Genomic DNA, 53,286 nt, shown 5'->3' on the forward strand with positions numbered 1-53,286 from the left:
GTGAAAGCATAGTGTTGTGTTGTGAACACATGAAAGAAAGGGATAGTAAGTAGTTGCATTGTAGTTATTTGAAGAGGAAAAGGATGGTGCAGAAAAGGAAAGAAACCATCCATAATAAATATAATATAATTATTGCTTGCAATTCTAGTTAGCAATAATTGGGGTTGTTATGCCGTGGACCCACCCCGTGGACTTGGGTCTACATTCACATACACTATACTCTACATTCACACTTTGTAAACTTCACATTCACACATTACAGGATTATATGATACTCTACATTCACACTTTGTAAACTTCACATTCACACATTACATGATTATATGTTTAGTAAATATATTATCACTGTTATGCATTCACACATTCAAAACTCTATATTCACAGGTCCTCTACTCCATATTCACAACTTGAGAACTCCACATTCACACATTACAGGGCTACAAGTTGCTAGAATTTCTTAACTTTATTACAGATTCACACATGCATAACTCTACATTCACAATTTCTATACTCCATATTCACAATTTGAAACCTCCACATTCACACATTTCTGGGCAACTCTACATTCGCACAATCATAAATCTACATTCACGATTTCTATACTCTACATTCACACTTTGAAACCTCTACATTCACACATTTTTAGACTTTATATTTAACAATATGTTTACTAATTAAAAAAAAAAACAGAAAGACTAAAACGACGTAATTTTAGACCCAGATCCACCTTGCAAGGTGGACCTGGGTCCACAGCATAATTTGCCCAATAATTGTTGATATTTCCTAATGTCTCTTTCAACAAGGCAAGGCCCAATGTTCTATCTTGATTTGATATCTAAGAGAGGCCAATGAATAGGAAGGCCCAAGATGTCTAAGAAAGGCGATATTATCGAATATTCGCTTCAATATCGTCTAAATGGCGTTTTAGATAGTGATTAGAGTAATGTTACTCTTTTAAGCAGACTTTTAGTCCCATCATGGTACGAACAAGGCAAATTATGCTATGGACCGGGTTCACCTTGTAAGGTGAACTCATGTCCATGTTCACAATTTAAAAACTCTATGTTCATAATTTTAGAACTTTATGTGCACAATTTTAAAACTCAATATACAAAATTACATTACTTAATATTCACAATTTTTGAACTCTATATCACAAATTTTTTATATAGATTCAAAAATTGTATTATACTATTGAATATAGAGTTCTGAAATTGTTAATATAAAGTTCAAATATTGTGAAAATGTGAACAGAGTCCTAAAATTCTATACTCAATATACAAAATTACATTACTTAATATTCACAATTTTTGAACTCTATATCACAAATTTTTTATATAGATTCAAAAATTGTATTATACTATTGAATATAGAGTTCTGAAATTGTTAATATAAAGTTCAAATATTGTGAAAATGTGAACAGAGTCCTAAAATTCTGAATATAGAGTACTAAATCTGTAATAGACCAGTGCATAGCTTATAAATCAAAGTGACCGAATGGCAAATTTCTAGTCTTTTAACTTTTTACTAGTAAATATTTAAGAGGTTTCAAAGCATTCATTAGGGTCAAACCTGTATCCAAATATTTAAGAGGTTTCAAATTTACCATCTCAATAGTCAATAGTCAATAGTCATTGTTGGCATCTTTATATTCTTATTAACTTTTTACTAGTAAAAAAAAAATTACATGGTAGTTGAGAAAGATATATAACAACTTCACTTCAGCTACTAATTAACCATCTTTCATGGTCAAATGTAAAACCTTACTTTAAAGAGCACTAAATTGCCTAAAACAAAATATATATTAATTGAGGATTAAGGAGATTTAATCTCAAGATTACTTAAATTGTATTTGATTCTCTCTAGATTACAATATAAAATTTTAAAAACAAGCTAACTAACCTAGGCATGACCCCAGTTCAGTTCAAATTGAACCACTTGCGGTTGTAATGAACATGAACTTGAACTGTACTAGCAATTTAAGTTTAGAATCGGAATTCATAAGGTTCCGGTTCAAATTCTTAAAACCATGAATAGGAATCGATCCCACTTTCAAATTGGAAAGAATATTTTTAAAACGAATGTCAAACTAACAGTTTGAATTGCTAGTTCTAAACTAAACCTAAACTGATGATAGTACTCTTTTCAAGCTAAACTTTGAACCTAAATGGGCAATTATGAACCAAAATCGAATCTGAACTGAACCATGGTTATGCCTAAGCTAATCATGTTATGCCTTAATTATGCATCTGCCCACCTACTTTATACAACTAGACCCATAAGTCAAACATTATAAATTCTACGCGTTCTTAAGTCTGAGCACAAATTGTCTAAAAATTAATGATTTATAGAATCCACAATTAAGTAGTAGCTTGCAAATTAAATAATTTATAGAATCCACAATTAAATAGTAGCTTGCAAATTAAATAATTTATGGAATTCACAATTAAGTAGTAGCTTGCAGCCAAAGTTGAAACAAATTTTTTTTTACCTATTAAAACGTTGGACATATGATTAATTCATCCATATATCCATGAAATATAATCCCTCCCAAAAATTAGACGAAAAATGGGCATGAAGATGAGTGATGCTAGGTTTTTGGTTGTTTTGATGACTGTATCTCTAGGAATGGTGATGTTATCGCAGGATGTTGTGGGGGACGACGCCGTTTATGCCTGCTTGGGAGGGTGCTACAACAAGTGTTTTATCCTCTCCAAACAACCTCCATTTGAGACAATTGTGTGTTTTTTTAAGTGTTTTTTGACAGATTGTGTCTCAAGTGGTCCTCCTCCTGCAAATTTCGTGGATTCTTGTGGGGTTGGTTGTTCCATGCAATTTTGCCCCCTTCAAAGTCAAGGTAAATTAAATCAATTTCTATATTAAAAAAATTATTGATTAATTTAATATTACGCTCGTGAAAATTCAGGTCCGGCCAGTCCTTCATTCATCTGACCTTCTAGAATTACGTTTAACGTCCCTTATGATATGTCTTTTTTCAATCGGTGCCTCGGGTCGGTAGCCGGGCTACGGGACATTACTACCACAGCGACTATCGACCCGAGCCTCTCAAAAATCGAAATTCTTGTTCGATAAGATAGCAAAGCCAAGGATTGACTCATTTCATACTAGAATCAAGCTTATTCATGCATGAACAAGTTCGTCTTACTTATTATGGCATTAAATCACAGTTAAAAAATCTTAAATTTTTTATCATGTGGTTGTAAACATAAGATTTGCTGTAAAATATTAGGTTTATACATAAACTTTTTGACCACTTAGGGATTTAGAAAAATACTTATCGCTATTACTGACTCCTTACAAAAATGGTCAAAATTTTTGGACCATTAGCTAGTAGGTTGCTAAATCGTTAGTAAAGATGGGTAATAGGGAACTTTTTAAAAAAGGAAAAATATTTAGTCAAAGAATTTGTAAATTTTCGTTCACTTTTTAAGTAGTTGGGAATACACGATTGTTCAATAATGTTGAGTAGATTTATATTTTTAAATGTTTTTTATTAGAACTTTAATTTCTTTTTCAGCTCTATCTTATTACAAATTATTTACATTATTTAACTTTTTTTGGCAGATGAAGCAACATTGGGACAATGCGTTGGAAGTTGTGGGGACATGTGCGAGCTCTTGAAATCTATTGGGACGACACAACAACAAACTTAGTATTGTGGATTTGTGGTTTATGTAATAAAAATTAATACACAAATATGTGTTAAGGTTTTGCAATGATGTATGTGCTCATCAAAATCTTGGTTTTGGAAATAAATATTTTGGGTCTTTAATTTTATAGATTTTTGTTTTTATTTTTTAACTATAAGCACTTGCCCTTTGTTTTGCTATTTGTGTTTGAAGTTCATTTTCTCTTTAAAAAAAAAAAAAAAAAAAGAGTTATGCTTTTGCAAAGTGTATTTGGGGATCGGGATATGTGATGTGCTAATTTCAAAAGTAGGCTATTATTAGCAATTTTATTTAAACATGAAATCTCAATTTAAACCGGAGATTTTGAATGTCAACTCAATCACATGAATGTTGACAGACTGATAGTACAGTTGAATGTTTCAAATGGTTTTGAGGGCTTGTGTGTGCTATATATATATAGATAGATATCCATAACTGAAATCTCATGCAAAGGAATTTGGATGGCCTCTAAGACACCTTGATGATGAAAACTAGTTTTCAATTCTTTCCTCCATTGATAGCCTTCTTCCAAGTTCATCAGCTAATATCCAACAAAGAAAACATCCAAGATTTGGCCATGAAAACAAGAAACACCATCACTTTCACATCTGTAATCTCATGAATTAGCAATCTTTGTTTCTTCACTGCAAAAATCCCGTCTAGTCATCAATTAATCGACATCAATTAATCGACGCCTAGGCGTTAGGCGCTTGCCGACTGCCTAACGTATCACCATAATCGGGGGTTTAGGCAGCTGGCTAGCTAGGCGGCCCACTAGGCAGCCTAAGCTCCGCCTAGGCCACCTAGGTGCCGAGTAGGCCTCCTAGGCACCAAAAAAACAATTAAGTGTACTATGTTAGTTACCTTAGATTTTGCAGCCATTCCATCTCAGGAAAGATCAGACAGCAGTCAAATGAAGTTCTTTTGAGCACTAAACAGGCCTACTACCTTTTCTTTGGGATTATGTTACTTGTATGTTCATCATTTTCCTCTAACTGAAAGGATTTCCTCTAGATAAAGGAGGATTTGAAGCATTTGGCATCTGATATGTAATCCCACTGCTAGATTGATGGAGAGGATTCATCGAAGCAAAGGCTGATTCTCCGGTTTCATCGCTATGGCTTCGTTGATGCCTGCAATGGCACATTAAACTTGTAAACTGTTACGAAAGTAAAGAGAAGATTTCTGAATATGCTGTCTTATACGGTCATATTGAAAAAGAGAATACAAAGCCCTATAAATAGGTGTTAAGAAGACTTCGAATAGAAAACAAGTTTCCATATGCCTACCTAAGACTGTCTAATCTATAGAGCTTACATATATTAAATATATTTCATAACATAAACCACTAAGGGAAACGCGGGGATTTAATGTTTCATTTGGGCAATCATCTTACCTGGGGTTTAACATGTTGTCGTTTAATTGTTGTCCAACGTATGCTCCTGCAGTTGATAAACGAGGCAGAATAAGAGACCGAGAAAGAACAGAATGTTAATAATGACAGATCATGTGTGTGTATATACCTGCAGGCATGGTCATTCCATAAGAAGATGCAAGCTGAGGTGATGCCATTGAATACGGGAATGGCGGTGAAGGAGACATGTTAGGCGGCTGTCCTTGCAGTGGTAACGACATGGAATGAAACTAAGTGAAGAGAAGACAACATTTGCAGAATCAGTAATGTCTTATATAATCTAACAGTTTGAGAAATAGCAAATCCTAAATTTCTTCAAATTTAAGTTAGCCTGTGAAGGGACATACCATTGGGGCCGGAACTTGAGGGCTATCGTCGTCAAAAGGATTTCTCGACTTCGTTGAGACCATCATCTGTTACACAAGTTTCCAAAGACGAGAAAATTTTAAAAAACTTTTACTGATCTTTTGTAATCTGACTAGAAAAATTTTCACTGTTTGTTTGTTTGTTTGTTTGTTTGTTTCACCGTTGGATATGGATAATATTGCATTCCGTATCCCATCCCGTGAGGAGGATGGAATTGCCAGGGAGATGAGGCTGCAGCAAACGGTGCATAGCTCGAAGTGAAAAGTTCCTGCAAAAGAAAACGCGGTTTTAACCAAATGCCATATGAGAGATTTACAATAACATACAAGCATTTTAAGTGGATCGATATGGCATATACCGCTGGAAGCTCTCTTCTTCCACTAGATCTTAAATCATTCCCCGAGCTAGCATCCCAGGCTGGCGTGGAGGCGGGTTGAGATGATTGCTGTGACGTATTACTAAAGGCGGCTCCCTCTCCATAGTTAGGCAAAGGCTCTGAATTACTACGCTGCAGAATGCGAAGGAACAAAGTTATAAAATCAAGAAATCGAGATTTTTGTAATGTCACATCTTTTTACTCACCTGATTATAAAGCACGAGAGCTGTACTTTGCTGGGGAGTTAAACTATTGATCCTGGAAGGGAATGACTGCATAGAATGCAATTGTTGTACATTCTGAACCTTAGCCTCGAAACCTTCTGGAGCTGGCAGTGCCAGGATTTCTGTCTGTGCTGCATCCCGAGCAGGAGGAGTAATCCCGGGATTAGCATCATTGACGTAAGGCACGAGTGCTTTATTCTCTGTCGTTTCAACGGATGGAGACAACCCGAATAGTAAAGCTTCCAGAGTATCGACAGGTGAAACCTTGTCGTTCGAGGAAGTTGTGCCACTAGTCTCGGGGGAAGAAGCTATCGGTTGTGTTGTTAAAGTGAGAGCAAGAGATTGAGGATCTGTGTCAAAATCGATCAAGCTTACAGGCTGCACAACTTCATTTTGGCTCGGTTTGGCATTAGCCGAAGATCCTGATGAATTTTTAGAAACACCAGTCTTCTGCAATAAGATTGTGGGAAATTAGAAAGCTAAGAATTTGATGCATTCCAAGAAAACAGAATAGATAACCTTTTTCTTGAGTACTATTGACTCTGTCACAATGCAATATCTGTTCATAACTACTTTCTCAACCTACTGAAGCACTAAGAGTCAATATCGCCAGTGCAACCGGGTGCCACTAGATCACAAGGTCTTAGCACAGAATAGATAACCTTAATAAACACAAAAAAAAAAAAAAACACAAACCTCAGCCTTAGCAGAACCATCAGTCTCTTTTCTAGCCTTTGATTTTGGAGTTGGAGGCTCAGAAACCTTCAGCTCTGGAGCTTTATCACCCGAGATAGCTTTAACCGGGCTCATAACAGGAGGACTTTGTTCGCTCCTCACTCGTCGAGCATCTGGTGATCTGCTCCCGCGCTTTGATTCTGTTTTCGAGAAACTATAATGCTCATACTTCTTCACATTACGAGGTCCATCCTCTCGAAACCTGTCATCAACTATCTCAAACCTGGCAGAACGGCTCTTCTGTCTCACGGGAGTCACGGGACTTCTGACTTGATCAATGCAATATCTCAAGCTCCTCTCGTTGCTCTTTCTAGGTGAAGTGTATTTCTCTATAGACCACCTACCATGCAACTCGTCTCTAACACCTCGACTGAACTTCTCGTATGAACGCCTGTCAGCAAGACTGGAACTCTCAAAGGAATGGCGCTCGACGAACGCCTCCCTTGCAGTAGGAGCGGATCTTTCAAAGGAATGGCGCTCGACAAACTCCTCCCTTGCAGTAGGAGTGGTTCTTTCAAAGGAACGCCGGTCATCATATACATCTTTGGAACCCTATAGCCACAAACAACACAAAACCAATGTGCTTTACACTAACAGAGAATTTGATTTTCTAGGATTATGTTATATGTTTGGATGATGTTACGAAAGTAAAGAAATGATATCTGAATATGTTGTCTTATACTGTCAAATAGAAAAGAAAATACAAAGCCCTATAAATAGGTGCTAGAAGACTTCGAATAGAAAACCAAGTTTTCATATGCCTACCTACCTAATTCCATAAGATTGTCTAATCTATAAAGATTCCATATATTAAATATATATTCCATAACAGAAGAGATACTTGCCAATTTAACATTTGAAGGCCTGTTTTCTTGGATCCTGTCACCTGTAAATCTCCGGTCCACATAAACAGCTCTTATGAACTCCCTAAGTTTGTTAAGGTTGCTGGAACACGAAAAGGGTGAGTCGTGATTAGCTCGAACCAAACCAAGAAGATTACTTCAAAAACAATGCAATACCTGCCATCTGGACAGAAATTCCTACTGGGATCCCACGTCTTGAAGAAAGTTTGCCTCACTCGCTATATCAGATATAAATCGGATGTCCAATAGGGAAGAAAATTAAGACAAAATAACTCATTAAGCACATTGAGAAGAAGAAGAAGAAGAAGAAAATGATAGTTCTAATATGCCAAGACACCGCCTCACCTCATTCCCTCCAGCTTGAAGAGAACTAACTTCATCTGCAGTGAACTTAGCCATCGACACTGATTTTACTCGATGTGTGAACTCCCGGCTGAAATTTATTTAACAACAAAAAAGATTGGCTATGGCATTACATGAACTACTCTATACCAAATCAGCTCCATTTTTCCAGACTAATATAATAAATCAAACCAAACTTACTGTATTCCACTGCAATTTGTGCATATGAATGTCCAGAAAGTTGTGCAGACATACTGCGGCCCCTGCTCGAGAGAATCATCAGTCAATAACATTACTCGAGTTTCTTGAGTTCTGCAGATGGCTATTTTGGACAGAGATAGACTCATTTTTTTTGGAAGAAAGAAACATTTAGGCCCTATTTGGTAAATAATTAGCCTATCAGCCAATTTTGGGCTTATTTGACCACTATTAATTGTTTGACTTGGTTAAAAAAAATCAATGTAAATGTTTTGTTAATAAGCTTTTTGTAACTCCAAAATACTAAAATTGAAAAGGCTACTCAAAGCAACCTTTACAATTAGCTTTTTGAGAAAAAAAAAATTATACCAAACAGCTATCAGCTAACAGCTAATTTACCAAACACTTTTCTACAATCAGCTAATATTATCAGCTGATCATACCTTCTAACCCAATCAGCTAACAGTCATTTACCAAACAGGGCTTTAATCTTGGCTGATAGCTAATAGCCGTAGGTTTATCATCATTGACATGGTCCTTTAAGCCTCTGCTCAACAATTCCCCCATCTACTCTTGTTGGGACTCGAGCCAGGTAGTGCTTACCACTACGCCAAAAGTTATAGCTAATAGCAGAGGTGCAACTTTATTTCCTTATACCGCCACATTTTCTAGAGGCAGGGGTGTTGGACTTGGCCCTTAAGGCCTCCGCCCAACAAAATTGCTACTAATGATATCTTGCATTTTGACATTGTTTAAGTGCTTATGAAACCTATAAGCAAACTACCCAGAAAACAAGAATAAAACCCCTTCAGCTAATTTGTTTAGGTAAATGAATACTATTTCAAGATTCTTCATTCATCACTTTCTGGGAATAAATTGCAATGAAAAATATCTGTAAAACCCATACCAAACTGTTGCAATTGATGCATCTCCTGTTATCCGGTTGCTTCAAAAGCCCGCGAATGATCCTTTCAATTCTCTCTTCTTCCTTCATCTGGCTTGACAATTCCCACAGTTAAACTTGTGCTTGTCTCACCTTAAAATTTAAAAACAACAAAAAAAATTTCTCAAGACCTCAAAAATATTTATTATCTATTTGTTAAGGAAACAGAATAACAGATAATCAAGCTTCATTAAACCTGACAGAAACATAGGAGAAACAAAATCGGAAACAAAACCTATTAAAACTTGTGCCTGCATTATCTCTATGCACACCAAAACAAGAAATGAATATGAAACTTCTGCAGATACTAAATTTCAAGGTTCTATTATATATTGGTAAGCTTCATACATCTACCATTCTTCTCATTATACTTAAAGAAAGAAAATAACCCACAAAAGCAAAAGAAGATGTTAGAGAAAAAGTTTAATTTTTTGGGTACTAACCAGAGGGAAAAGTTTTCAAAAAAAAAAACCAGAGGGAAAATGATGGAATTTCTAAGAAATTTTCACGGGAAGTGGAAGAAAGCTTACCTGATGAAGAGAGCAATTTTGGTGAGTGAAATAATGGAGCCAAAAACAAAAAATTTTGTGGGATTTACAAAGGTTTTGTTTTAGAAATTTTATGGGGAAAAATAATTGTGTGAAATAGAGGGGGGTTGTAGGGTGGGGGTTTGCTAAGCATAGAGGGCCAAGAGGAAAATTTGGCAGTTTTAACGGTTGGGTGACAGTTACCTGTCGTCTTATATATATTAGGGAGAAGACAAACTTTCATTGGAAGACAATTGACCTATAACTCTATAAGTCTTCGTGGTTATACTTATTTGGGACAAAAGGATAAATTTTTGAATAAAGACATATTTACCCTTTAACTATTCACTTTTTCAACTTAATTCATAAATAGTTTTTTATTAGTACTACTGACTCAGTTACAATGTAGTATCTGTTCATAACTATTTTCTCAACCTAATGAGACACAAAGAGTCAACAGTTGTCAGGCTCGAACCTATTCCCTTCTATATGGGAGTGCAACCGAATGCCACTAAACTACAAAGAGTTTATTAATCTCGATACATCAACATACCTAACTGCAATATTCTAAATTATTGTGAAGCTAACATGATAATTGTGAAATTTTCATAGCCCAAAATTTTTGAAATTAATTATGCTCCAATTTTTTTTATAAGGGATAGTGATTTAGACATTAGGACTATGTGAAGACTAGAAAAGACCTATAGCATGTCCTAAACAACGAGTTACATTTAACTTTTAAGGAACAACAAAATATATAGTCCGTATTTCATATTAATTGCTTGCCTCTAAACTTATGTACTAAACATCCCCTTAATTTTAACTAAATTCATATTTCGCTCGTGTTGCATCAAGATCAGAAATAATAAGTATATTCTCAAAGAGTACAAATCCTGCAACATACTCTAATTTTATTTGTGAAAGATAATAAAAATCGTGATCTACTTTTTTCTGAATCAATAAAAAATATACAATGTAAAGAATAAAGAATAATAGTGTAGTACTAATCTGTCGAGGAATCAAGAATGGGTACAAACAAGTGAAGACAATTTCAAGCACTTGAAGGTCAAGAAGAAAGGCAAATTATACTATGGATAAATGTCTACATTGTATTGTAGACCTGGTCCAAAAATATCCTTCAAATTCTGTATCTATAGTTGACACATCCTATACCTTGTAGCTATCATATTATGTGTCAGCAATTATTGAAATTATTTGTTTACATGTACAGAAACTGTTAACTGTAGATACAGAATATATTAACAATGCAATATGAACCCTCATCTATGGTATAACAACTGAAGAAGAAAGCCAATATTTCTAGCAAGAACAGCAACACAGGCTGGGTTTCACAAATCAAAACATGACCATAATGCACAAGAAAATGAAGCAGCTATAATAAACTACTAGATATATACCAGTCATGGTGAACCAGAAATTTTGTTTACTTACAGCAAATCTTTTGTTTCCCTACACAAAGGTGCTCTCCACAATACTAAAAAAAAAACAGCTACTCCAATGCCCTATTCTAAAATGAAATTCCACCATGTATAGTTTCTAGAAATGGTTTTATATTATTTAGGGCGGGTTAACAGGAGCTAAAGAGACCAGAAAACAAAAAAAGAAGAAAAGAGAGAGTGAGAGCAACATCATTCTGTACAACAGGGGACAGAAGCAAAATCCGAAGGGTTGCACCCTGTCAGCGCCACAAAGCGTCAAATCAGTTGTGCAAGGAACTGAAAACAAACCTGCTCCCCAGGGAAAAACTATTGCGCAAAAGGGATATAGATTTTATGTATCAAAACTTTCTTGATAACGATGATAATGTCATATTATGAGGACTGTAGCATCATGACTGGGCAGAAGCGAGAAGTTACTGCTCCAATGACTGCTGCTCCAGCCATCATGTCAGGAATCTACACTCTATACTTTATGGACAATGATGGAAGGCTACACATCATTGAAAAAGTTGGATCAAAATCCGTTCTGTGAAAAACCTGTATTGTCGAAAGTAGCATAAGGTCTTGGCTGCAGGAGCCAGAGCTAAGAGGTCCAGGAACTAAATCCCCAACAATCACATATTAACATGGCGATAATACTAGCCATTGCCATTTGCACTCTCAGTAGAAGCTTTCATTGCATCCACATTCATGAGAGCTACTACAGCTTTGTGGATAGCCACATCTGCCATGTATAGTAATCTCTGTGCCTTTTCCCTCTTTTGTTTTGCTACAGTAAAAGCATGCTTAGCTGCACTTGATGCATCACGCAGCCTGAACTCCTGAACATTTGGAATATCAAACTGCCCCATGTTATGCCTATAAGTACCTTCAAGATGGTCAAGCTTCGAACTTGGCCAATCAGACAATCCCATATTCCACTGATGAACACCATTTCTCTTTATGGTTCTCCGGTCATAAGAACCCACCAGATGCCCGTTACTCGAAGGCATAAATGTCCCAATCCTCTTTGATTTGTTCCTCTGAAACTTTGGGTGATGGTTCCACTCAAAGCCATCATTGTTCAAAGAGAAATATCCAACACCAGCCTCACGCGGAGAAAAGACCCTTCTCGAAGCATAAAAGGGTGGAGAAGCATCCAAAGATTCATGGTTGTTGCCAGCATACACGACCATCTCATCTCCAAGAGCATATCCATTTATTCTCCTCCCTGACAGAAAGAGTTGAAGATTTAAGGTATTATTATGGTGGCAAAAAGTAGATAAGGGGAAGAAAACAAAGGGGGCAGAGGGAGATGGATGCACATGTATGTGTTGGGAGACAGGATTACAGAAAGAAATAGGCATGGAAATATACCATAAGCATGGAAACCATCTTGATCCCTTATGACAGTATGGTTGTTGCCAGAAACCGAAATTTTCTTCTGCGAACGTTGTTTTGAACCCCTGCTAGGGATATCCAAACCTCGTGGCTTCAAACAAAAAGCAAACATAGGTGGTTTCTCAATAGGAGGTGCTTTCCCATGATTGACAGCAGCAGCCCTGGAAACAGCTTGCTCCCAGTCTTTCACTTGCTGCTGATACCTTTCCCACAAAGGACGCTGATGAAACACACAGTATTTCAAGAAATCTCGCTCAGTAAGTGTTAACCTCATTAGAAAACAATAGGTCATCTCAAATGTTCAACAACAGATACTAGTATCACAAATGAAGTCAAGACAGATATCTAAAGCAAAAGAGGCACAACTATTGCAGAGGACAAGACAATTGTTGAGTGCCAGTGCCTAGGAATACATACTAACAAAACAAGAAGACTAGAACAACCCAATTTATCATCCTAAGCCTCTAGGGTGTTTGGTTCAAGTTATATAAGATAACTAAGGTTATATTTGCTTGGGAATATAAGATTCTCATGTTTGGTTCAAGTTATGTAATTTTCCCATAACCTCCACATGAAGTTTTTAGCTATTGGAAGGGAATGTGAGATACACCCCAATTTCTTAGGTAATCTCACATTCCCTTATCTTATTACTAATTTTGGGCTTTTGGCATTTTAATCAATTTGTCTTATTTTCATCGTCTTATTTACATACTTCAGTTTTAAACCAAACACAGGAATCTAACATTCCCAGCAATCTAGCATTCCCTAAGGTAATCTAACATTCCGTGAACCAAACGCCCCCTAAAAGTTTCTTTTCATCCAAAATATAATTAGTATATCAAAACATATTTAGAATGTCAAATAAACTAATTGGAATCTGGTCATCTTTTATACAAGCACCTATGAGCATCAAAACAAATGATGACCCTTAATGGGGTGGAGATAACTGTCACACTGGGATAATTCAACTAAAAATTAAATGTCAACCAAAAGATGGACAATATCAACTCTAATCCTGACTGTACACCACAAGAAAGAGGGAGTATGATAGTGATAACCAAGCAACTCTAAACGCCTTACAGCCCTCTGCTAAAGAACTATTGCATTGGTATATTTTTTTCTTTACTACTTAGGCAAGACTTTACCTGATGACAGTGATAATATACAGCCTTTAAAAGGAAAACCCTGCTAAGCTGATGCACCAAAGTGAACAGAAGGAACAAAAAAATAAAACCAAACAGTAGTAATTGGCAGGCAGATATCAACAGAGAACTGAATGAAAGTAGTTCACAAATCCTGAGGCTTAGGCATATTCTAGTGGCATACTAGTCAAAGAAGTTAAAAGAGCCATATTCAAATATTTTATGGACTACACCCACATTTAGATGGACATCCAGAACAGAGGAAATGTGGAGGTCAACAAAGCTAGATGCATGTCAATAGCACAATAGAGCATAATCCAGAAAACAATTTGCAAGCCAGCAATATCTAGAGCAGATGTAGTTGCAGATAACAATGCATCATCAATCATGTATAAAAGAGAATGTAACAACTAACAACAGCTCATTAATCTCATCATACCTGGAGATGACGTACTAATGGCATGCCCATTTTCTGCCTTTTCAGCTTCCAATGTTCATAAATAGATTTTACTGCTTCCATAACAGCTACTCCTGCCATAAACTCTTCTAGCTCCTCAGATGTGAAGTTCTCACGTTGCTCTGCATAAGCAACTTTTTCAAGCATGTCCATTGTCTTTTCAAACAATTCATCTGATATCTCATTTCCACTGGAGTCTGAAGAAGTTTGGTTGGTTGAAAGCCAGCACTCATCATCACTATCCATGTCATACAAGATTCGTGAAGTATTCATCGCCATGTCAATATCACTTTCAATCTGATGAAAGTAATTAGAAAAATTGCGAGCAAATGGGACATAAGTTGCATTATCTTCCATTTCTTCAATCAAGCGGACACCAGGAATAGGTATATTCTTAATCAAAGCAGCACGGATATTTCGATTGTGGCATTCTTCATACATCTCCTTGAACAGTGTCCACTGACTCCTGTCAGGAAACTCCAAAACCCAATCCTTTCCGCCCTTCCACATCATGGCATGAGTGAAGCGGTTAGTGGACCCAGGTTGCAAAATATTATGAACCTTATATGAGTACTTTGTAGATCCAGAAAGTTTAATAGCAAGTCGCCATTCATTGTGATCTGCAACTTCTAAGACTACCCGTGCACCATTTTCTCTCCATCCTTTGTCTCCAATAGTAACTAATATGTTTGCATCACATGCCAACAACTCAATATTTCTTTGAGAACTCCTACCACTATCTGAAATCTTCTTCTCGCTAGCTCTCCTGATTCGTTTACAAGGAAGAGTCTTTTGCCCTTGGATTTTGTGTCTTGATCCAGAATCATAACCTCCATATGGCAATGTGTAATGGACCTGAGTTCTTGGTTTCTTAGGGCCACTAACAAAGCCACTGCGTATGAAGCCTGTCTTCCCATCTGACCACACAGGTGAAAGTTCTCCAACCGGTGAAGAAAGTGAGTTGTTTCTGTTGCGATGCACTGAACTCCTGGGACCAATATGATTGGGGCTTTGGGGAATGCCATCACTCACATTTGAAGTCAAGTCAGAAGCACATCTAGAGAAAGGTTCTTTTCCATCAGAAGGCCGGTCAATATGATCTGATGAAGGAATTTCAATACTGATGTGGTCTAGACCAGATTGTGGAGATACAACAACTGGGTATGACTGTTGATCACTGGCACCACTTTTGATTTGAGACACAACCAATTCAGAAGCATTCTTCTCCAAACCGTCAATGTCAGTCGAAGTAGCTACAGGGAGCAAGGGTTCCACATTATCTTCAGAGGTTGTGTCTAGAACATTCTCATAGCACTTCATCCCTAAACTGGCATCAGGTGTAGCATGCTGGCCAGTTATATCAGAGCTGACAACTGAACATGGTGGATCATGATTTTGAAGGCTAAGACATGCAAAGTTACGTTCCATCAACAGGTGTAAATGCAGACTCACGAATAGAGCAGGTGCAGCAGCAAATGAAAGAGCAAATGGAAGAACTTGTCCAAGTTTTGAATCAGAGCTAGAAGCAGGAAGGCTCATCCTCACATGGCGGGAATCTTTGGAGATGCCTGTCGCCAAACTACACAGCACAGACTTCCTTTGCAAATTCTAATACATAGCCAAAATAAACCTCATTGATATACTGAAGTTTAAACTGAGTAATAGATTTATCATATTACATATTATGTGCAGAAAGTATCATAACTTGAGCAATAAGCGATTACAACCATAATATTTTTGAAAAAAAAAATAAAATAAAAAAAGAAGACATTATTCATAATGAAAAAGAGAAAAAATGGACAGAGAAGGAAGAGAATACCTCTGATGAGGGAGATTGTTGATGATTGTGTGCTGAAAACTGATGACTTGGACATTCAAGGGATTTGATGTTTTCATATGTACATTCGGAAAGAGATAGCCGTTTAGCAAGTAAACTATGGTACCGGAGCTTAGAGTCCAGATACAACCACTTTGAGCTTTCTAGTTTTGAAAAGCTGTAGAATACAAATACTTTCTGCTTCTTAAGATCTTGAACTCTTGAAAATTTAAACCTTACAGAAGTAACAGGCAACTGAGTATCTTCTAACTCCCAGTGTTCACCGGGTGGACTAAACAATGCCATAACAATGAAAGCGAGAACCATAGCCTCCTTTAAGCAACATTCAAACAAAAGAAACCTCAGTCCAACAGTATTGTCAACGAAAAGCATCTCTAGAATAACTTCTGGCCATTTTTTCACAATTGCACCATATTGCAGCAACAACAGTGTATGAGACAGCCAGATGTACTCTGCATCATGCTGAAGAAAAGATAGAGTAGGCAGGTGTATATCAAAGGTGAACTGTTTGGATTCTACAAATGGCAAACTTAAGCTTAGCAGGCCTTCATCATCAAGAGACCACAACAAAAACTCATTATCTGAGCCCTGAAGGGAAGCCACTTCAGATTGTGGAGTCAACTCATCCACTGTGGAAGCAGCTAGTACCATCCTTCCACATTCAGTGTCATTTTCAGAGAGTGAATGTCCTATATCTTTCTTCCGAAAACGCCTTCTCACGTAAACAACTGGTTTTTTATTCTCTGAATCCCAATGACTTCCAATGAAAGACTTCCTAGCCTTTTCCTCATCAGTTACCAAGTTCAGCAATGGAGGACCACACTCTGGTTTCTTGCCAAATCTATCCAAGGAGCCTATACTGTCTTTTGTGTCCTCGCTTTGGTCATGAGATGGTGATGACAATATAGATGAAGACAATTCTGATGTTTTCTGTTTCTTCAAAGGCCTAGAGGAAGATTTAACTCGATGAGCCAACCATGAGATAATGGGTTCAGACTCCAAATAACTCCCTGAATGGCTGTCCTCGTCAATATCCAAATCTATTTTATCTTCTTGAACACTTCTACTGCCTTTAGCAGATCTTCTGGGCTTGTCCTTTCCAGGAACTTCACTTGGGAAAAGCAAGAGCTTAAATCTTTCATTTTCAAGATTGATCCATACTTCATCTCGACCATCATACTTGACTTGATGGAGCCTCTTTTCAGGGTCATAGTCCTTTAGAAGGCCACAACACCAAGTCTCATCTAATGGACAAAATACTTGGATCCTTTTATTCAAAACCCAATATACATCCAAGTCCTTCAAAAGAACTTCGTAGAAATGACGGCGTTTCCTTGGAGCACCCTTCTCTTTATTATCTTTTCTCATTGGGCTGGCTAAGGAGTTTGCATCCCGACTAGTCAGATCCTTAGAAGAAGAGATAAAAGAAGACACCTGGTTGGCAGATGATAATACAGAAGCTTTGCTTTTTGAAGCAAAACCTGTGCAGCGTGGATCAAATCTAGAAGATAGCATCCTGGCAGCATTTTGCTCAAGGTTTTCCTCATCATCATCATCTTGAAAATCATCACAATAACGACTTGCATTATCTCCTGGAGGCTCAGCATTCTTCACAGAATCCCCAATACTAGATGGCGGATCCTTCCTCTTCCTATGAGTGCTGCGGCACTTTTTCGAAGATGCATCAGCATTTTTTACAGTAGTGTGAGCATCCTCCATCATAGTGTGCTGAGCTGAAGTATCCCTGCCATTCTTACTTCCCTTAGACCCCTCTACACCCACCTTCGACTTAATCTTGCCGTTGGCATTGCCTGAAGAAGCTTTACCCAACTTAGAGATCTTGTCACCAGCACTGGTTTCACTGCCCGATAAGCCTGGCTTCTTAGGCAGATGATTTTTCTTACTTCCCTTAGACTCATCAACACCCACCTTCTGCTTTTGCTTCTCACTAGCAGCATTTGCCACAAAATGTTTGCCCAACTTAGCCATACCATCATCAGCACTGGATTCATTTACTGATAAGCCTGGCTTCTTTGGCAGATGAGCAGCCCTACGTCCCTTAGACTCATCAACACCCACCTTCTGCTTTAACTTGTCAACAACATTCCCTACAGAAGCTTTACTTGACTTAACCATCTGGTCACCACTACCAGCACTGGCTTCATTACCTGACAACCCTGGCTTCTTAGGCAGATGAGCATCCTCCAACTTCTCTGAAGAACTCTGCATCCTCGGTGACTGAGAAACTGACTGGTTTTTAGAATTCTTGCAGCCCAAAACTTTGCGTGGGCGCTTGGGGATCGGAATAGGATCACCATTGTCACCCAAAAAGCCATAAGAAATTTTATTCCACCTGTTAACAAAACCTGAACATAATTGCTGCAGCTCAACTGACCCAGCATTCACCCCATTGACACCTTCATCATCTGCTCTACTACTATTCTTTTCAACCAGCTCCAACCTAGTCAAAGCCACCTCCTTTACACCTTTCCTCTTCCTCTTTTTCCGAGTCTCATTGCCCTCCTTCTCTTCCTCACGCTTCCCCTTACTATCACTCCTCCCCTTGTTATCACCATCAGATTGATACAAGGTCTGAAGATCCAAAGACCTCTTTTTCTTCAAATTCACCAAGCCTCCCAACTTCTCCGCACTCATTGCCACCAACAGATATCACTCAATTCACATACAAAAACTCTCACACACCATCATGCAAATTCAACACCCAAAATTCCAGATCTGTAAGCGCAAAACCACAGTTTTAAATTGAAAATTCCACAGAACTAAACAGTCATTTACACAAATACACAAACACAAATACAGAAAATGATCAATTTCTCAAAAACCAATCAACCACAACCAATTCAACCAAATTACAAACACAATTCGAAAATTCACGCACCTTGCCTCGAAAAAATCGAAGTGAGGGAGATCAATTTCGGTGTTCGGATCGGGGAAATTGAGATGGAATGAGAAAGAGTAGGTTTGATTTGGAACCCTAATTTTGATGCATCAGAAAAAATAATTTTTTTGAATAATTTTTTTCTTTTTTTTGATTCTTTTTTGGCTTTTTGGGTATTTAAACCTCCTTTTCTCTACAAAGAAAAAGTGAAGCCGAGCCTGGTTAGGGTTTGTTTCGGTTCACCCAGTCCATAGTTGTGAAATTTAGAGTGAAAATTCCTGAAAATTTGAGTGCCACGTGGGGTGATTTCATCCCTTGGATCAATATTGTACGTCATAGATTGGTCCAAAATGGAAAGCGGCCAAGCATTGGACGGCTGAGATTGGACGCCCGGGTGATTCCGACGGCTGAGATAATTAGCAGGTTTTCATTTAGGGAAAAAGCATAATTGAACTTTTCCATTTTTGTTTCCGAAACTGGGCACGAAATTGCTAAGATTTACGGGGAAAACCACTGGTGAGTTTTGGGAAGAGTGGGAAAGCAGTGTGCTGACGCGCACAATGGGGCATTGTGGGCATACTCTCTCGAGTACAGAAAGCTCAGGCAACTCGCGCTGCACATCTTCCACGCGTACCCACCTGGTTTGCCGCCGGCTTACCGCTGACAGTCTGGAAGATGAGTCGGAACGCGTACCCTTGACGGGAGCGGAGGCGTGTTAGACTTCACCTGAAGCTCGTAACGGATGTAAAATGGCTCACTGACCACGTCACTCAATCCTAGGGATGGCAATTTCAATCCGTCCCGTGGATATCCACCCGAATTCATCCCGCATGGATCGGGTTTTTTTGGGTGATAGTGGGTGGTGGGTCGGGGATGGATCTTAAAAAAGTAAACCCGCGATGGGTCGGGTTGGATTCGGGTTCTATGTACAAAACCCGCCTAGAACCCCACCCGACCCACCATGTGTGTGTATATATATATGTAATAGTAAAATAAGTACTAGTATGTAGTTTATTATAAAAGTTTTTAAATTTTAGGTAACATTTTACTATTTTTATATTTAAACTACTAGGTTTATATATAAACATTAACAATTTAGTTATTATATTTGGATACTATTATTATTTTTCGTTTTAATATAACTAATGAATTTTGTGATTTTATTAAGTATAAATAATTTAAATATTATTTTTGAAAAAAAAAATTAATAAGATAATAAGTGGTGGGTACCCGCAGTGGGCACCCGCATCCGGTGGGGTGGGGGTGGGTTTTGAAAAAGTCCACCCGATGCGGGTTGGGGGTGGGGGTGGGTGGAGAAAATATAAGGTGGGTCGGGTGATGGATGTAGCCCTCCCCGACCCACACCCGACCCATTGCCATCCCTACTCAATTCGTGAGGAAATGCAATCAGGTCCGATTCACACAAGTGACAGATTCTCCATGTGCAGTTCCCGTGCTTCCCGGAGCGAACGCGGGTGAACTCAGACCGTGGAACGAACAGAAAAAGACCCGGAGAATTTACCAAAAAAAAATAATAATCGGAATCCCCGTTGAATGATCGGAATCGCCTTAGAACAACTTCTTTATGAATTGTGACTCCACTCGTTATCAATATTGACGACAAAGTGCATAATAACTCGCTATCGCTATTGAATACAAAGGATTGTACAAAATGGGTGAGTAATTTGTTGTAGAGAATATGAAATTAGGGTTCGCAGGTTGGAAGAAATCGGGAAGATGACATATATAACTAGCGCACGGTGATAAAGAGTGAAAGTACTATTATGCCCTCAAAGGAGACGGGTAGCTAACATCCAAATCGACGAAGGACCATATCAGACACAAAATCAATACTTTAGGACTTAATTGGCTAAAAATGGTAGTCGATGACCAATTTTGTACTTTCGCCATAGCCGAAGGATCAAAACGACAATTAACTTGCTTTCAAAGTTGTGGTGAGGATCAATACTAATAAATCATTTAAAAGAATTAGGCCTTGTTTGGTAATAAAGTTAGCTTATCATCCAATTTTGGCTTACTTGAACAGTATTAGTTGTTTGACTTAGTTAAACAATACAATCAATATAAGTGTTTGATTAATTAACTTTTTGTAACAACTTATTGCTCCAAAACACTAAAATTCAAAAAAACTGTTCAAAGCAACTTTTTCGATCAACTTCTGGGAAAGTCATTTTGCACGTAATCAGTTATCAACTAACAACTAATTTACTAAACATCTTTCTACAATCAGGCAATACTTTCAACTAGTTAAGCTTATTAACCCAATCAGCTAACAAATATTTACCAAACACTCCATAATCTATTTGTCCCGCAAGAAGCTATAATAATAAAATTCAAAATAGAAAAGATAAGATTAGCTCAAAGGTATCAAAGTTGGTAAAAGTAATGGATATATGTGATTTTACCAAGTACCTTGTGCTCAAATGACATGTAGTGACTCTTTCATATGAGATGTTATGAGATCGAGTCTCAATAGAGGCGGTATTTTCAGTAATTGTTTTCACCAATCAAACAGTGGAATCTGTTTTCTATGGAATTTGAATTCCATTTTCTTTAAATATTTTTCGAACCAAACGGGTTGTTCGTGGTCTTATTTAACATGTTCAATTCAACTAACAAAGTACGTATTATTTCAAATTTCAAATTATTAAAACCATATAATACTAGACAAAATAAATAAATGTAAATAAAAATTAAGAATTACGGAGTATAACACAAGTGTTAAAGAACATAAGCGAATTAAACAACAAAATGCATGCACATTTAATTTTCAAATATTTAGCAGGTAAAATGAAAAAAAAAAATTGTATAAATTAACATATTCCCACGTATGCATCATAACACTATACTACCATTTACAATAACGTTGTCTCTTTATCAATTATAATTACTCTAGCCATATATAAAAGTAAATTTTAATACTCATAATTTTTTACAAAGATATATTATTTGTTTTATATATACTTTATTAATTTTTTTTCAGTTCAAAAAATCAATGCTCCCGATTAAATAAATGTTTGATTAATTAATTAGCTTTTTGTAACAACTTAGTGCTCAAAAACATTAAAATTCAAAAAAAAAGTTGCTCAAAGTAATTTTTTCAATCAATTTTGTGAGAAAGTCATTTTGCATGTAATCAGCTATCAACTAACAGCTAATTTACTAACTAATGCTATCAACTAATCAAATTTACTATCCCAATCAACTAACCGTTATCAGCTAATAGCTATTTACCAAACACCGTACCCTTTAATTTGTTGTAATTATTTAATTTCTGAGAATTGAAACGTGTCACGACATGGTCAAAAGATTAGCTCTAAGGTGGCCAAGTGTTAGCTAGAGTCCTAACTCCTAATACGAGTAGACAATGGCACACGTCAAAACATAAATATGCTATCCGGTCAAACGACCAAGAAACCTTGTATCACCGAAACGAGGATTCGGTTTGGGTATATGTAACGTGCGTACAACGTAGGATAGATGAGACGTGGGTATGAAATAGGTCAAAGATAGATGAGGTCGGATAGGTGGAGGGAGCTAGGGGTATGTGCGTGCATGCATGCATGAGCTGATGAGGTAGATAGGTTAATTGTATTAAGATGATATATGGTGAGGAGTTCGAGTGGGTGGAAGTTGGCAAATGGGTTAGAAGAGGATATAGATAGACCAGAGTGGTTGGTAGTTGTTTAGTGGTGGGAGGGGGTGGTTAGTAGAATAGTAGATGGTAAGTCATGCTCGGTGTTCAATTTTTGTTTTTTATTCTTAGACGAATGATTTTCATTTTTTATTTTTTGAAGAATGATATGCTTTTTTACCATAGGATATTTACGTACAAAACTGGAAGTCAAATTTGAAACTTTATTATTTTGCTGGTTACCTGCGTAAAGTGGTGACTCTGTATGTGTAGAAGGTTAACTTGCGTCCGACCATGCGTACAGGTACAGTTATCTCCTATCCCGTTGGCTGCTTGCGTAAAGTGGTGAACCTGTCTGCGCAGATTGCTAACTTGCACCCGTCTGGTTATCTTGTGCACTGCCCTTTTTTGTGCAAAGCGGTGATCCCGTTCACGTAGACACTTAAGTTGGGTTCGTCTGTACGAGCGATTACCTCGTGCACCATTGATCGCTTATGCAAAGTGGTGATCCTATCCACGGAAATGGTTAACTTACGCTCGTTTGTGAGAGTGGATGGTTATCTCAATTCTCATTCTCATACACCATTGGTTACTTGCGTAAAGTGGTGACCCTGTCCGCACAGATGATGGTTAACTTGTGCTTGTCTGTGCAAAAGCGGTTATCTCGAGCGTCGTTGGCTACTTAAGCAAAGTGGTGATCCTGTTCGCACAAACAGTTATCTTGCATTCTGCTGACCGCTTGCGTAAAGTAGAGATCACGCTTGTGCGAGTAGTTAAATCATACCCATCTGTGCGAGCGGTTACTTCATGCATCGCTGACCACTTGCACAAAAGTAGTAAACGATGGTACATTTGTGGTTGATCACTATTGTCTACGATTCCAGGTTGCAGTGATTTATGGTCTACGCATTATTCTGGATTTGGACTTAGTTGTATTTATTTTCTTTATGGCATGCTGGATTTGGACTTAGTTGTATTTATTTTCTTTATGGCATGCATGCCACTTGGAGAATAGTTATACAATGGACACGGGTCCACCTAGCAAGGTGGACCCATCACAATTTACATATTGAATGTTGACAATTCAAATTGTGAACATTTATCTGTGAATATTCAGTATATAAATTGTGAACATTCAGTATGTAACTTGTGTATTTTGGACCTAGATCCACAGAATAATTTGCCTCACTCGGATCTTTCACGTTATTGTTTGTGTTTATAATTTTAGATTATTGTTGCTTGTGTGTCGTTATGCTGTGTGGTTTGTGTGCCATATTTTTAGGTAGCATGTGTGCCATGTTGTGTTTTCTGTGGCATGTGTGTTTTTCTGTCTTGATGCATTGGTGTTGGTTGGCATGTGGACAACCTTTATACTGCCGGATTTTGGCTCAAGGGTGCTATTTGGTGGGTAACAAAGTGATTGACTTCGGTGTGGGAGCTAACGTAACACCTTCTTTGGTTTGTAGGAGCAAATCCAGAGGGGGAAGGGGCCATGGGGGCCGTATGTATAAATTATTATATACACGAAAGGAATATACTTCATGAATACTAGAATATGATAAAGTTAAAATAAAGGAAAGTGTTCCTAGTGGGGTTTGAACCCATGACTAATGTGGATTGAGGCAAGGTGATCATTTGTCTCCTTACCTTTTATTTTATGTGCAGATGGACGGTCTCATTTAGTTACTGGGGCTGCTAGAACAAGAAGGATTACCCCGAGTGTGGTCGCGAGAGGGGCTCTTGGGGTATCGCACTTGTTCTTCGCCGATGACAGTATACTCTTTTTTAAAGCCACATTATCTTAAGGTGAGACGGTGAAAGGCTGTCTTCTTGATTCGGTGAAAGGCTGTCTTCTTGATTATGAGCGCATGTCTGACCAATCAGTTAATTTTGAAAGTCAACCATTCTGTTTAGTTTCATCACGGAGGAAGGTATTAAAAATGCAGTTTCAGTGGTCTTTAATGTAACCTAGACTGATATTAGTGGTGTAAATGTTGCTCATCAATTTTCAAAATCATATATATATTAACCCTCCCAAGTGTAAATGTTACCCTCAATTTTAAAAATGGTACATATATTGCCCCTCCCGTACGGTACGAGAGGGGCAATATATGTACCGTTTTGAAAATTGAGGAGCAACATTTACACCATTAATCATTCAATAATGACATTGATAATTGACGTATTATAGAGGACATAAATTACAATTTTCCTTAATTTGAAATGTGCATTCATGTGGATTTGCTTGTGGGTCCAACGCTATTACCTTCCTCTTCATCCTTCAATTCCGATCCCCAGATCCACACTTCATTGATCTTCTACTCCAATAGCCCCCGCTATACACCGTCAAGTTTCACGGTGAGCTTGAATTCGACGTCCAGAAACGGAACTTGCGGCGTTTAGCTGAGCATCGATTTCTCATTTGTGTGTCCGAAAGTCGAAACTGTATTCCGCGGTTCTTAGCAGTGCATTCGAAATTGGAGGTTCTTTGAGAGCAATCTAGAGGGGTTAGGGACTGGAAATTTGAGGAAAATGATGATTAAAGCTGCGAGCACGTCGATTCGGGATCGGACAAATGAGTTTCAGAACATAGCGGAGAGGCTGAAGAAGTCATCTTCGTCGACGCAGAATGGACCGACTAGCGCTGCTAGCAGCAGTAGTAGTGCGTCTAGGTCGGCGGAGGACCGGAGATCAATGGTCGCTTTGCAGTCGGAGTTCAATAAAAGGGCGTCAAAAGTTGGGTTCGGGATACACCAGACGTCGCAGAAGCTTGCAAAACTAGCAAAATGTAAGTGACATTAACCATAATCTGGATTATCTTAGTATTTTTTAGAGTATATGTACGCGAAATGTGTAGTTAGTGATATTTATCCCAATTATTTTCGTTTTTGATCAACATAGTGAGTTCTGAATACCTTTCATAAATTCAACGAAGAATAATACAATAATCAGAATTCAGTTACAACTACAATCTGCTACATGATTATGGACCAAAGATATTAAGAACTTGGGGCAATTTTGATCATGAACAGGAGCTCAATATTTAGCATATAGGGTTCCAACTTTCTAGCTACTTAACATGCCTCTAATTAGTTTCTTTTATCCTCAATCAATGCTACCTCCACCTGCAAATCTGTCTTCCTCTTCAAGCAGCCTACATATGGTTCTCCAATGTCTATCTCAAGAATGTCATCTATTCTTCCAGCCTGGTCCGAACACTTAGCCCTGTTGAAGTCACATAAAGATCCATATATGTGGGATATTTTAATTGTTAAATGCATGGCAGCTGCCAAGAGTCCATGGCCCGAACTATCCTTAATCACTTCTCCTAACCCAGTTGTATTTCCTCCTTTGGGATGGATGGCTGCCACATTTGCTTTGATTTTCCTTTCCATCAGTAGAGTCCAATGATGGTTCTCCCTCTCAATAGAGTCACCTGGAGAGTTCACTTCATTGAACTCATGAAACATCTTCAGTGCAAAGAAAGCTAATTCTGTTGATGCTCTTTTCATGCAATTTATCATTTCTGCAGTTTCATAACAGCCATCAAGAGTACGCAAACCTGCAAGCTGCTTCTTCTCCGTATACTTTCAAGTTTCAACTGGGTTCTTAATCCAAAACTCCACGCCAATTACATTAAAAAACCACCTATCAATTTCAATACAAAGTAGTGCCCACAGCTGGAAAGAAATAGGGCAATTGTGCAGCACATGTATGATTGGTTCCCTTCAAAGACAATATTTCTGAATTCTGTCTGTCAAAGGACTGGTTGATTTCAATTTTTGATGGTGCATTTGCCTGGGTTATAATTGATCCAGTAGATAACCAACCCTCGTTATTCAATGTACAGTGAAATGTCTTAAAAACATAGTTCATACCCCTCAGTATAAATAGGGGCAAAACTATCCCCCTCAGTTCAGGACTTCAGGTTATACCTATTGTCCTTAGACACCATTTTATTTTACTTTTATACTTTTCCTACAATTTTATATTATTCATTTCCCATTGTCTTCTTGATTATAACTATTTCCAGCTTTAGACTATGAAGAATGATTGACATAGTGCATTTGGTTTCTATTGTTATTCAGGGATAGATCTGCCCCTATTTACACCAAGGGAGATTGATACTATGTTGAGTGACAGTTTATGTCTTGATAAAATTTAAATTCATAGTTCTACTGGTGTCTTTGACTTAATAAGGTACCTTGGTGTTACTTTGCAGTGGCAAAAAGAACCTCTGTTTTTGATGATCCGACTTCAGAAATTCAAGAACTGACTGCTGTTATCAAACAAGATATTACTGCATTGAACTCTGCTGTTGTTGATCTTCAGCTTCATTCTAACTCTGGTAATGAAAGTGGTAACAGGGACACCACTAGTCATTCAACTACAGTTGTAGATGACTTGAAGAACCGCTTGATGAGCACCACAAAGGAGTTTAAGGATGTTCTAACCATGCGAACAGAGGCAAGAACTGGGTCTTTCTTTGAGTTTATTGATTAGGCTTTCTCTGATTTGAAACCATTTATCTTGAGGAGCAATTGCACTAAACTTCAATTCGTTCTTTTAGTGAATTGTAAACTAATGTTTCTTAAGTGCCATTACCATTTGTTTAATAATCTTCATTCTTTCCCTGGATTTTTTTTTACAGAATTTGAAAGTCCACGAAAATAGAAGACAGTTGTTTTCTTCCTCCACTTCCAAGGATTCCTCAAGTCCATTTGTCCGTCAGCGTCCATTAGGTTCAAGATCTGCTGCTAGTAGCTCAGCTGCCCCTCCACCTCCTTGGGCTAATGCATCAAAATCTTCTTCTCAGTTATTTCCAAGGTAAAAGTTTAATGTTTTTATTTTATTGATAGTAGGATCTTAGTAAACCCTTCTAGCTCTAAATAATTATCAATTTCCATTATTTCAAATCAATTTGTTCTATGTTTTGCAGGAGAGGTTTAACCTATGGAATTTTATTTTTACCAATCCAATACTATCTTTCTCAAATCGGATGTGCCCTGACATAGCTTATTTGTTTTAGTAGTGTCATGTAGCACTGCAGCCTATAATGGTATCTAGCATTTGGTCTGGGTCTCTTATGTTCTATGGAGTATTTCTTAGGCAAATCCTCTAGCTTTCATCATTGTTTAGTTATTCTTTCTTCAGAATTACTCTTCTCTTGAAACCTATAGTATTTTATTATTCATCATTCTACTGAATGGGTTTTCACATTTTTCTCTTATTTTTATTTTAATCTTTTTGTTCCTTGTCGATCTTCTTGTAACTGTTTCAAAAAATTCTAAGAAATGGATTGAGATGATTCAATAGATTTCTGTGTGATCCCTTATTCATATAAAATCAGTTTTTTCAATGAGAAGTTCCAAATATAGCAATTCATTTTTCAAAATGAATCAAAATTTTGTTATCTCTAATAGGAAGCAAGCAGATAGCGACACTCAACCATTACTACAGCAGCAGCAGCAGCAACAACAACAACAACAACAACAAATGGTTCCCTTGCAAGACAGCTACATGCAGAGTAGAGCTGAAGCTCTACAAAATGTGGAGGCTACAATACATGAACTTGGCAGTATTTTTAATCAGCTGGCCACCTTGGTTTCTCAGCAAGGAGAGATAGCAATCAGGTGCACATTCATATATTTTGAATTTATAATATTTATGGGAGATGTCATGTATCCAAGGATATGTAAACATTGTGGAGAGTCTATACTGTTTCCTACTCCTTGATACAAACCACCTGTGCTTAATGTTCTCTGAAAGTAGGCTTCGTAGACCAACAGTTTTTTATTTAGTTTATCTGACAAATTTTGAGAAAATGATTGAATCCCTCATCTTTGATGATTTTTCCTATAAATAATGATTGCTGTACAACCTATTTTAGACAAGAGAATATTTACACTGATTACACTAATTATTGCTATTCTACTTTAGGTAAGAATATATACAGCTAATACACAAATTATGACAAGAGAGATCTTCAAATCAAGTATGATCAGAAAATAGTTCTTTCTGATCTGAATATTTCTGCCTTATGATCAGAAAATATTTCTTTCTGAATTCTGATTTGATGCCTTTGATATTATCCACAAACCCAATCAATAGTTTTTGTCTTTAGTGTTGGAAGAAATTTGGTGGTGGTGGGGTGGGGTGATGAGAGGACCCCTACAAGTTTATCAATTCGTAGCCAGTTGAACAATCAGTGCATCATACAACTAGGCTTACTGAGTTGGTTCACCTCATGCTGATGTCAATGTGCTAAACATGCATTTTAATTTCAAATGAACTTGTAATTAAATGCAAATAGACATCAAATTCAATACAAAAGAATAACTGTCATGTTTCTTTTAATTTCCCTTCATCTTCTTGTGTAATGTGTACAAATGAACATGTGGTGCAATCAAATTGAATATGAAGTTCATTTATAATGAACGCCTTTGCTGATGTTATCCACCATATCATAAGGGTGTGCAATGGAATTTAAGCCCCTGAGTGCATGATAAATTTTACCAAGTTAAAGGGCACTGTGTAATCAAGTGATTACAGTTTAGCCTAGGTCAATGGTCTAACGTACACTACACATCAAGGCTCTTTGATTTTTGATTGAGCCTTTAAACTTTGCCTTAGCTTGTGAACTTGGTAGCTGAGTTGGAGTAGAGATACAAGTTATACATGAGTACACTAAACTAACATAATTGTAAATGTGAATTGTGAATAAATTAGAAACAGAATTACATACGTAGGTAAAGTAGAGAAGTAGAAAAGATAATCCCTCTTAAGTTTTCACCTCTAGCATCTAGCTTGTTGGATAGTTGATGGTTAAAGACTCCTTAAGGATGTTCTGAGTGACAATCTTGTTCCTATGGTTAATGACATGCTGTCATTATATTAGGCTCGAGGAAGCACAATAAAGAATTCACTTTGCTTCTGTTGTGACCATTAAGATTTTATGGATGGATTACAGTATTGGATTGGTTGAAGTGATTTTTGAATATACTGCAGTTTTAAGTCTGTTTTTTGGTGGTGAAAAAATTGTGTTTGAAACAAAATTGAAACAGTTTGATGTTGGTTGCAGGATTGATGAAAATATGGAGGATACACTTGCAAATGTGGAAGGGGCACAAGGGGCGTTGCTCAAGTATCTTAACAGCATCTCATCTAATAGGTGGTTGATGATTAAGATATTCTTTGTATTGATTTTCTTCCTCATGATTTTTCTATTTTTTGTGGCATAGTAAAATATATGCCTACTCTAGAATGTCAACTTTGTTTGGGGTACTTTAATTTCACCCCCGGGCATGCCCTAGCCACATTAGACGTCGAACCTCATTTTGGGGTGTTATAATGAATCATGCGTTGTAATTTTCTCCTCTATTGATAATCTTAAGAAATAAGAATTAGTATCCATGCATAATGCATTGTGAAACAATCATGAAACAATCATTATACTGTTTCACAATTATACTCTGGACCATGGTTGACGGATTTTTTTTTTTTTTTTTTTTTATAATATGGAGGGGGAAACCCAAGTTACACAACGTTTTAGACATGGTTGACGGATATATTCATGTTGAATTTTGGTATATTAAAAATTTATTTTTATTGTGTTTTAGCGCAAATTATATTGTGGACCATGATCATGGCTGATACTGCAGTTGTGTTGAAAAGATAGTGCAGTTGTGTTGAAAGGAAAGTGCAGTTGCGCGGAACAGAGGTCGTTCATCCGTTTAAAACAACTGCAGTATCCGTTCATCACAACTGCAGTTTCAGACGGATAACACGACCTCTGTTCTGCGCAACTGCAGTTCATTTTCAACACAATTGCAGTATCAGTTCAACACAACTGCAGTATCAGTCATGATCCATGGTCCACAATGCATTGTGGACCATGGTCCACAGCATAAGAACTGGTATTTTAAAGCTTTACTTACTGTTTGGAAAGATAGTGCAGTTGTGTTGAAAGGAAAGTCCACAATGCATTGTGGACCATGGTCCACAGCATAAGAACTGGTATTTTAAAGCTTTACTTACTGTTTGGAAAGATACTGCAGTTGTGTTGAAAGGAAAGTGCAGTTGCGCGGAACAGAGGTCGTTTATCCGTTTAAAACAACTGCAGTATCCGTTCATCACAACTGCAGTTTCAGACGGATGACACGACCTCTGTTCTGCGCAACTGCAGTTCATTTTCAACACAATTGCAGTATCAGTTCAACACAACTGCAGTATTAGTCATGATCCATNGTGTTTGAAACAAAATTGAAACAGTTTGATGTTGGTTGCAGGATTGATGAAAATATGGAGGATACACTTGCAAATGTGGAAGGGGCACAAGGGGCGTTGCTCAAGTATCTTAACAGCATCTCATCTAATAGGTGGTTGATGATTAAGATATTCTTTGTATTGATTTTCTTCCTCATGATTTTTCTATTTTTTGTGGCATAGTAAAATATATGCCTACTCTAGAATGTCAACTTTGTTTGGGGTACTTTAATTTCACCCCCGGGCATGCCCTAGCCACATTAGACGTCGAACCTCATTTTGGGGTGTTATAATGAATCATGCGTTGTAATTTTCTCCTCTATTGATAATCTTAAGAAATAAGAATTAGTATCCATGCATAATGCATTGTGAAACAATCATGAAACAATCATTATACTGTTTCACAATTATACTCTGGACCATGGTTGACGGATTTTTTTTTTTTTTTTTTTTATATAATATGGAGGGGGAAACCCAAGTTACACAACGTTTTAGACATGGTTGACGGATATATTCATGTTGAATTTTGGTATATTAAAAATTTATTTTTATTGTGTTTTAGCGCAAATTATATTGTGGACCATGATCATGGCTGATACTGCAGTTGTGTTGAAAAGATAGTGCAGTTGTGTTGAAAGGAAAGTGCAGTTGCGCGGAACAGAGGTCGTTCATCCGTTTAAAACAACTGCAGTATCCGTTCATCACAACTGCAGTTTCAGACGGATAACACGACCTCTGTTCTGCGCAACTGCAGTTCATTTTCAACACAATTGCAGTATCAGTTCAACACAACTGCAGTATCAGTCATGATCCATGGTCCACAATGCATTGTGGACCATGGTCCACAGCATAAGAACTGGTATTTTAAAGCTTTACTTACTGTTTGGAAAGATAGTGCAGTTGTGTTGAAAGGAAAGTCCACAATGCATTGTGGACCATGGTCCACAGCATAAGAACTGGTATTTTAAAGCTTTACTTACTGTTTGGAAAGATACTGCAGTTGTGTTGAAAGGAAAGTGCAGTTGCGCGGAACAGAGGTCGTTTATCCGTTTAAAACAACTGCAGTATCCGTTCATCACAACTGCAGTTTCAGACGGATGACACGACCTCTGTTCTGCGCAACTGCAGTTCATTTTCAACACAATTGCAGTATCAGTTCAACACAACTGCAGTATTAGTCATGATCCATAGTCCACAGCATAAGAACTGGTATTTTAAAGCTTTACTTACTGTTTTGAATAATTGGGCCACCGGTGTTAGAAGACATGAAAGGAGACCATTTACTTTTAAGGAATAATTGGACCACCGCTGTATGAAAGGAGAATTAGGGTATTCTAGCTAGGCTTTTGTTGTTGGGCAAATTATGCTATGGATTCGGTTCATCTTACAAGGTGGATCAGAGTTTATATTCACAAATTTAGAGTTTTATGTTCATAATTTTAAAATTTTATATTCACAATTTTATACTATTGAACATGAAATTGTGAACGTAGAGTTATAAAATTGTGAACATGAAATTATGAACAGATTAATGTGGACCCGGGTCCATTGCATAACAACGGATATTTTTGTGCCCGCCGACGCAGGCAAATCTCGCTACCTTTCCCCTTGAACCCTAGTTGTGCAGCTCCCAGTTGATCTTATCTTTTCTTCCCTTTCAAGTTATTGTTAAATCGTGGAGTTAGTCCTCTGCCTGGTTACCTGGTAGATTGATGTGTAATGAGACGAGGCTTACGCGCTGGGAAGGGGAATGGGTGCTACCCCTGGCGTCTGGGAACAATATGTACTGCGTTTGGGAAGCGCTCACGCCGTGGAGGTGCAGTGGTCAAAGGGGTTTGGCAGTGACGGACTATTCACAACTGAAGTGATCAAATCTTAAGGAGTCCAGCTGTGCGGATGGAGAGAAGCTGGGAATGGAGGTTAGGGTTGCACAGTCTAGGCGCCTCCTTTCACAGTCTAGGAAGTCAGAGCTGGTAACCCTCGAACAAGGAGGGTCTGCGAAGTTTAGTGTTGCTTCTGATCTGTTTAGTCTTTTTGTGATTAAAAACAATGGTCCATTTAGGTATTCTATGTGTGAATAATCTCCATTTCCTTCATGGTTCAGGTTTGCTAATCTCGACCTTCACAACTCATGGAAGACTAAGAGCATTCTTGAGCACCCAAACAAAACAAGGTGTTTTTCTTCAATTTTTTTTGTTTTTTATATATATATATATGCAGGAGAGAGAAAGAGATTGTGAAATGGCTTTATGGCATAGGATGAAGGAGAGAAAAAGAAGGCTGAAGAAAAAGCCTCTTACGAATTAGTATTCGCTTTTGCTCAATTTTGAAGGCAAACTTGTTTACTCGGGAGAGGAAAAAATGAATTCATTGCAACAAATTCATTTTGGCACAGTTGGCGAAAAAAAAAAAGAGAGCGGCCATCGGGGAGCGGCTGCTGAGTCACTGATTAAGAGGAATAGAAGAGGATTATAGGGTTGTTTTTCCATTTCTCAATTTCTCTAGTTTTCTTTTTCATTTTTCTTTTCTTCTAATTTTTTCCTATATAACATTTGTACATTTTACAAAATAATAATAATAATAAAAATAATAAAGATAATAACAATAATGATAATAAATGTCTTTCCATTTTTTTCATTTGGAAAAGTTTGCTTGTTAGTTCTCCAAAATTCTTAAAAAGAATGGAGAATGGAGATGAATTAAGAATTTGGAGGAGTAAATTTAGTAGATAAAATTTTTATTTTCTCTACCTCTCTAATTTCTTTTTTTTTTTTAAATAAAAATTGTCTACTTTTTCACTTTGATAAACAACCCTTCCGCTTTCTCGTTCTCACTCCCCAGTTCATGCGCCCATTCATTTTTTTATGAACTTTATGCCCACAAAAAATGTCAATAATTCCACCACAAGAGAGGTGCTACTGCTACACGAGAGTTATAGTTTTTTCTCTTTATTTTGTACTTTGCTTATAATTATAATAATATATTTGTATATTTCTCCGTAATATTAATTAATTTCTTTAACCTAGAATTCATAAGTACACATATATATTTTTGGAGTTTTACTACATTTATTTTTTTTTTATTTCTACTTCATTTAGTGACAAAAATAATACGGAGTAACTTAGGAGTAAAAGTGGTACTTTTCATATATTTGTATGCAGGTAACATTCGTGTGTCGACAATCAATGTTCCACGTTCATTTTGAGAGTTTTAATAGAATGCAGGTAAGAATTACGGAGCACCACGTCATCATATCATCATCAATGTCCGGGACCTGGCACCACCTTAGTCCGTTAGTGGGAGCAAAAGAACACACATACTGACATACATAAGATTTGGGAATTCTTATTTCTTAATGTGGTATCACACCGGAATCCTTTCATAAATACCTGATTTGAAGCATCTTCAACTTACGTATTATAATGGAACTCTTGAAATTCCGCACTTTCTTACTTCTCTGCAGTCTGATACTCATTGCTTCCCCTTCTCCTGCCTCAGGCGATTTGGGAGCGACAAGCTACTACGGTCCGCCATACTTTCGTAAGTGCAGTTGGTACCCTTTTTTTTCTTTCGCATTTCTAAATATTAGATTAGATTAGATTAGATTAGATTAGATTAGATGAACATCATTTTATAATGATTAATGGACCTGGATTAAGCAAAAATAAGAATCAGATTGGGTAAGGGAAGAAGAGATTGGGTAGAACAAATAGGGAAGGAGAAGAAGAGGGTATTGATCAGTTCTTCAGTTAGGTAAGGGTGTGCTTGAACCCACCACCACTGTTTAAGGGCTGCAAAATCCTCTATCAGGACATTGCACTCTCCCCAAATCTCCTAAAAATGGCCTCAGCGAAGTGATGCCACTGAAACCCTTCTCTTAGTTCACTCACACACCCCTCAAAACAGCAAATTCATAATCTCATGCCTATAAATATGAGTCAGCATGAAGAATCTCTCACTATCTAACAGTTCAATTCCTAGGATGCTCATAGTCAAATGGGGGAAACTTAGCTTTATACCTTTGAGTGATATTACTCTGTGTGCTTCCTCTCCTGGGAGCCCATTCCACCTCCGGCCTTTCTTGTTGCCTCGTAGTTCATGTTCATCCTGCTCCTGGGTGGTTGGGGCTTTGTCTGCCCTCCTTCCCAGCATCAAGCTGGGTTAGCCAGGAATTTGCCTTTGGACTGAGGACTGCCAAGGTGAGTTTTCCATGATCGGAGGTGTCGGCTTGTTGAGCCTGAGGAGTTGGAGCAGCTCCTCTCGCATACTGCCAAACTGAGTGGATAAACTCCCAACTTGTGTGGTTAGGTTGCCGATTGAATCCTGTGTAGCTTGAATTTTACTGTTGAGCTCTAACACAGTAGCCTCCAATTTCCTAATACGCTCCTCCATAATTGAGGGCTCTGAGACCATCTATAATGGACCTGGGATTAAGCAGAAATAAGAAACGTATTGGGTTGGGTAAGGGAAGAAGAGACTGGGGAGAACAGCAAGGAAGAAAATACGGACGACGAAGAGGGTATAAGCAAAATTAAGTTCCATTCATTTAAAATCTACATGCCTCAAACAAAGACTCTAGCCCCTATTGACATAAGGAAATACGAGGAAAATAACAGTTATAACAGCCTAGCATAATATAATAATTGAATTACAATATCAGCTCTTTTATTTCTAGAATTTGTTGCAGTGTATACATTTTTATTATCTGGTTACACAGACACGGCATGTTACGGCGACGACATCTCCCAGTTCCCGCCGAACATGCTTTTTGCCGCGGCGGGCGAGGAGATTTGGATCAACGGCATGGCGTGTGGTCGTATTTACTGGGTGAAGTGTATAAGTTCTAATTTCCCGAACACAGCATGTGCACAAGGCCAGATGATTGAAGTTGTAATTGTTGATCGGGCACAAACCTCTGTTTCTCGTCCTGCCTGGTCAGGAACCACTATGGTTCTTTCCGTCCCTGCTTTTACTGCAATTGCTGGTACCCCTGTTCCATGGGTAGAAATTGAATATAAACAGTAAGTGAAGTACTACTGCTTTCGCTTCATTCGCTTCATTATTATTTCAATCATTCAGATTACACTTGACCCCTTTGCTAAATTAATTACTGTCTTACAAGGATTGACTTATGGATGAATATTACATTACATTATTATGATTAAGCGATTCAAAACTGTTTGAATGTGAGAATGTTAATGTTATACTGGATAACTTTGTTTGGGTGCCGAGGACCTTGTGGTCTAGTGGCACCAAGTTGTTCTCCCATATCAATAGGTTTAGAAGGTAGTTATGGATAGATATTGCATTGTAACAGAGTCAATAATACTCGAGTCAGTAGTACTAAAAAAAATCACTTTGTTTGGGTTAAGTTAGGTAATTATCTCGTCCCGTAACATGGGAGGTAATGTGATTGCATCCATTTTCTTAAATATTCTTACATTACTTTTCAATTTTCTCCTTATGAACTGCCCTTTTGTATGCTAAAGCATCCACATTTGTCAGGAAATGATCAAATTAAGGAGGGAGTTTGATTCGGGTAAGTGTTTAATTTGTGTACTTAGCCATTTGTAATGTAATAGTTTTTGACATGATCATGTACTCTGTTATAAAGTGTGATTTTTTATTTGAAATATTAAATCAAAGAAGAATGTTTGAGCGATATTATTTTGTGTGACTTACTTTTAAAAGATATATGATGAATATTTTGTTAATGAGTATATATATGTGCTGTTGACTTGATACATTCTCATTGGTTGACAGATTGATTGAAAGATCATGGCTTTGGTATAAACAGTGGCATACTAAACTATGAGCTACATATATATATATGGTTGATATCCTTTGAAACATGATTTAGTTGTCGAGTCCAAAGTATCTATGTGTGTAATACTATGTATGTACTATGCTATCTAAATATTAAGGAGTATTATGGTTTTTCAATGCTTGGTTTAGGAGAAAGTGTGTTATTTTACTTATTGGGTTGTTCAACTCGCACTTTTAATGTTTTAATTTACAGATGAGTACTACTTGTGAGACCGTTTCAGCTTTTGAGTATCGAAGATTGTCCAATTTTGGATGGCTTGATTTGGTTTTGAGGCCTTAAAACAGTTCTTCTAAGTTATTCTTGTGGTTTGTTCAGGTGTATCAACATTTAAGATATGCAGATGGGTTTTTTTTCCCTTATTAAGGTTGCCATCATTACAGGCGGATAATTAGCTTTTTGATTGTAATTTTTTAAAGTTTAAAAACTTAATTGCAACAAGTGGCACGAAATTGCTTTCCCAAATGGGAGGTCATGGGTTCGAGCTTCAGTGGGTGGCATTGACTCTTTGTGTTTCAGTAGGTTGAGAAAGTAGTTATAAACAAATACTACATTGTAACATAGTCAGTAGTATTAAAAAAAACTTAATTGCTTTTTCATGTATTAGTATGATGAAAGACTTTTTTGATTCTGTTCTCCTTTAATATGTTTTAATTTGTCTCACAAGGCTGGTTTATGAGAATGTCAATCATTATTGCATGAACTATAGTCTACCTGTGTGAATTATAAATAAAAAGTACATTTTTAATATACTAAAACTATATTATTTTTTTTTACATAAAATACATTATTTTAGAGTATATTATTTAAATATTGAAAGTACATTATTTTATATATAGTGCATCCCAGATTGACATTTGCCTTGAGAAAGACAAATTATATCATGGTCTTGGTTTCATATTGTAGCATACTATATGTCTATTAATAGTTTTATCGTTTAGATCTTTTTTGTGTGCAAATTATACTAGGAATCATGATTTACATTACAATGTGGATCAGTGACAAATACTAAAAATAAATTTTATGTCAGTAATTCACTTTACAAAGTGAATTATGGTCAATGATGGTTTGCGGTGACACTTGTATATAAATTTACATGGTCCCAGTTTGACAAATTATACTACGGACCAGAGTCTATCTTGCATTATAGATTTTGGTTCAAAAATAATCTTTAAATTTTGTATCTGTAGTTGACATATTCTATACTTGTAGTTGATAATTTTTGTACCTATAACTAGCATATTATGTGTCAACAATTATCAAGTTATTTGTTTACATGTACAGAATGTGTTAACTGAAGATACAAAATTTTTGTATCAGGGCTCACAATCTAATATGAACCCTAGTCCATGGTATAACAATGGTTATTCGCAGGTCCATGTTCACAATTTTAGTACTTTATGTTCATAATTTTAGTACTCTATGTTTACAGTTTTTGAACTTTATGTTCGCAATTTTTTAACTCTATATTCATAATTTTTTAACTTTATATTCACAATTTCAAAACTCTATGTTCGCAAACTCTATATTCTATAGTATAACACAATTTTTGAATCTATATAACAAAAATGTGAACATAAAGTTCAAGAATTGTAAAAATTGTGTAATGTAATTTTGTATATTGAAATTTAAAATTGTAAACATAAAATTCTAAAATTGTGAACATAGATCGAGCCTCGAGGTCCACTTGTCCCTAGCATAATTTGCCGTATAACAATTGCCCCAGTTTTCATCCATTTCATTTGGGCTTCTACGTTATAGCCCATAAGGGCCCAAGTATTCTCTCTCGAATAACTTCCAGGCCTTTTACTGTTATGAATACTTAGAAAATGCTATAAAAGCGGAGGAGGGGAATTAGGGCATACTATAGTCTTCGAACCCTTGTTCTGCAGCTTCCAGTTTATGTTATCTTCTTTTCGCTTTCAATTTCTCTTACCATATTGTTGAATCGTGGAGTCAGATTTGTGTCAGGCATATGAATCTTTCTGTTTGAGCACCTCAAGCTTGGGCAATTTGTCAAACACCTTCCGTTCATGGAAGATAAGGCTCGAGTTGCCGAGCTTGTGGTGCCCAAACTGAAAGATTTTGTCTTCTGCAGCTCGGAGACGGAGGGGAAACCAACGCCCACAGATCTGAAATGGTGAACATTCAGATTAGGCATGAGAGTCTGTTTGAGATCCTCGAGGTTGGGCAACTAGCCGATAATCTCCATGTTCTTCGTGGATGATAGGTACAAGTTGGTCAATCTTAAGGTCTCCAAACTGAAAGATTTTGCGTTTTTGTGGCTCAGGCTGGAAGATCCACCTGTCCAAAGCAATGAAATCCGCCATGCTATTCAAGCAAGCTCACCCAACACAGCTCCATTTTTTGTTTTGTTTTGGTTTTTTTTTTTATTAAAACGAAAAATATTTTAATAATCAAATATTGTGGTAAAAGCCATAAATCGATATCTGATTCTAGTTTATGGAAATCAATCATTTGAGCAATTGCAAAAATAGTATGATGGCTAATTGCAGATGTTGTGAAGCATTTTTATGTAAAATTTTAGTAAGTAGGCATATGCAAATGCAGGTTTCATTAGCACTTGTAATAGACTATGTCTCCATTGGAGAAGAAATACAATGTTACTCGCACGGCTAGATTGTTCAGATCAAATGAGCAGCAAAAAACACAGCACCAATCATGCAGTATATATTAATTGCATGGGCATGATTTGTTAATTGCATGTACATAATTTGTTATCATGCCCATAATATGGGCAGAGACCACCACGGGCATGGTGTACCCTAGTCATGATCTAACGATTGTGAATCATGTGGTTGGGCTGTATTCAACCCCAAGAGATCGAACAACAATATGGAAGAGATAGCAATTGTTATAACATGGACCAAGGTTTTTGGTCCATATTATATTGTGATATTGTGAATCTCAATTAACACATTTTGCAATGTGTCAACCAAGCTGTCAATTACAAGTACAAAATGTTGAGATAGACAAACAAACAACTTTATTGGTTGCAACATAAATCCCAAGAGACCGGACGACAATATGGAAAAGATAGACAAACAAACAACTTTATCAGTTGCAACATTAGCCTCTACAAAACACACCATTTTCATAGCTTTGTTGGTTGCAAGAGATCACCTTCATCTGTGAAGAAAAGTATACATACATCAAACATTAACATTACTTTTTGCAACTGTTTAGGATTTTATTATAAGTATAGTTCATGTTTCATATGCATACATACCTTGCTTTAGATCAGTCATGTTTTAGTTAACATCATCAGATCCCTCGCTGTCTTCTTCCTCAGTTTCGCTTTCTTCTTCTGGCATTTTTTCCTAGGAAAACAATTCCAAGTGAGAACACAAACATAGGAAGTAATAAGCAGGTATATAGTTCGAATGTTAGGATTGAGTATTTGAGAGAGACTACCTTAATTCCAAGTTTACGAACAAGTAAATCAATCCCAAAGTCCTGTAGTTGCTCTTTAATTTCCTCAGCAAACTTCACAAGGGAAGAATAACAACTTTCTAACTCGATTGATTCCAGCGTGTAAATTCCAGCAAAATCATTTGGAATGCTTACTAAGTCCCAACAGTTTTTTAGGACTAGGCGCTTCAAAACTGGGAAGTGTTCTGAAGTTGCATTCCAATGTTTGAGATCTGAACGTGCAATGAGGAAGAGCTTTAAATTTTTAAACCCCTCCTCGGATGGATTCCACTTTGAGCCGCAGAAGGCAAAATCCTTCAATTTGAGTACTTCAAGGCGGGGCAGCTTGCCGATTATGTCCATCTGCTTCCATGGAAGATAGGTGTAACGAAGTGACAGCGTCTTAAGGTTTGGTGATAAAGCAGCTGGAAGAGAGAAGCGCTCGGCCCTTCCCACTTCAAATTTTAACTTCTCAAGCCGATCTAAATGAACAAGACTATCAAGAGCACCATGTGGCAATTTATCATCAATGTAAATCCCTAATTCTTTCAACTTAGGTACTCTTTTGAAGTTAGTTTCGTGGTTCACATTGGCAACTTTCACCCAATAAAGAGATTGTAATCTTTCTTGAACCATATTTGGAAGATAGAGTGCCGCCCTCTTGGAAAGATGAGCATGCCTTAGCAGTGGCAAATCCAAAATATTAATCGGCAGTTGCAAGCGATCCTCCTCCCTCCACGAATGAACCACGAGAGTTTGCAAATTTTTAAGCTTCAACAATTGAAAATTGTAAAGAGAACCTATAGTAGTTAAACCCAAGTATCTCAAATGAACCAAATCCTCTAGCCCGCTAGGCACACCATGCCAGTATTTTATTAAAGACAAGTCCAACACTCTTAGCAATTTCAAACACGGGAATTCCAATCTGCATTTCGCAAGATATAAATCCTTACCAAAATGCATAAAGGACCGGATCCTATCAAGCACATGATTCCCATGAGTTGCTTGAGTGATCGGCCATTGATTTTTCCTGCAGGTTATCCAACGACAACTCGACTTTGATCCATTATGTGCATCCATAAGGTTCTCCTTTAGCGCCTCTCTCACGCAAATCTCATGCAACAGATCATGGAGCTTACACGACTTGATATTCCCATCAAAACTCCGCATGTTAACCTGAACTAAACTTCTACTAATAAGATCAAACAGGTAAAACACTGACACCTCTTCCAAACTCATATTCTTCTCCGACATTAAAAGCCCCTCGGCCGCCCATAATTTAGCCAATTTCCCGACAAGAATGTCACTGTCTTCCGGGAACACTCCGAAGTAAAGATAACAAGCTTTCAAGTGACCAGGCAAGTAGCTATAGCTCAACGACAGCACTTTAGAACATGTCTTACTAGGATCCACTTTATCCAAAGACCTAACATTGTCTGAAACATCCTTCCACTGCTTAGATTCTTTAAGTTTTGCCAGAAGCCCAGCAATCACAACAATGGTAAGAGGCAATCCCTGGCATTCCTCAACAATGATTTTCCCAATTGGTGTAAATTCAGGGAGATCAAAGTCCTTTTTCCCAGAAACCTTTAAAGAAAACAACTCCCAACTTTCATCTGATTTTAGAAAGCGCATTTGGTGAGTATACTTACCCAATGCTCCCGAGCTATCAACATACTTAGCTACCTCGTCATGCCTGGTGGTCGTCAAGATTCGACTGGCGTTCATGTTGTCGGGGAAGCAACCTTGGATGTCGTCCCAGGCTTTAGTGTTCCATATGTCGTCTAACACAATGAGATACCTTTGACCCATCAAGCTTTTGCGCAGTTGGTCCGCTATCTCCCCGTCGTCTTTCTTGTAGATTTCACTGGTCAATGGCACAATGCAGCCCAGAAGGCGAAGGAGAATCTCTTTTTTGTTGTGCTGGTGTGAGACGACAGTCCACGCAGAGATGTCGAAGAAATTTTTGATTTCTGGATCTTCGTAGACTGTTCTAGCAAGGGTTGTTTTCCCAATACCGCCCATCCCGGTAACGGCGATGACTTCCCGATTTTCAGACAGCTGTTTATCGACGAGCAACTCCGATATCCTCTCCAATTGATCCTTGCATCCGATCATTTCGTTCCCGGCGGCCAAATTGTAGTGTGTGGAGGCGGAAATCACGGAGATTTCCGCCTCCGTAGACGGCGGGGTTGAAGGCTCTTTGACGGGTAGGGTTTGCTTGTGAATCTCGATCCGGGATTCGAGCGATTCAATCTCTTTCATTACGGATTGGAGGGTGTTATGAAGCCCGCGGCGATCTCCATTGCTGGAAGACGAATACACCTCTTTGAGTTTTGACTCGATTTTGGCCTCTAATTCGACGGCAACGTCTCGGATTTTCGCGTCCAGAGCTTCATCTGCGGTTTGGATCTCCGATTCCTCCAGAAAGGCTTGCAGAGATCGGAGCTTGTTGGATAACGAGACGGCTATTTGTGAATCGTCGAGAATATTGGTCAAGAATTGATTGGGTTGCAGAAAGTGTTGGTCTACAACTCCCAGTAGTGAAGTTACGACAACAAATGCCATTGGAGAGTTCTACTCAGCTAGCTAGCTAGTACAGAAAGATGGAATCAGAGCTCAGATTGAAATCTTGAGCGAGGAATGTGAATTTACTTTGAGCTGAGCTATGGACTTGCATTGTCAACGATCTAAAGTCAATGGTCTACGCAACCAAGTCATTTTTTATCTTTTCTTTCACTTTCAAAAATAAAAATACTCGAGTAATACATTTCAAGATTAATAGAAAAGAAAATGTTGCCAGAACAGTTTGAGATCTCACGTTGGAAGGAAAACATAGAGATTGTTGTTCAAAGTAAGTAAGAGATATTATAATTTACATTTTTTTATATACTCTGCCAGACGAATTGGATATAAGGAGTCATTGGAATTGAAGATTTAATTGTTTCGGAACAAGAAAAACACAAAAGATTTTATTGATGCGAAAGTGTTTCAAAGTCTGCATTACAAGCTAAGGCCCTCCCCAATAGTGGATCTTGACCCAGTTTAAGAAATAAAATCTTGAAAATAATTTTGTTAACAAATGGGGCAGTCGTTATACCGTGGACCATGGTCCACAGTGCATTGTGGACCATGGGTCATGGTTGATACTGCAGTTGTGTTGAACTGATACTGCAGTTGCGTTGAAGGGATACTGCAGTTGTGTTGAAAAGATACTGCAGTTGTGTTGAACGGATACTGCAGTTGTGCTGAACGGATGAATGTCCTCTGTTCCGTGCAACTGCAATTTCCTTTCAACACAACTGCAGTATCTTTTCAACACAACTACAGTATCCGTTCAACACAACTGCAGTATCAGATATGATCATGGTCCACAATATAATTTGCGCAAATGGGTGGTGGAAATAAGGCAAGTTCTTTCTCCTGCAAGGAGAGGATTTTGCTAGCTCAAAACGGGGTCCACCAAATGAGAGCACAATTGCGCCCCATGTGCGTCGCAAATTATATCGTGGACCGTGGTCCACAGTGCATAGTGGACCGCGATCCCAAAACGACGTCGTTTTGATTAATGAAAACATACGGATGAATTCGCGCCACTCACTTTCTTTTCATATATACTGCAGTTACATTTCAACACAACTTCAGTTACATTTCAACACAACTGCAGTTACCTTTCAACACAACTGCAGTTACATTTTGATATAACTACAGTTTCATTCGATAATATAAAAACACAAAAGTGAAACTGTTATTCAGTATCTGTTCATATACACTGCAGTTACATTTCAACACAACTACAATTACATTTTGATATAACTACAGTTTCATTCGATAATATCAAACACAAATGTGAAACTATTATTCAGTATCTTTTCATATACACTGCAGTTACATTTCAACACAACTACAGTTACATTTTGATATAACTACAATTTCATTCGATAATATCAAAACAAATGTAAGGCAGTATCTTTTGGAATGAACTGTAGTGTCAATTACGGGATTCCGTCTCCCACTTACTAAAACGACGTCGTTGTGGGACCGCGGTCCATAGTGCATTGTGGACCGCAGTCCACGATATAAGAACTGCATGTGCGTGGGACACAGATTAGCATCCAGGTGGGCGCATGGATTTTTTTGTATCATTGTAAAAGTTGTCTATTGATTTTCTCGAGTCGATTTGCTATTTGCAACCTAACATGTTTCATGCCCGACTATCAATTGAACATAGTTATGATAGTTATGTTTTTTTACGTAATGTCATTCATAGATATTATTTTTGTTTTTTGAATTAAAATTTGAAAGCAGCATTCAAAATTTTGAATATTTAAATAAAATTTAGATCTAACCGAGTTGATCTAAAGTGCACACATAACCACACCATTCAATATTATTATCAGCAGCATTCTATGTTGGTAAAAATGAAGAAAAACAATTAATTAAATTTTGAGTGACTCTCGTGATGTGAGATGAGTTGGGTCAAGATAAGAATATAATACTTATATTGAAAAGTTTAATATTAATCAAGAATAAAATGTTAAATGTTATGCTTTTAAATGAAAATATAAAAGTATTGCATTCTTTTTATAAGTAATAAATAATATTGTATTTTTTAGTATAAGTAGTACAATTTTTATTATTATTATTTTTTTAATTTTGACCCGACCCATCTCACGAATAACGATCCTAGTCTTACAAAATTTTTTGCCTTTTCCATACTTCCTTATTTTAAACATAATAAGGAAAATAAAGGTTGATAAACATGTTTTCAATTTTTTAATTAAAAAGAAAAAGGAAAATAATTGTAAAAACATAAAAATAAATCACAAAAAATGCACCAAACAGGCCTGATCTTTTTGAAATCTTGAGCAAGAACTGCAAAGAGTATAGAGCAAATTTGTAATTACATATAAAGCCAATGGTATATGCAACCAAGTCATTTTTAATCTCAAAAGTAAAACATATTACAGAGCTGTCCAGCACTTGTGTTCATTTTCCAACAATCACATTATTCTTGGGAACCAAATATTATTTTGATTTGATAGATAAGACCAAAACATTAACACTTGAAGGAATCCAATCCAAAATACCAAAGAGACAGAACAACCACAATCCTAACAAAAACCAATCACATTGACTGATCTGATGAAGAAATTCAACAATAATACATCAACTGCAACATCAGCAACTCAATGAAACATCTGCCAGCAGGAAGGGACATATATATTTCTGGGAATTTTGCCTCATTATAGCTTCTACTGATTCCCTTCAAGAAACACAAATTGAAAAGCTAAAATTATTTGCAAATAACCAAATAGAATGTCCTCCCCTTTCTATATCTAAATGTCAAAACAAACTTAATATTACATTTCGATTATAGCCATTTTACCTTAGTAAAGGATTGATAAGAAACTTCTAAGAAAATAAAAAATTATCCGATTTTCTTCTTAAATCCTTATTCATACTGTAGAAAAAATATCCAACAATTTTGTATAGCAATCGTATAAGAATTTTATAAAAATCAGAAAAAGAGATATGAAATGCAATATCCTATCAGGCTATCAATATTAAATAGTTCAAAGGATATGAAAATTGATTGGTGTTAATCTTCCATAGGTACATACCTTGCCTAAACCAGTTTTGCTCAATCACAAAATAATCAAATTGCATATTTTCTCTCTTCTTTCGAACTTTCATCCTTTTGCAATTCGTCCTAGACAAAACAAGATAAGAAGGATTTTAAAATAAACCCGGAATCAAAAGACTTAGAACTCATTATTTGAAATTAAGAAATGAGAAATAGAGATAAACCTTGGTTAAAAAATGTCGAACAAGAAGATTATCATATCCATAATCACTAAGATTTTGTTGAATAATCTTTGCAGAATCCACAAGAGAAGAACAACAATCGATTAACTCAATTAATCGAAGATTGGTATTATCTTCAAAACCACTTGGAAGTTCTTTCAAGTACCAGCAATATCTTAGGGCTAAGTACTCCAAGACGGGAAAAAGATAATCTACATCAACATCCCAATGTTCGAGATCCGAATGCGCAACAAGCAAGAACTTTAGTCGATGAAACGTCTCAACACTTGGTTTCCATATTGGGCCACAAAAAGCAAAATCTTTTAGCTTTAGTACTTCAAGATTGGGAAGTTTGCCAATAATATCCATCTCCTCCCATGGAAGATAGGTCTTACAAAGAGTTAACTTCTTGAGATTTGGTGGAAAAGAAATTGAGAGACAAAAGTGATCGACCCTTCCCAATTCAAATTTTAACTTCTCAAGACGATATAATTGAGCAAGACCATCAAAAGCATCACTCGACACTTCGCCTTCAATGTAAATCCCCAATTCCTTCAAATTTGGAACCCTTGTGAAATCCCGGGGTTTTGAGTCCCAACTAGCAATTTTCAACCAGAAAAGAGTTTGTAAATTTTCTTGAACTGAGCTTGGGAGATCAAGTGAAGATCCCTTGTCAAGGTGCACATGCCTTAACCAAGGCAAATCCAAAATATCATTACACACTTGCAAATGACACTCTCCCATCCACGAAAAGAGAATGAGAGTTTGCAAACTTTGGAGTTTAAACAATTGAAAGTTATAAAGAGAACCAGTAGTGGTTAAAGCTAAATATCTCAAATGAATCAAGTTCTCAATTTCATTGGGCATGCCATTCCGGTATTTTATTAAAGATAAATCCAAAACTCTTAACAATTTGAGACATGGAAATATGAAGCTGCATTTTCTAAGGTATAAATCTTTTCCAAAATAGAGAAGGGAACGGATTTTACCCCAATTGTAATTCAAAGAACTTGGTGTAAATGGCCAACGACGGGATTGGCAACTCATCCAACAACCACCAAGTTTTGATGATTGTTCTTCTGTTCCTACAAGATCATCTCGATATTCATTACTAACAACCAACATGTTCTCTTCTTGTGCTTTTCTGAAGCAAAAGCTACGTAGCAAATCATGAAGCGTACATGATTTGACTTTCCCATCAAAACTTTGCTTCACAACTAGAACTAGATTTCTGGCAACAAGATCATACAAGTAATCCATTGCTACCTCTTCTAAACTCTTGCCCATTTCTGGCTCTACAAATCCCTCTGCCACCCATAATTTCATCAATTTCTTGACATCAATGTCACTGTCCTCGGGAAAAATTGCCAAATATAGCAAACAAGTTTGCAGGTAGGTTGGCAAGTTATTGTAGCTCAATGCAAGTACCCCTGAAACTGAATGAGAGTCCATTCCCATTAATGTTGAATTAATATTTTGAGCAAAATCCTTCCACTGCTCTGGTTTCATGCCATGCCTTTCGAGAAGTCCGGCAATCAGAACAATTGCTAGTGGTAATCCACCACATATCTCAACAATTTTTCTCCCAATTGGCTCGAGTTCTTGTGGACAAACTCCTCTATTAAACATTTTCCTGACAAATAGATCCCAGCTTTCAACCGGATCTAGAAAACGTATATGGTAAATAAATGCTTCTGATGAGGAAGCATATTCAGCCACTTGCTGTATTCGAGTAGTTATCAGGATTCGACTTCTGTTGAGATTGTCAGGAAAATATCTGTGAATGTCATCCCATACTTGTGTACTCCCAAGATCATCAATCACAATCAAATACCTTTGGCCTAGCAGACGTTTGCGGATTTGTAATCCTAGCAGATCATCAGTATCGTCTCCTTGGGGGATTTCGGTGTTCCATGAAGAAATACATCGTAAAAGGCTCAGAAGTGCTTCGCTTCTACTGAATTCTTCAGATACACGGATCCATGCTCGAATGTCAAACTCACTCAAAACTAATGGATCCTCATAAGCTTTTTCAGCTAGAGTGGTTTTCCCTGCGCCACCCTTTCCAACAATTGAGATGATTTCTCGTTCCTTGTGCCCGCCTCCAATGAGCATGCCCATTATTTTCTCATATCCATCTTTGAGTCCGACCATTTCATTCTCCAAAGGAAAAAAATAATCCCAGGCGGATGCGAGTTTAGGTAGTGGCGGCGGCGGCAGCGGTGGTAGTACATCATCATCATCATCATCAAGTGAGGCGGTACCGGTTCGTCTTATTTGCAGATCATTACTGATGCGCTCTTCATCAATCGACTCAATATCATCCATCACAACTTCAATTGTTGCAAGCTAGCTAGCTAATATAAGCAGATCTTCACAAGCAGCAGCCTCCTGCAGTCCTGCTTGGATTGTCACCTGCCAATGCCAAATAAACTAATTCACTTAGTTTGGACTCGGTTTCATCTTCTGCTTATTGCTCAAATGGATTTAACAAGAAATGATAGATGGTACGGTGAAGAATGTTATTGCATCGATCCGATGTGATGAGGAAACGGATTATTTCACTTCCAACTTCCAACCCCTCTGCTATCTGATCTATTATTACCTACACACACTTTTGGCCACATCAAATTTTGCCTAAGCTACATCATATCATATGATCCACCTTAATTTTCAATTTCCTACACCATCAAAATTAAATCTGCTTATTGGCCAGGAATATAATTATTGGGGATGGGAAGAAAACAAGTGATTTATATATAAACTTTATATATATAGACTAAACGTCATTGTGTAATATGGAGTAATAATTATTTTTATAATCATATTAATCAACAAGGAGAAATATGTCATTTTTTTTCTCGTTTTTTTCCCTTTCCTTTGTATGGCTGAATTGCATTTCAGACGAGGGGCTATGAATTGCAATTGCAATTGTCTCCAACCAAACAATGTATTTTTGCAATTCATGAATATTACACTGCCATGAAATTTCAATTCATGCAAACCAAACACTCCATTGGAAATTGTAATTGGAATAAAATACTTAACAAATGTAATGAATTTAAGTGAAATAAGTCTTTTTGTTGCACACACTATTTGTATATATATTTAAATTCTATATTGAATGCATAAACAATAACTTTATTTACTTTTCTTTTATTCTATTGTTTGAAAATAAGAAAAAGTAATAATAATAAATTTATGATTACTAAATGATTTGAGGTATATTAACAAAAGTGAGCAAACAAATATAATAATAAGTGTAGTAAAGTACAATAAGGTATAGTAAAGCACAAAAATCACTAACTAAATGTCACCTAATTATTAATAATTAAGGTAAAATTGTAGAATAAAATAAAACCATATATAATAATTGAATGATACTTTGATTAATTAAAAATAAAAAAGATTTAAAATGACCCGCAAGTTGAGGAGGTAAACAAAAACCGAGGAGTTGAATATTAGAATGAGTGCATGTGCTAGACAGCTATGTAGTAATTGACATTTGCTATTTTATTAATACTAGTTGATAATTAACAAAGCAAATTTCTTATTTAATGTGTTATCTTAAAATGAATAATAAGAAAATCTCTCCTTTAAATACAAGTTGGCCGTCTACGAAGACCGAACCAACAATTTTATTAACATATCTGGTTCATTATTGGATAATCTTAGATCAAAGGTTGAAAATCAATGCAAAGGAAGAAAAATTCAGTAGTATTTTTATAATTTTATATATGTATAATAGCTGATACATTTAGATATGTTTAATGGTACACTTAGATATGCTTAATGATGCTTTGAGTCTAAATGCACTATGTTTAATAGTACACTTAGATATGCTTAATGATGCTTTGAATCTAAATGCATGGCCAATCATTTCTATGTGAAACACAAATAAACCATTACTTTGTGATGCACACAAACCAGGCCACTACTCAATACATCATAGACCAGAACTTAGCCAACTATAGAAATATGCATGGTGCATGAAAGTATAAAAATGTCACCACGTTTTTCCACGTTTTCATTGATTTTTAACCGTTAATATATATATATATATATATATATATATATATATATATATATATATTGTTGGTTTTCATGGCTGCGAGATAACCGTTCGACTAATCAATACTACTGTAAAAACTTATAGACAATAACAGAGAATAACACAAGAATAGTTGAACAGAGTAACTATGCTTGCATCAAAGTCAAAACCCTTAATAATGTGATCCAGGGGTATTTATACAAGAATAATAGGCCTTGAAAACATGGAAATATCTTAACAAATATAGTCTTAGGAAAGTTACTTAAGCTATCAAACCGTAAAAAATACTTGCCAAATCTGGATTAGGAAAGAATACATGCGAATCTGTCATAAATGCTGGATTCTTTTAGTATTGCCGCCTCTCAGAGCGCACCTAGTCGGACGCCACCTCCCGACTGCCTGTATAAGCCGGACCACCCAGGTCCTTCCATACGGACCACAAGCTGAAAATGTGTAGCCAGTCGGCGGGCTCCAGATACCAGGACCCTTCGGGTCAAGTACCCGATGGGGGTATCCATCATATATATATATATATATATATATATATATTTGAGGTTGCCCTCCAAATTAAGTACTAAAGTTACTGGAGGAGTTATTTCTCTTTTTAGCCTTTGATCATAGAATCAATTTCACAGCTAGTTCAAGTATTTTAAGATTGTCACATTGGTCTTTTATATATAGAGTCCACATAAGGTGAAAAGTGGCATCCAAGTAAAACATGAGATGAGATCAACAACTCTAAAAAAAATACACTCATCTATGACTTCAGTAGTTGATTCTGGTTAAAGTTTGAGAAACCAATCAAATTTTACTTACTCGATCAGCACTGCTATATCCTTATAAAACTGAACATGATTCTATTAAGACTACAAATTAAATATTTCTTGTCCAGTTCTGGCAGCTTAAACTGTACGTGCTCTGTGTACCTATTGCTAACACAATTGCATCTCAAGCAAAATGCATTCAATCAATGATAGTCGTAAGTAACACAAGCTCACAAGCATTTTATAGAACACTCATTGTAAAATCCAATGATTAAATAGAAATAGTCGTCAAATAGAATGAGAAAAGAAACTAAACAACTGGTAAGATCTCAGTGAATCCAATAGACATAAAACAGAAGATGCACACTATACATGAAACCACACAGACACCCACAAAAGATCGAATAATCAAAACACACAATACCAGCGGGAAAACTCGATCGACGGTATGCATGTAGAGAAATGCATAGATAGAATAGTTTGGAGAAGAAGCAATTGTTACCAAATGGCCTATAATTCGAGCTTGAGCTCCTCCTTTTGATCAGAGAAGTAGTGCAGGACGTAGGGTGCGACCCGAGTAACGACGACCCAATCCCCGAACATACTCACGTGAGCCTTCAGCTGCTTCAAAGAATCAAAGATGCAGCTTTGTTAGGTTTTCTCATGAACATATTTGAGGTTGCCCTCCAAATTAAGTACTAAAGTTACTAGAGGAGTTATTTGTCTTTTTAGCCTTTGATCATTGCATCAATTTCACAGCAAGTTCAAGTATTTTAAGAGTGTCACATTGGTCTTTTATATATATAGGGTCCACATAAGGTGAAAAGACGCACCCAAACAAAAAATGAGGTGAGATTGACAACTCTAAAAAATGAAAACAATTTTCAATCTTTGTAAAACTTGTAATAATATAAAACTTTTACACTTTAATTTGTAATATAAATCTTTGCACTTTATAGTATATATTAGTTTTACACACGCATTGTGCGAATGAGCTAATGCCCAAGGTATATATTTAAATAAATATTTCAAAGTATATCAATGTAATATTATATATGATAAGTTCAAAAATAGGTCATTGAATGTCGAATTTGTTTATTTAAATAGGTAATTCAAAGTATATGAATGTAAGATAATATGATATATTCATTATAATTGTCATTAAAATAAATGTTTGCAACTTTGTAAAATTGATAGTCTAAATACTTAGTCTAAACACGATAGTCTAAATAAATACAACTTTGTAAAATTTATATTAATTCTGATATATTTAATGAATTCACAATAAGTATTTTACATACAGGATCAATGAATGCAACAACAATGACTATTTTGAAATTTCTTCATTTTCTAGATTTGTCAAATTGATTGCAACATTGTTATAGTCTTAACAGTTTTTCAATGTGCCAATTGCCAAGTGTGTCACGATGTTCTATTATCCTGACATTTTTAATAATGAGTTTTAAATGTAGATACATGAGATAATGATTATCTAATTAACATTTACATATTACTATTAACATAAAAGCATACAAGCCTTTTAGCTGTTCTACTCGGGTTCATTTGGTTCAACCATTATTGTTGAATAAGTTATTGTTGAATAAGTTATTGTGGTTAGAGAAATTACTAGTTTAAGGAATAAGATTACATAAGGCAGTCGATATTTGAACATTTTAAATAATCTTAATAAAGAAATACAATTTACCTTTAAAGTGAACAACTATGACGTAATAAAGACAATATAACTAATGAAATTATTTCTCTTATTTAATTTATTGATAATAATTTTTTGAATAAAGGTATTGTAGACACATAATTCTAAATTAAAGAAATACATATGTATTATTTTTTGTTGTAACTACTAATTTATTTAATTTAATAAGAGTAATAGAGTGGGGAACTTACTTTTTCATCAACAACAATGAAGTAATTGATTATTTTTAAAATTTCTATTCGGTGTTAAGACAAATTATTTTGAGAGTTTGTCAATGAAAATTGCTACAATTGCTATCAATAGGGGATGTGGATAAATAATTAAAATATATGATTACAATAGATATTGTTATAATGATATAGTGAAAATTAACTTACCAATTTCTTTTAAAGCTTTCATGCATTGATAAAATTATGAGAATGATGTGTAAACTTGTTCAATTGGAGCTTTTGGAGGGGGGGGGGGGGTCATCATTATCAATTGTTTGGACAATGGTCCTACCATTTAAAGTCCATGTGTGCTTGTATTTCTGATCAAGAACTTTGTAGTTAGGTCGCATAGATTTGACAATAGCATTTGAAATAGTATACCATGATTTAGGGCTTGTTTGACAATCATCGGTTAGCGGATAGCGGATAGCGGATTGTGTTAGCGGTTAGCGAATAGCTGACTGTGTTAGTGGGTTTGACCAACGGATTGTATTAGCGGTTTGTAAAAAGATGTTTGGTAAAATCAATTGTTTGATATTGTCAGCGGATAATATGTAAAATGACTTAAAAGGAAATACATATATTTTATTATAATAATAATAATAATTATTATTATTATTATTATTATTATAAAAGAAATTAAAACAACAATTAAAAAAATAAAGGGAGTCGCAGGTTCCCCTTATCGTCCACTTTTCCCACATCGGTGGGA

At 36.6% G+C, this 53,286-nt stretch overlaps 6 protein-coding genes across 27 annotated transcripts; 2 read left to right on the forward strand and 4 right to left on the reverse strand.

Moving 5' to 3' along the window:
• Positions 1–3,945: 3,945 nt before the first annotated feature.
• Positions 3,946–9,798, reverse strand: LOC116006355 (probable ADP-ribosylation factor GTPase-activating protein AGD14). Of its 6 annotated transcripts, none has more exons than XR_004095119.1 (15): positions 9,681–9,798; positions 9,115–9,243; positions 8,211–8,272; positions 8,013–8,100; positions 7,824–7,885; positions 7,650–7,749; positions 6,766–7,356; positions 6,052–6,519; positions 5,828–5,977; positions 5,630–5,737; positions 5,451–5,516; positions 5,213–5,333; positions 5,086–5,131; positions 4,554–4,822; positions 3,946–4,230 (listed from the first exon to the last, which is right to left on the reverse strand). XR_004095119.1 is itself a non-coding variant. In XM_031246691.1 (14 exons), exons 2-14 carry the CDS (start codon positions 9,199–9,201, stop codon positions 4,681–4,683), a joined length of 2,091 nt encoding a protein of 696 aa, XP_031102551.1. In that variant the 5' UTR covers positions 9,202–9,243; positions 9,681–9,798; the 3' UTR covers positions 3,949–4,680. The 6 variants fall into 6 exon arrangements, 4 of the variants coding, with proteins under 4 accessions (XP_031102551.1, XP_031102553.1, XP_031102552.1 ...); XR_004095118.1 differs by having other exon boundaries at positions 3,946–4,333; XM_031246691.1 differs by having other exon boundaries at positions 3,949–4,822.
• A 1,245-nt stretch (positions 9,799–11,043) lies between these two features.
• Positions 11,044–19,063, reverse strand: LOC116007507. The gene is made up of 5 exons (XM_031248212.1): positions 18,853–19,063; positions 15,936–18,689; positions 14,099–15,724; positions 12,494–12,737; positions 11,044–12,347 (listed from the first exon to the last, which is right to left on the reverse strand). Exons 2-5 carry the CDS (start codon positions 18,606–18,608, stop codon positions 11,776–11,778), a joined length of 5,115 nt encoding a protein of 1,704 aa, XP_031104072.1. The 5' UTR covers positions 18,609–18,689; positions 18,853–19,063; the 3' UTR covers positions 11,044–11,775.
• A 5,703-nt stretch (positions 19,064–24,766) lies between these two features.
• On the forward strand, positions 24,767–29,924 carry LOC116006042 (syntaxin-32-like). The gene is made up of 5 exons (XM_031246291.1): positions 24,767–25,295; positions 26,730–26,974; positions 27,159–27,334; positions 27,931–28,140; positions 29,589–29,924. The coding sequence occupies exons 1-5, from the start codon at positions 25,040–25,042 to the stop codon at positions 29,746–29,748; spliced, it is 1,047 nt and encodes a 348-aa protein (XP_031102151.1). The 5' UTR covers positions 24,767–25,039; the 3' UTR covers positions 29,749–29,924.
• Positions 29,925–32,385: 2,461 nt separating this feature from the next.
• Positions 32,386–37,240, forward strand: LOC116006045 (EG45-like domain containing protein 2). 16 transcript variants are annotated; one of them, XR_004095027.1, is made up of 8 exons: positions 32,386–32,774; positions 32,877–32,945; positions 33,031–33,248; positions 33,934–34,132; positions 34,236–34,312; positions 35,490–35,793; positions 36,278–36,311; positions 36,792–37,240. XR_004095027.1 is itself a non-coding variant. In XM_031246299.1 (6 exons), exons 2-5 carry the CDS (start codon positions 34,128–34,130, stop codon positions 36,282–36,284), a joined length of 393 nt encoding a protein of 130 aa, XP_031102159.1. In that variant the 5' UTR covers positions 32,784–33,248; positions 33,934–34,127; the 3' UTR covers positions 36,285–36,311; positions 36,792–37,240. The 16 variants fall into 16 exon arrangements, 5 of the variants coding, with proteins under 5 accessions (XP_031102159.1, XP_031102160.1, XP_031102157.1 ...); XR_004095030.1 differs by having other exon boundaries at positions 33,105–33,248; XR_004095026.1 differs by having other exon boundaries at positions 32,877–33,248.
• A 2,213-nt stretch (positions 37,241–39,453) lies between these two features.
• On the reverse strand, positions 39,454–42,683 carry LOC116006620 (putative late blight resistance protein homolog R1B-17). Its single transcript, XM_031247060.1, has 3 exons — positions 40,032–42,683; positions 39,847–39,937; positions 39,454–39,746 (listed from the first exon to the last, which is right to left on the reverse strand). Exons 1-2 carry the CDS (start codon positions 42,594–42,596, stop codon positions 39,869–39,871), a joined length of 2,634 nt encoding a protein of 877 aa, XP_031102920.1. The 5' UTR covers positions 42,597–42,683; the 3' UTR covers positions 39,454–39,746; positions 39,847–39,868.
• Positions 42,684–45,258: 2,575 nt separating this feature from the next.
• Positions 45,259–51,261, reverse strand: LOC116007421 (putative late blight resistance protein homolog R1A-10). 2 transcript variants are annotated; one of them, XM_031248088.1, is made up of 4 exons: positions 51,154–51,261; positions 45,840–48,251; positions 45,653–45,741; positions 45,259–45,294 (listed from the first exon to the last, which is right to left on the reverse strand). In XM_031248088.1, exons 2-3 carry the CDS (start codon positions 48,162–48,164, stop codon positions 45,688–45,690), a joined length of 2,379 nt encoding a protein of 792 aa, XP_031103948.1. In that variant the 5' UTR covers positions 48,165–48,251; positions 51,154–51,261; the 3' UTR covers positions 45,259–45,294; positions 45,653–45,687. The 2 variants fall into 2 exon arrangements, with proteins under 2 accessions (XP_031103948.1, XP_031103947.1); XM_031248087.1 differs by lacking the exon at positions 51,154–51,261 and having other exon boundaries at positions 45,840–48,329.
• Between the last annotated feature and the right edge of the window lie 2,025 nt (positions 51,262–53,286).

The sequence above is a fragment of the Ipomoea triloba genome, chromosome 15 (genome assembly GCF_003576645.1).
Source record: "Ipomoea triloba cultivar NCNSP0323 chromosome 15, ASM357664v1".
Taxonomy (NCBI): domain Eukaryota; kingdom Viridiplantae; phylum Streptophyta; class Magnoliopsida; order Solanales; family Convolvulaceae; genus Ipomoea; species Ipomoea triloba.

Bases quoted from the DNA above. Each gene is read 5' to 3' on its own strand.
- LOC116007421 (XM_031248088.1), bottom strand. From the start codon at position 48,164: ATGGATGATATTGAGTCGATTGATGAAGAGCGCATCAGTAATGATCTG. The intron at 45,742-45,839 runs GTTTATCTCTAT...TGTTTTGTCTAG, and splicing joins TTCGACATTTTTTAACCAAG to GACGAATTGCAAAAGGATGA.
- LOC116006620 (XM_031247060.1), bottom strand. From the start codon at position 42,596: ATGGCATTTGTTGTCGTAACTTCACTACTGGGAGTTGTAGACCAACAC. The intron at 39,938-40,031 runs GTAGTCTCTCTC...TTGTTTTCCTAG, and splicing joins TTCGTAAACTTGGAATTAAG to GAAAAAATGCCAGAAGAAGA.
- LOC116006355 (XM_031246691.1), bottom strand. From the start codon at position 9,201: ATGAAGGAAGAAGAGAGAATTGAAAGGATCATTCGCGGGCTTTTGAAG. The intron at 8,273-9,114 runs GTATGGGTTTTA...TCTCTCGAGCAG, and splicing joins GCATCAATTGCAACAGTTTG to GGGCCGCAGTATGTCTGCAC. The intron at 4,823-5,085 runs GTAAGATGATTG...GTGCCATTGCAG, and splicing joins GACAACATGTTAAACCCCAG to GCATCAACGAAGCCATAGCG.
- LOC116006045 (XM_031246297.1), top strand. From the start codon at position 34,195: ATGGAACTCTTGAAATTCCGCACTTTCTTACTTCTCTGCAGTCTGATA. The intron at 34,313-35,489 runs GTAAGTGCAGTT...CTGGTTACACAG, and splicing joins CTACGGTCCGCCATACTTTC to ACACGGCATGTTACGGCGAC.
- LOC116006042 (XM_031246291.1), top strand. From the start codon at position 25,040: ATGATGATTAAAGCTGCGAGCACGTCGATTCGGGATCGGACAAATGAG. The intron at 25,296-26,729 runs GTAAGTGACATT...GTTACTTTGCAG, and splicing joins GCTTGCAAAACTAGCAAAAT to TGGCAAAAAGAACCTCTGTT. The intron at 28,141-29,588 runs GTGCACATTCAT...TGTTGGTTGCAG, and splicing joins CAAGGAGAGATAGCAATCAG to GATTGATGAAAATATGGAGG.
- LOC116007507 (XM_031248212.1), bottom strand. From the start codon at position 18,608: ATGAGTGCGGAGAAGTTGGGAGGCTTGGTGAATTTGAAGAAAAAGAGG. The intron at 15,725-15,935 runs GTATTCTCTTCC...GCTATGTATTAG, and splicing joins AACAATCTCCCTCATCAGAG to AATTTGCAAAGGAAGTCTGT. The intron at 12,348-12,493 runs GTATATTTCCAT...TCTTTCTGTCAG, and splicing joins AGATGGTTTCCATGCTTATG to GGAGGAGAATAAATGGATAT.